General features: G+C 35.9%; 10 protein-coding genes and 1 long non-coding RNA gene across 15 annotated transcripts in view; 7 read left to right on the forward strand and 4 right to left on the reverse strand.

Annotated features, from left to right (window-relative positions):
* The window catches only part of LOC125201960 (protein ROOT HAIR SPECIFIC 17-like), a 2,402-nt gene extending 1,643 nt beyond the window's left edge, over positions 1 to 759 (forward strand). Inside the window, exons 7-8 of the mRNA XM_048100266.1 lie at positions 1 to 165; positions 248 to 759. The exon at positions 1 to 165 is cut by the window's left edge and continues 167 nt beyond it. Coding sequence (XP_047956223.1) covers positions 1 to 165; positions 248 to 575 — 493 coding nt within the window. The 3' untranslated portion in view covers positions 576 to 759. The remainder of the gene's footprint in view (positions 166 to 247) is intronic.
* A 9,828-nt stretch (positions 760 to 10,587) lies between these two features.
* Positions 10,588 to 14,222, forward strand: LOC125201099 (protein ALTERED PHOSPHATE STARVATION RESPONSE 1-like). 2 transcript variants are annotated; one of them, XM_048099024.1, is made up of 4 exons: positions 10,588 to 11,666; positions 11,832 to 11,926; positions 12,597 to 12,820; positions 13,024 to 14,222. In XM_048099024.1, exons 1-4 carry the CDS (start codon positions 10,664 to 10,666, stop codon positions 13,727 to 13,729), a joined length of 2,028 nt encoding a protein of 675 aa, XP_047954981.1. In that variant the 5' UTR covers positions 10,588 to 10,663; the 3' UTR covers positions 13,730 to 14,222. The 2 variants fall into 2 exon arrangements, with proteins under 2 accessions (XP_047954981.1, XP_047954980.1); XM_048099023.1 differs by having other exon boundaries at positions 10,589 to 11,666; positions 11,754 to 11,926.
* A 697-nt stretch (positions 14,223 to 14,919) lies between these two features.
* LOC125194816 lies at positions 14,920 to 15,780 on the forward strand. The gene has a single exon (XM_048093037.1). The coding sequence runs from the start codon at positions 14,920 to 14,922 to the stop codon at positions 15,778 to 15,780; it is 861 nt and encodes a 286-aa protein (XP_047948994.1).
* A 3,845-nt stretch (positions 15,781 to 19,625) lies between these two features.
* Positions 19,626 to 24,361, forward strand: LOC125194824. Its single transcript, XM_048093043.1, has 2 exons — positions 19,626 to 20,462; positions 23,608 to 24,361. Exons 1-2 carry the CDS (start codon positions 19,645 to 19,647, stop codon positions 24,359 to 24,361), a joined length of 1,572 nt encoding a protein of 523 aa, XP_047949000.1. The 5' UTR covers positions 19,626 to 19,644.
* A 1,881-nt stretch (positions 24,362 to 26,242) lies between these two features.
* LOC125216032 lies at positions 26,243 to 31,594 on the reverse strand. Its single transcript, XR_007175333.1, has 2 exons — positions 30,081 to 31,594; positions 26,243 to 26,898 (listed from the first exon to the last, which is right to left on the reverse strand). It is a non-coding gene; the product is annotated as an uncharacterized LOC125216032 (long non-coding RNA).
* Positions 26,478 to 27,438, forward strand: LOC125216012 (auxin-responsive protein SAUR68-like). The gene is made up of 2 exons (XM_048117615.1): positions 26,478 to 26,897; positions 27,055 to 27,438. The coding sequence occupies exon 1, from the start codon at positions 26,478 to 26,480 to the stop codon at positions 26,892 to 26,894; it is 417 nt and encodes a 138-aa protein (XP_047973572.1). The 3' UTR covers positions 26,895 to 26,897; positions 27,055 to 27,438.
* On the forward strand, positions 28,624 to 29,541 carry LOC125216003 (dehydrin COR410-like). Its single transcript, XM_048117603.1, has 2 exons — positions 28,624 to 28,976; positions 29,054 to 29,541. The coding sequence occupies exons 1-2, from the start codon at positions 28,785 to 28,787 to the stop codon at positions 29,384 to 29,386; spliced, it is 525 nt and encodes a 174-aa protein (XP_047973560.1). The 5' UTR covers positions 28,624 to 28,784; the 3' UTR covers positions 29,387 to 29,541.
* Positions 31,595 to 32,972: 1,378 nt separating the features above from the next.
* LOC125216022 (GDSL esterase/lipase At5g55050-like) lies at positions 32,973 to 34,508 on the forward strand. Its single transcript, XM_048117627.1, has 5 exons — positions 32,973 to 33,216; positions 33,319 to 33,461; positions 33,559 to 33,777; positions 33,865 to 34,126; positions 34,235 to 34,508. Exons 1-5 carry the CDS (start codon positions 32,973 to 32,975, stop codon positions 34,456 to 34,458), a joined length of 1,092 nt encoding a protein of 363 aa, XP_047973584.1. The 3' UTR covers positions 34,459 to 34,508.
* A 147-nt stretch (positions 34,509 to 34,655) lies between these two features.
* Positions 34,656 to 35,913, reverse strand: LOC125215994 (probable glycosyltransferase At3g07620). Its single transcript, XM_048117590.1, has one exon. It carries the CDS (start codon positions 35,839 to 35,841, stop codon positions 34,804 to 34,806), a length of 1,038 nt encoding a protein of 345 aa, XP_047973547.1. The 5' UTR covers positions 35,842 to 35,913; the 3' UTR covers positions 34,656 to 34,803.
* A 10,807-nt stretch (positions 35,914 to 46,720) lies between these two features.
* LOC125215945 (acetylserotonin O-methyltransferase-like) lies at positions 46,721 to 48,176 on the reverse strand. The gene is made up of 2 exons (XM_048117535.1): positions 47,403 to 48,176; positions 46,721 to 47,177 (listed from the first exon to the last, which is right to left on the reverse strand). The coding sequence occupies exons 1-2, from the start codon at positions 48,138 to 48,140 to the stop codon at positions 46,881 to 46,883; spliced, it is 1,035 nt and encodes a 344-aa protein (XP_047973492.1). The 5' UTR covers positions 48,141 to 48,176; the 3' UTR covers positions 46,721 to 46,880.
* A 3,318-nt stretch (positions 48,177 to 51,494) lies between these two features.
* On the reverse strand, positions 51,495 to 57,510 carry LOC125201605. Of its 4 annotated transcripts, none has more exons than XM_048099779.1 (3): positions 56,701 to 57,510; positions 51,980 to 52,133; positions 51,495 to 51,898 (listed from the first exon to the last, which is right to left on the reverse strand). In XM_048099779.1, exons 1-3 carry the CDS (start codon positions 56,946 to 56,948, stop codon positions 51,611 to 51,613), a joined length of 690 nt encoding a protein of 229 aa, XP_047955736.1. In that variant the 5' UTR covers positions 56,949 to 57,510; the 3' UTR covers positions 51,495 to 51,610. The 4 variants fall into 4 exon arrangements, 1 of the variants encoding a protein (XP_047955736.1); XR_007172943.1 differs by lacking the exons at positions 51,495 to 51,898; positions 51,980 to 52,133 and adding exons at positions 54,350 to 54,597; positions 55,116 to 55,179; XR_007172944.1 differs by lacking the exons at positions 51,495 to 51,898; positions 51,980 to 52,133 and adding an exon at positions 53,029 to 53,730.
* Positions 57,511 to 70,698: the final 13,188 nt, after the last annotated feature.

Genomic DNA, 70,698 nt, shown 5'->3' on the forward strand with positions numbered 1-70,698 from the left:
CCCAAATTTCCACACCAAAGAGAGCATCAGCAGCAAGGAAGAATTAGCCCAATTCTCGTCTTACTCCTCTCGCTTGGCTGCATTGGATTTCTTTGTCTGTGACGAGAGTGATGTTTTTGTTGCCAACAACAATGGAAACATGGCAAAGATCCTTGCTGGAAGAAGGTATTGTATGTGTTTGTGTGTATAATAATTTCAAGCTTCTTTAACTGTTGTAGTTTACAGCCTTTGTGTTGATACTGAGCAGGAGATATTTTGGTCACAAACCAACAATCCGTCCCAACGCGAAAAGGCTACACGAATTGTTCCTTAATCGGGATAAGATGGGATGGGGCGAGTTCTCATCGCGTGTTTTGGACGTCCAAGTTGGTTTCATGGGAGAGCCTAGTGAGGCTGAAGTGGGGCGGGGCTCGTTCCACGAGAACCCTTACTCTTGCATATGCAGAAGCTCTGAAGTGGAAGGAAATGGAGGGTTGTTTGTAGGTGAAGTGAGCGATGAAGCATTCTCAGAAGATGATCAAGATTTGGCATTAACACAATATGCTGATGATGGTAATGAAAGCATGCTTCAATAACAAGTGTCCAATCTTCTTGCTTTGTGTAAATAATTGTTGATTCTTCATTTTCCTTTTTTTTTTTTTTTATTTATTTGGGGGGGTAGGGGTCAGTGTATACGAGCAATACTCTACCCTTCCCCCTTCATTATCTAATGTAATTAACGTGCATCTTAAAAAAATTTGAGATGATATTGATTCTTCAGTTTCAAACTGTTGGACTAATTAGTTGCTCTCAATTATTTCCATATCATATTTAGCACTAACATGCATATAAGTTGGGGGCAAAACACTACGGCTACATTCGGTATCATGGAAATTATGAAATTAAGAAGTAGCCAGGTTCAATAATGAAGTTGATACATTTGAGAGTTCTTGATATTAACAAATCAAGAATGGCATGTCTTCCAGATTGGATTGGTAAACTCGTTCATTTGCAAACACTGAGAGCAAATAAATTTTATTTTAAACAACTTTCAAGTACTTTGAAGTACCTGACTAACTTAAGGCATCTTTATATTAATGATCATGTAGAGTTGCCTGCCAATATTGGGAGATTAACTTCTCTACAAACATTGGAGTGTTTTAATGTTGGCAACAAAGATGGATGTTAAATCAAAGAGCTCGGAAGTTTGCATGGTCTCAAAGAAAAATTGGAAATTTCTAAGCTTGAAAGGGATAAAAAGGAAGAGGCTGAGAAAGCAAGTCTATCGTCCAAGTCAAAATTATTGGATTTGTGTTTGAGATGGGATTAAAACAGAGAAGGTGAAACTACAAATGATGAGGATGTGTTGGAAGGCCTGCAACCACACTCAAAATTGAAGAAGTTAAAGATTCTAGGATTCGAGGGACAAAGATTTCCATTATGGACTCAAAGATGGAAGTTGGAAATGTACCACATAACAATTTGATTGAGGTACGCCTCATGAACTGCTTTAAATGTGAAGAAATCCCAATGTTTGGGCAGTTGGGAAATCTCAATAGTCTCCACTTGGTAGGATTGGGGAATGTGAAGTCCATAAATTGTTCATTCTATGGACTAGAGAAAGGGGGGACACGTATTATTTTTCCAGCTCTCGGAACGATCGTAGAAAGTATGGATGAGCTAACAGAGTGGGTAGAAGTAGAATCAAGTGGCGTCAAGGTATTTCCTCACCTCCAACACTTGGAGATAGAGGAGTGCCCCAAATTGAAAGGATTACCAAATGGTATATGCACCATCAATTTGAAGGAGTTGATTATTAGTGAGTGTCCAAATTTGGAAGATATTGGAGTACAACAATCACAAGGAAGCCTCGAACAGTTGTGGATTATTAATTGCAATGCATTGCAGTATTTGCCATTTGAAATGATAGGATCATCGCTTGATAGTCTGATGTTGAAGAATGTAAGTAGCCTAAAAAATCTAGGCGGAATAATTGAGTGCCTACCGAAATCTCCCCATCTAACTGATTTGACAATTACTGGTGTTCCTCGATTCATGCCCACTTGTTTAGTTGAGATCCTACCTTTTTTTAGTTGCTTGAATTCGTTAAAATTAGATGTTAGTATGGGGGGATCAATGGAGACTATTGATGCCTTATTGCAAGCATGCAGAAGCAGCTTCCACTCACTTAGATATTTAACATTGAAAGGGATCCAAGGTTGTTGGATAAATCTCGTGGAATCACTTCAACATTTTCCTGCTCTTCGTAACTTGAAGTTGGAGACTATTAGAATGGAAAAGTTACCTCAATGGTTATGTCGTACACAAACCGAAAGCAGCCCAGTTGACGACGGTATCAATTTTGATATTAACGGATATCAAATAAGTGAGTATGAATATCTTTTCTTGTTTGTTTTTTTAGAAACGACATTTTCCTTAAATATTAGATAATCAAATATATTACTCTCTGTTTATGAAGACCAACTTACAAATTTAAACTGCACACATAATCCGAACATGGTTCCTCGCTGTGATAATAATATATGTAGAGAGATACTGTCATAATCTATAGTGAAAAAATATGTTCCGGTTTGCTGGATTTTATAAGCATAATGTTTTATGTTTGATAAAATACTATATCTGTTCCAACTAAGTTGAGTCATGGAGTAGTATTTTTTTTATATGTCAGTTAATTCATTTCCTTTTTTTTACAAGTATAAAACAAAATATCTAATCAGTCTTACTTTATTTCATCAAATACTTTACTCGCTTATTTCTCCTACTTTATTTATCCCTCCTATCATTCAACATAATTTCTTATTCTCCGTGCCCAAAATTTTTCCTCAACTTATTTGAGACGAAGGAGTACTAGCTAGTAAAAATAATTGGATCTCATCCTTATCATCTGTTGTGTTATACAGGGATGTCGTTAGAGAAACAACGTACATTGCTGGATTCAGCTAACACCGCAGGTGAGTATTTCCCTATTCTTAATATTGATGTTTATGTTATAGGGGCATTTTCTTTGATGGAAATTAATGGATGATATACATTTTTCACTCTTTTGAAATACTCTTTCCATCTATCATTTAAAGAAACATTTTGCCATTTTGTCTACGATTTAAAAAAATCTTATACTTTTTCCCACTTTTGGTATGTGGACCTCACATTCCACTAACATTTGTCACTCACAGTCATTATACAACTAACTACTAAAAATGGATGTCACATTCCACATACTTTCTCCATTTATTTTTCTTCACATAGTCAAATAGTAATTTTTTCAAACCCATAAATGACTTCTTAAATGGTGGACGGAGTTAGAATTTGGTAAGGTGGGTAATTTTTCTCAACTCATTTCCCCACTTTCTATTTTGTAACTCCAATTTATGATAGTATCATCATGTTATATTAGTGGGATAATGTTTTTCCATGCTAAAATATGGTGTGATGTGATGATCATTTGTGACTTTTCTTTTTCTGTTTGATTCTGCCTCTGTTTTCTATGCATGGTTTGTAGTAGATGCTTCTTTTGGACAATATCCAAATATCATTTAGGAGTCGTGTCTATGAATTACGATTGTGAGACGTGTCTAAGAAGAAATAAATATGCATGTTTTTCGTGTTGTGATTGGAAACACCAAAAAAATTGATAGAATTCAAACTTTAAGTTGAAGTCAAATAGATATGAACTTGTAATATTTCGATTTAATTGGAACTTGTTTGGAGCTAATCTTTTTTAGTTGATCAACTTGCAAGACTAAATTGCATACACTATCTTTTCGTTTTATTTTGAAGAAGAAGAAAGGATTTGTGTTTGAGTTTGAGTTTGAGGGGCTTCCAAAGATTGAGAAGATAAAAAGAAGGAATTATTGTCAATCAAACATTCTTCAAATTCACACTGGTATAATTCTAACTAGGGATGTCAATTCAACCCGAAACCCGTGGGCCGGCCCGAACAACCCGGTAAAATGATCGGGTTAGGGTTGTAATTTTATTACCCGAATACAAAACGGGCTAAACGGGTTGGCCCGAATGGGTTGGCAGGTTAAACGGGTTGGCCCGAACGGGTTGCGGGTCGGCCCGATGGATTGCAACTTTTAATTAAAATTTATTAAGTTTTAAGGGGTTTTTTTAAATATTTTTGAATCCTCAATCTTTCTACCTAATCATTAGTCTTATTCAATTTTCATTCTATAATTTTCCACTCGATCCCACAATATCCGCTTTCAAGTTCCACCTCAACTCATTATTCCACTGTCCCATCATTTGCCTCTAGTGTCTTACCACCACCAAAGCCAATCAAGACAAAATTAAAAAATAATTCATCAAAATCTTAATATATTTATCATTTTAATAATGATTCATGTAAGATATGATTTTTAATTTTCACAAAGAATTAGCTACGAACAATGCCAAAATAATGACACGAACACAAGTTTTAATTTATGTAGTAGTTGATCGAGATGAAATGCTTCTCTCCATGCATTATTGTAGAATACTATGAAAATATGAAGATTTTATATGATTCTAACTAAAAAGAAAAAAAGTATCTAAAATTTAAAATCATTTTATAGAAGAAAATTTCGATACAAGAAATTATTTTCGAAAGCTTTTGGGCCCGAATAGCCCGATGGGTTAGCCCAAAACCCGGCGGTTTAGGGTTAGGGTTGAAATTTTATAACCCGAAAAATCCATAACCCGAATAGTCCGCGCCCAAATAGCCCAGCAACCCGAGTGAGTTGGCCCAAACCCGAACGGATTAGCCCGATTGACATCCCTAATTCTAACTGTCCTTCACTGAGTTCACTCTCATTTAAGTGCAGCTTGTTAGTCTGACTTTCTAATTTGTAAGTGACTCCAAATCTCTATGGAAACCTGGTCTCCAATATAGCTGCTGGTATTGCTGGTGTCATGCCTGGAGGTAGGCATTTTATCAGTAAATTTATGAATTTCTGTTATTGAGTGCTTAAATTATGTATTTAAGACACGTTGCAAGTATGGAGGGTAGGGTGTTTACAGAACTAATATTTCTGATTTGACATGTTGATGGTGATTGTTTGTGAGCACTGCATGTCTTATAGCTACTGTTAGTGATGCACACTTGTAAAATAGAACTAGTGTGGTATTTCTTCCATATTACCTAAATAATAGGTGTCTTTGATGCTTTTCAGGGAATGTTGGGGCTGATCATGCCATTTTTGAGCAAGGTGCTTGACTTAACTTATTTTAATATAAATAATATGTGCATGACTTAACTTATTTTAACATAAATGATACCTGTAAGTGTACGAGACTAATGTAGCAATTAGTAAGCAAGAATATCATGCCCCATAGAGACAAAATTATATCAACTTAAGTACCACGAATAAATGTTGACTTGACTGCTATCTAAACAATCAAAAAGGATTTGATTTTGTTCTAACACTACTAAGAGCATATAGTAAGCAAAGAGAATTATAAGTAACAAATACGAAGTTTAACATAAGAGAAAAGTATCACAAAGAGAAATGTAGAGTTTTGGATCCAACTAAAATGGGAACGTCATGCGATTAATTCAACAACTTCGATGTCTCTAGGATTACTAAGAAAGTTGCTAGTCTAGGTTGAGCCCTCTCTCGAGTGCATTCACCCCATTGATTTACCCTTAATATTGAAGTCTCCTTCTAATATATTTAGATTAACTCCAAGAAATAAAAGGCACAATTCCTCACAAACGATCCCCTTTCTCGAGTGTAGATTATTTAAGTGTTGTTCATTCTTTTATCACTCCTAATTAGGTATCTCTCAATTACTATTATCTAGGTAATCAAACCCAATTGGTAGCTAAGCAATTAAATTAATTAAGCACAAAATTGAAAAAAAAATCTTTATGGATTTATAGGGGATTGAGCTCTGTAATTAAGGTTAAGTATAAAATTTAAGCTTAAAATTTATAAATACTCAAAAGTAAGACCAAACCTCACCTTTTATATAATGATGAATTGATGATAGATTACAACCTTATAAATAGGTCTTGTATTTTTAAAATAAAAAATGTTTTGGAGACATAATGTCTAAGACATAATAGGGACTATTATGTCAATTTTTATTATTTCTATATATTATTTTAAATATACATTTTGTACTAGACGTTCTTACCCTTTATCCATTATGATTATATTTTTGGAAAACAAATTCAATCCATTATTACCATACTAATCTCTAGAGATTTGAATGCTGCATATTAAATATTTTAATTTCTTTCAAGATTTAATATCTTTATACGTCAAGATTATTAAACTCAATTGTTTTCTATATTGGGTTTGTTTGTTAAGTATATCTCTTATTATAATTTTATGTTCTTTATTAGTATTTTATATAATTGTTTTTTATGATTAAGGTTCAACATATTTATTTTATCATTAATTATCTCCTTTTATTAACAAGTCATTTGACAATTAAATTTATGATTTTTAACATTAACAAAATAATTGAACCTCGATCAAAAATAAAATTAGTTACAAGCCATTTTGATAGTTAAATTTATAATTATAAATTTTATATTTAATATTTTTATGAATTGCATATTTTTTGTTTTAACTTGTTTACTTTCAAAATAAATTTATAATTATAAATTTTATATTTATTATTTAGTCAAAATATCACTAATTGGGCGTTGATCGTCATTTTTTTACGGAACCGTAAAAAAAGGACCAATCCGACGACAATTTCGTTTGTTTAGGACATGATTTTCAAAAAGTGAATATTTTTTACTAAATTCATATTTCGGTCATATGTTTATGACCACTTTTTACCTTTACTCTAAAAGCAATATATAGTAGATTTCTTTTTAAGTAACAATTTGGATTGCAAAAAATTAATAATTTTTATTTAAATTCGTTACTTGCATAATTCAATTTCTTTAAGTTCTTATTGTTTCGAATGTTATAGTTGAACCTTGATAACAAAATCATACTTTATGTTTCTAACTAATCTATTTAATACCTATATTATTTTCTTCTTTTTTTCTTATATAAAATATTAGAGTTTTAAGCTTCATTCAGTATATCATTAAATAAATTAAAAATGAATAACAACAACAACAACAACAGTAATAATAATAATTGACTTTATAGTTTTTATTTTAAGAATTTTGTAATTTTTATTATACTACTTCTTTCCTTTCCAAAATATTAATTTATTTAAATTTTTTATTTTTAGAACATTGCAATCGAACTTCGATCAAATAAATAATTACAAGGTATTTTCTCTTTTGCTTTATAAATAATTGAGTTATTAGCTCAATTCACTATATCATGAAATAAAATTAAGAAAATATGTATAATATATTAATTCTAATTGGGTGTAGGTTTTTTTATATCATACTTACTATTCTAAATTATTCAATTTAGAAATTTTAATTTATTCAAATTTTAAATTTTTGGAAAATTATTGTCGAACCTTAGTCAAAATAAATATAATACTAATTAAATTTATTGTTTTAATTTTAAGTATTTTATAATATTAGTACTCTAGTTTGATTTTTGAGTATTTATTCTCATGTTATTCCTATGTAAAATATATAATATACTCTATTGAATTAATTTCACCGTTAGCTTTATTAGTCTTTATTATAGAAATTAGATCACCCCCTAATGATCATGCATTCATGCTAATTGATTTTATCCAAAAATAGCGTTTGGTTATATTTGTCCACATATAAAATATAATTATGGCATAGAGACATAAGGGTATTATGTCATGGAGACATTATGTCTCTAAATCACTACTCTTTTAAAATTTAATGCCTTATATACTTTTACATTATTGTTTCGAGGCGTTTATTAAGGGCTTATTACAACCTTGAATTGGTTCTATCCAAACCACTGCGATGCACACTGGCCATCTTAAATAAATAGTTAAATCTAATCAAAATGTGAAATACATCCTAATTAAGTAATGATGAATTACAAACTGTGAATGTATGTCTCGTACGGACGGCTACGCCAGAACTGGGAATTATATGAACAGCAATTGAATCACTCAAGCCTTAGCTTTAATGCTATCCTTACGAACATTATGATCAAATAATAAAAAATTAAAAAGCAGAAAAGTATTGTGGATATAATGCACTTTATTGAACTTTCTCAAATTCCTAAAAGAACATTATGATTAGAAATGTGAGAATGGTGGGGGAACTAAAATACTCACTACTTTACTTCTTGGATATTCTCAACCCCATTCATCTCACTTTATCCCCATGGAATTACAAACTTACCCTTCACAAATTATTTATACTACTCACTCCGTCACAAAAGTATGTATTTTGATGGAATATAGATTTTAATGCATAATTAATAAAGTAAGAAAACTATCAATTAAAAAAATAATAAAATATTGTTAGTGAATAATGAGTCTCACTTTATCATAGAATAAATAACTCAATATTAGAAAATGTATACTCTTGTGGGATAGACGGCAAAATACGTACTTTTGTGGGCCAGAGAGAGAAGTATTATTCTCCTAATTGAACCGATTTTTATTTTAATAAATTAATGTACGTGTTCATTTTTCTTTTCTTTTTTCACACTGTAATTCATCATTCTCAACTCACTTTCCTGCCTATCTGTCGTGTCCATTTTTATCTGAAATAAAAATGAATTTACTCATATATACTTAGAGATTGCAAATCATACTTTATTTTCTTTACTATTTTATCTCATGCCTTTGCTTCAGTAGAGAGTTCATTACTGAAGGACCCAAAAGCTATCTGCCAATTAACCATTGTCGAATATTTGAAAAAAGATTATTAATTTTAAACAAATAAACATTGAAACTATTTTTAAAAGATTTGAGTTGGTGATCTTGTGTCATAAATAAAATTTATGCTGCTTCCAGCCCCTACTTGATTCTGCTGTCTTAATTGTGACAGATTGCAGGAATCCTCAACTTTAATGCTATGCAATTCAACTAAAAATGAAATGCTAATTATGCTCCTCTTCTTTCATTTTACATTCTTTTTTATTCAAATTCTATCTAACGTTTTATATCTAGGTTAAATATCTTTCTCAGCAACTTCCAACCTAATCATTAAGATTTTTGAAACACATGAAAACCACATTTCCTATCCTGATCGATTGATCATGAAAATACTCTGGTTCTTTTTTTCGAATTCAAGAAAATTGATGCTTTTCATGTTAGGCATGATCACTCTTAATAATTTGTGAATTGATTCTTGGCAAAAGCAAAATGTCATAATTTCATGAACTTTTCCAGTGATGGGATATCCGGATGTAAAAAAGCAGATTGGATGATTGAATTCAATTTCGAAATAATGTCGACAATGATTTTACTGTGGATACACTTATAAAATTATCAAAATTTAATCATGAACATTTTTCTCCTTTTGGAATTCAAACTTCTGAACTAACTCTTCAAATGTAGAACTTCATTTTATAACTTTAATTACTACTGAATATCTTTGCGATATCGTGTTAGATAGAAAAAAGATTCAACCTTTATATAGTGGGAGATAAGGTGTCCTTTTTTCGTTCTTTTTGAACGACTTTAAAAATATTGATTTATCTTAAATTATTGTATTCTTCATACTTATCTATTTCCATCTACTGATAAAATATAGTATAATCAATTGGAATCCTATCGAAAAGTATAGTGCAGTAGATACTATTTAAATCACTTATCAGTGCGTAATTTTTTGTTCCTTATGACGACTTTAAAATATTAATTTTACTAGGACATACTTAAATATAGTTTTTTTCTTATATATAAGCAACTAATAATTTTTTTCTTTTCATCCCATACATTTGATAAATTCGCTGCTCCTCGACGATGTGATAAATCTTACACATCATATTTAGATATTTAATCTTAAAAATACTCACTATTCCAAAAGGGGACATAAACCTTATAAAATTATCTTTTTTATTTTGGATTCAAACTATCTCATATTAAAAAATTAGAAAATATAAAAATATTCTATAATTGTAATGCCTACTCCATTGATATGAGATATTTAAAAAGTGAATTGAAAGGCGTGAATGATAAACCTTTATGTTAGAATGAATAGGTCTTCAAATTGTTCATTTGAAATAGAAGCTTTCTTATTGAATGATAAAGATTGACTCATTCCATATTAGAAATAATCACAGAAAATCCATTGTTAATATGGATTCCTATTTTTCAATGATAGTATTCCGCAATCATCTAAAGTTAAAAAGTCAAGAGACTGAACGCCGAATAAGTTAGAATCGAGTCTTCTTTTCGTACTATTACAGTCTACAGATATGACAGTAATGGTCAAAATCGGATGATGCCCTTATAACAAAATCGAGACCACATCGGAGAACGTGCAATCACAAAGAGTAAACTCTATGTTTATGGCACCAAATTAGTTGACGCGTAATAAAATGAACGAGGAAATGGCATAATTAACGAGTAAACGTATGTATGCCAAAATTGTAATTGTATGCAAATGATATCGATCGTGGACGTATATTTAAGTCAAAGGCTATCACTAGGCCCCACACAGAATCAGCATCAGCCATCCGACGACACTCTCATCGCTGGCAAAGCCCATAAAAACAAACATACAAAAAGAAAAAGAAAGATTCCTCTCCTCTCCTCCCTTTTTCTACCCATCCACCATGCTGCTTTACCCAATTCCCACTCCCACTCTCTGCTGATGGGCTGCGCCACCTCCAAGCTCGACGATTCTCCGGCGGTGGCCTTGTGCCGCGACCGCTGCGCCTCCCTCGACGAGGCCGTGCGCCAGCGCTTCGCCTTCGCCGAGGCCCACGCCGCCTATCTCCAGTCACTCGACGCCGTCGGCATCTCTCTCCGCCGCTTCTTCAACCATGATCTCCTCCTCCTCCCCCCTTCCCGCCCCTCTTCGCCGCTCCTCAACCTCCCCCCTCGGAGAAAGGGGTCCGATTCCGGCGAGCATCTCCGCTTCAACTCCGACTCCGACGATGATAAATCCGAGCCTTTGCACCATCTTGACACCACGCTTCCGGGTTATGAGAATCTCAGTTTCAGTCTCAGCGGCGGTGGATATATGAATGTGAATTATATGAAAAATCAAACGACGCCGTCGGTGGCGCATACGCAGATTCCGATGAGCGCGGAAACTATGCATATTGGTTATGCTAATGATGGCAATCAGGATTTCAACGGCTACTCGAATCATGGCGGCAGCGGAGGTGGATTTTTTGGTGATTCTTCCACGGCTTCGAAAGCGCCGCCGTCGCCGCCGAGAAGTTCGACGTGGGATTTTCTGAACCCTTTTGACACTGTTGAGAAGTTCTATCCCACTTACCCCTTGAGCCACGATTCCAGATCAGTGAGGGAGGAAGAGGGAATACCGGATTTGGAAGAGGATGATGACGATGATGAAGATGTTGATGTGATGAAGGCAGTTCATGGAGATCAGAATAGTGGAAGAAACAGTTCATCCAAGGCGCCGCAAGAGCAAAATGATTCCAATTCAAAGAAAAGCGTCGACAAGAGTGAAGTTATTGGTGAGAAGAGCTCCAAAAATGGTAATGAATTGAAGCCTCGCGGTGGGTTCAAGGATGATTTGGAAGTCTTGAAAGAGATTCATCTTCAGTTTGAGCGTGCTTCGGAGTGTGGAAAGGATCTCTCTGGCTTTCTTGAGGTGGGGAAACTCCCTTACAAACAGAAACATGGTAAGCGATCTTGTTTTGATTTACCTTTGTTAATTTAGAAATGTTTTTTTTCAATGATTGATTCATCATTTATGATTGTGATTGCAGTTTCTTCAAAGATACTGCATTTAACTGCAGTCTCTTTCCAGCCTTCGCCGTCTCATGATGGCGATTCTGTTCTGTTAGACGCAGTCGAAGATGTGGAACTCAAGTCTAAAAGCCTTTCTTCCGTTTTGCATAAACTTCATCTGTGGGAGAAGAAACTGTACGAAGAAGTGAAGGTACACTTATTGATTTCTCCATTTATTTCATGTCCTAGTTTGACAGCTTCTTGCTCTTTACCTTGCTACAACATTCTGCGCTTTTGAACCTTTTTGGCAGTTGTAATTTGATACTCCATTTGTTACTATTATGCTAGCTGGCTAAATCTAAGGTGGTCCTAAAGATTCTATTTATTGTTATGTTTCTTTCATATATCAACACAAAATTTAATTTCTCATCTATAACTTCGGATGCAATGCACAGAGCGTTGGAGTACCTCGTATAATTGCTAGCTACTTGATGCACGACCGATGCTGTCTGAGTACTTATTGCAGTTCGTATCTTCTGTCGTACAAGAACTAAAATCTTAGAGCTGCATGATTTTTTGCCATTATTGAAATTATTTGTTGAACTCAATTTTCAATGTGTTCCACACGGCTAAAATCTTAGAGCTGCAAGGGCCTTTAAGTATACAGTAACTTCTTCTAAAACTAGTTTTCTTCTTGCTTGCTCTGCATTTGTTGTATTCAATTCTGTGGAATATATTTCAAGACTTCCAAATATAGATAAAACTTGCTTTAAAAATGTTTCTTAGTCACATTCATGATCTTTCTTTGTGTTCATGCGAGAGGGTTATATTGTAGTATCAATAATGTTTTGAGTATAGCTGATCTTTTAATCCTCTTTCAGGTTGAGGAGAAAATGAGAGTTGACCACGAACGGAAGTCCAAAAAGATGAAGCATATGGATGTAAGAGGCTCTGAGTCACACAAAGTGGAGGCAACCAGAACTTTGGTTAGGAGTCTATCAACGAAAATCAAAGTGGCAATTCAGGTGGTTGATAAGATCTCAATGAGGATAAATAGGTTGAGAGATGAGGAGTTGTGGCCACAGCTGCATGACTTCATTCAAGGGTATCTATATTCAAATGCCATATTTGCATACTTGTTGGATATCTCTTTCTATCTTATAGTAACAAATTTATGTTTACTTCTTTCCTATTTATACATTTATTTGGCAGCAAAATGGTTAGGTACTGACATAATATCAAAATACAAGTACATTCTGTTCTGATAAAGTTTATGTGATGTAACTCCAAATTTTATCTCTATTGTAGGTTAACTAGAATGTGGAAGTCCATGCTCGAATGCCACAACAATCAGTGTCAAGCGATTGGAGAAGCCAAACGTTTAGACACCATCACGTCCCAACAGCACTTCACGGATGCTCAATTTGAAGCCACGCGCCAGCTTCAGCACGATCTTGTCAATTGGACTCTGTGGTTCTCTCGTTGGATTGGCTCACTAAAGGGTTATGTCCGAACGCTGAATAACTGGCTCATGAAATGTCTGCTCTACATACCGGAAGAGACCCCAGACGGGATAGTGCCATTCTCTCCCGGTAGGATGGGTGCCCCTGCAGTGTTTGTTGTGTGTAACCAGTGGTCACAGTCACTGGACAGAATTTCTGAGAAGGAAGTGGTGGATTCTATGCGAGAGTTTGCATCGAACGTGCTGCAGGTGTGGGACAGGGACAAGGCGGAGATGCGCCAAAAGATGGTGGCGGATAAAGATGAGAGGAAACTCAAGAGCCTTGAGAAGGAGGACCAGAAGATACACAGGGAGATTCAGTCATTAGAGAGAAAGATGGCGCTGATCCCCACTGACACACGCGTTGTCTATCAGAGCGAGACCACTAAAGGAGGGAGTCTGCAGGCAAGTCTACGACACGTTCTTGAGGCCATGGGAAAGTATACTGGTAACTCTTTGAGAGTATACGAGGAGCTCTTGCAACGTGTCGAGGAACACAAACAAGCTTCATAGTGTAGATGAAATGAGGCATTTCATCTCTAGTGTCAAATTAGCAATGAAGATTAGGTTGTTACTTTTGACTGGAGAAGTGGAATCCTTTAATGTTTGAGAGAACTCAAAATATGCTTCAGTCATAAATCCAAGATATCGTCTGATAATGGCGTTGGTCGTGGACAGAGTGAGCTCGTAGGTGCAGATCATGCAGGCGGATCGGAGTGTAAATGTAAACATTGCTGTGGAGATTAGTGTGTAATCAATTTTGGTTTCTGCATCACCATCATTTTCACCGCATGTCACTGGGGAATAAGGATGCATGCTGAAGACAGTCATGTTTAGTAATGTTATATTTGAAGTTGTGTATAGCAAGTCTTTTTTCTTGATCTGCAGCAATTGTGAATCGGTGATGAAAGCAAAGAAAGGAACATATGCGCAATTAAAACGTGTATATGGCGTATAGGGGATGCATGTCCAAACTCTTAGTAGTAATTTATATTTTGAGAGAGAAGAAGTGCATAATTATTAAGCAATATGAGATCCATTTGCCGTACTTAGTAGTAGTACTTGTAAACTTGGTACGGTACCTTTCCATCTGCCTCCGTCCCATAATCCATTCCACCTCACGCACATACGCAAACTGAGGCTAGCACCATCCATGGTCGAACCGCTGCTCTCCCGAGATTTTGAAGAAATAGAGAATAAATCATTTGAATGAATATTTGGATTTGGATTTGGATCTTAATTATATTATGGTATGTGATTTCTATTAGTAATGAATTAAGTCAGGTAGTATAGAGTTAAAATGCCCATTTATACTTTAATTAAAAAGAGTAGTTTAAAATTTTATCATGAATTATATAAAATCCAAAAAATTACAGACGAAGTAGATAGAAAAAATATCCAAAATTTAGGTGATAAGCCATTCTTCATCTTAAAAATGACACAAAATTAGCAGTAGAATGTACGTACAGCCAAGTATTAAATACTACTAGTACCTTCCTGAGTTGTTGGCTTGTTTAATTGTGAACACCAAAAACAAAACACTAGAGTCGACCTTTCTTGGAACACCCAAACAGTCGGTGGCTCGACGTGGCAGACAATATCCCACCTCGCAATCACCACTGCAACTTCAAAAAATCCTCACTGTCCCCCTCCCATTATAACCAACAATTTCCTTTCCCCTCCAAACACACACAATAAACAGCATGATGATGATCTCCACTCCTAAAATCCTTGGCCACACTCGCTCCTCCAGCCTCCCCTCTCGATCCCATTCCCACCCTCTCATCCCCCAATTCAACCACCACCTCCAAACCCTCCACCCCGACTCCACCTCCCTGCTCTCCATCTCCCAAAACCTAACCACCCTCCACTCCCTCTACAACTGCCTCGACGACTTGCTCCTCCTCCACCACACCCACCAGCTCTTCTCCCGCGATTCCCACCACAAATGGGTCCACCAAGTCCTCGACGGCTACCTCGCCCTCGTCGACGCCTGCGCCACCGCCAAAGACATCCTCTCCCACGCCAGGGACCACCTCCTCCACCTCCACTCCTTCCTCCGCCGCAGACGAGACTCTGATCATCTCATCGCCTCCAGAAAAACAGCCAAGAAGATGATCCACAAGACCCTCAGACGCATCACCTCCTTGAAGCATAAACCCTCCGTTTTAGCTCTGGCAGATAAAGATGCTGAAGCCATCGCTGTGATAAGCATGTTGAAGGAGACCGAGGCCGCCACTCTCGACCTCATCGAGTCGTTGCTGTGCAGCGTCTCGGGCGCCAGGAGCTCATCAAGCGGATGGTCTCTCGTGTCGAGGCTGATTGGCTCGAAAAGATGCTCGGGACAAGATGATCATGACCACAAACATAGGCTAGAGTTTAGTGAGCTGGATGCTGCCTTGGAGAAGCTTGTGAGATTGGATGGGACGGTGCAGGTTGATGAGCTTGGGATGCAGTTGAGAGAGATGGAGGAGAGCCTTGATGTTGTAGAAGACAAAGTCGAGGGTTTGTTTAAGCGTTTGGTCAGAACCAGAGTTTCACTACTCAACATGCACAGCAATTAGGGAAATGATTGAATATTTGTAATGTATAGTCACTAATCATTGTAGACTTGGTGTATTCTGCTTGTAATTAAACATGTTTATGCAGAATTACATTTATGTCGCATCAGTTTTGTATACATGTTTGCTGCCAGTACTTGATTTTGTTTTGGTTGATCATGAGTATAAGCTGAACCAACAGAGCCATTTTGCCACCATCCGTCCAATAGAAATAGACCATTTGGAGATAGTACATGTTTTAATGCGTAATTGATATAGTAAGAGAGAAAGAGAATAAGACAAGGTAATTAAAATAGTGTAGTGGATGATAGGGCTCATAAATAATAAAGTAAAAGAGAAGGAGAAAATGTTTCGTACATGTATATTGACTATTTATATGGGACGGACGAAAAAAAATATTCAACCTATTTCTACGGGACGGATGAATTCTATCTTGATTTCTTTTATGAATGATATTGGTAAAGGATCGATATAAAAGACTGAGGTTCTAAAACGAGCGTAACTGTTTTTAGGCCTATAAATAAAATTCTAATTCATCGGCTAGTTACTTATAGTCTCATTTTGACTCGACGCGAATTTTAATAAATTGTTTGGCTTTTGTGAAGGAAATGGAAAAAAATGGTGAAATGTGGGTCCCACTTTTCTATATTAGTTTTATAATAATAAAATATAAGTATAACGATTTAGTTAAATGCATATTCAATTTCCTAAAATGAAAAAAAAAAAGTAAATGAGACTTTAAATCGCGAAATGACAAAATGAGATGGTTTTTCACGGACGAGAATACGTTGTTCTGGTATATTGGGTGACTTTGATTTCATATGGAGTATTTGGACTTCAAATCATTTTCAACATGTAGTATTTATCTGTGTCAATATGTCCGGACCGCTGAATTTTTATTCATGTTAACGAGACATAAGTTTGAAGCTGTACACGGGTTGGGCAAACTTCATTATTTATTGGAGGTTGGCATTAAATTTGCATGTTCTAAGTGATGGAAACATATATGATCCAGAGTGAGCAATAATTTGTGAATTAAGTTTGCACACCACACCACCACACGAGGGTTTTTACATAGTTTAACGATAGCAGAGCTGTCGAGATTCCAGTTGCCTCTATGAACAAGACAATCACTGACCATATCATTAAGGAGATTTATTTCAATGTAAACCCACGCTTTCAGAATTGTGGCAATAATGCACAAGAAATTTGTCTTTTCTGCTAATCGACAATTTCAGTCCATTCGTGTGGGTCGTGATGTGGATTCAGATCCTACCAGCTTATATTTTTTGAGATACACTCAGATTTTGAAGAATAATTAAATATGCGTTTTCTGCAAATTAATAGACGTGACGTGCCTAATAATGTCATGCCACTCGTGCAACGCGCACTTGCATGTGAAGTTATATGCTTAGGAAACTATTAAAGTAAAGTGGTATTGACGCACAACTTTCCCATTTTTAAAAGGAGTTTCTTGCACCAGTAAAAATGCACACTTTAACTTGTTCCGGGCAGGGGTTTCCGTGTGCACGCGTCCCTTCTTTCAACAAGATTTATAGTTTCCCACTTTTTGCAACCAATATTGCTAAGTAGGAGTGGCAAGAGAGGGGCCGAACCACAAAGACCATGGACCTACTCGAGATTGATTCTATGACACGGGGTTAGTTAGCTATCACGCTTTGAGCATTGGAGTATGGATCTAAACACTAGAGTGGGAAACTTAAACTTTAAAGCATGAGAACAGAAATTGGAGCTTAAACTAAACTAAGGGAGCATGAAATGAAATGTAATCTCAGCGTCGGAGTTGTCAATTCCTCCGCCGAGACTACAAAGCTAAGCTAAAATGATCTAAACATCTAAACTACCAATTGCGAAAAGCATCCAAGAAACACGAATAAATAAATCATCAACATGAAAGTAAATCAAAGCAGCAGTAAAGAAAGCAAGGATCCAACATCGGAGTCGTCAAATCTTCTGCCGGAGCCATTAAATCTAACTAGAAAGCATGGTATGAAGGAACTTCTAAAATGAAGGCGTCAATTCCATCGTCGAATCAACCAACACACTGTGAACTGCACTAAAGCATTGAAAACATAAAATTAAACCAAAGCTTCATAAAAACTGAAAATAAACCGAGATCCAACGGCAGAGTCATCAATTCCTCCGATGAACTCGGGATCTAACTACAGCATCTCGAAAGCAATAAATAAAGCAAGGATCCAACATCGGAGTCGTCAATTCCTCTGCTGAAACCATTTAAATCAAACTAGAAAGCAAGGTGGTGAAGGAGCTTCTAAAATGGAGGCGTCAATTCCACCGTTGAAACGACCAACACACTGTAAATTTGAACTAAAACATTGAAGACATGAAATTAAATGTAAACAGAAAATGAAATAACCAAAGCTTCAATAAATTGGAAATAAGCAAGGTCCAACGCCAGAGTCGTCAATTCCTTCGCTGAACCCATTAAATTTAACTACAAAGCGAGGTGGTGAATGAGCTTCTAAAATGGAGGAGTCAATTTCACCGTCGAAGCGACCAACACCATGTAAATCTACACTAGAGTCTTGAAAACATAGAATGAAAAATAATCTCGACGTCGGAGTCGTCAATTCCTCCGTCGGGGCTACGAAGTTAAGCTAAACTAAACTAAACTAAGCTAAGCTAAGAGAGCTTCCTACCTAAACTACCGTAGCGTTAAGCGCTCCTTTATTGTAGAAATTTCTATTTATAGAGCGGTTTCAATCTTCAACCCTAAGGTAACTTCTCGTCTGATTTGACCATTTTATCCTTGCAGTAATTTAGGCTGACCCATCAGATATGTCTTCATGTGGTGGCCTGATCAGCTCATGTCTTCATGTGTTGGCTTGATCAGCTCATGTCTTCATGTGTTGGCTTGATTCAACACATGCCTTCATATGGTGGCTTGATCAGCTTGTGTCTTCACTTGATCAACTTGTTGGCCGCCTGGTATTGTCAATTCACCTTCGCCCACTTGATCAACTTGCACCATCTGCTTGATCCAGCTTGATCAACTTAGCATGGCTGCCTAGCATTGTCATCCCATCTAGGCTCTCTTGATCAGCTTGTCTCCAACTGATCAATTTGTCCTTATATTTGGCCATTTTTTGCTCCTTTTCCGAATTGATCAAGTTAATCCTACACTTGCCGTTTTTTTCATTTTATAGCCCCTGCACATTCAAATTCACCACTTTTTCGTACATTATCAATCCGATTAGTGTATAATATCACCCAAAACCAATGCATGAAACGGGCCTTATCGGTGCTGAATAAAAAAAGACAAAAATTCTATACCCTTAAGGAATAGAGTTGTCTTTTTGTTTCCAATTAGTAATAGGATTTTTGTTGCCTATATAGGCCTTATTGTTAGTTTTAATGTTAAATTTTGGAGAATTTAATAAACGAGTGGTGTTTATGTATTGATAAATGGTTTCGTTTCCCTTTAATGTTTGATCATTCTCGAGAGCCGAGGCATGAATGTACTCAACACTAGAGCCCTGATTCAACTGTAGCTTCTTATGCATCTTCTTTCACTTCATTTAGAGGAGTTAAACAACAACGGCAGCTCATTCATGTTAGCTGTCAGAATTATAATGCAATAATTTCTTCACAGACAACAAATGGCACTCGTGCGCGTGTGCTGTGCTTGCTAATAATGTGGATCACCCAAATTAATTTATTACTTAAAAATTGTTCAAATAGCCCTCTTGTCTCAACGCTTGGAAACATTGCACAAACCGCGCCACATTACTCGTCAATCCAGATCACCATCACATTCCCCCTCTCCACCACTATATATACAACACACTCTTCTCCCCCTTCTACATCATCAAAAACAAAAACAAAATGGCACTCTCACCTTTGAGATCAAAGTTCCTCCACCACAACCGCTCTCTTAGTTTACCTTCCAAATCATCATCATCATCCTCTCATCTTGATGTCAACATCTCCGGCTTCGAGGCCTCCTGTTCCTCACTGTCATCAATAGAGAGCAGCATCAAAGGCCTCAAAAACTTGTACACCTCCATCGACGATTTGCTTCTGCTTCCTCACATCCAACAAATCATCTCCCGCGCCGAATGGATTCACCAAGTGTTGGATGGCTACATCAGGCTCTTGGATGCCTCCTCCACAGCCAGAGATCTCATCTCAAGCACGAAGCAGCACGTGCAAGAGCTGCTCTCTGCGCTGCGGAGGAAGGATGCTGATGGCATCCGCTGCTATCTCAGCTCCACAAAGAAGTCAAAGAAGATCATCCAGAAATCTCTGAAGAGTTTCAGAAGCAAGTCCATTGTTGCAACCTTGGAGAAGGGAAGCGACGCGTGGGAGCTCGTGCAGAAGCTGAGCGATGCAGAGTCGATCACCGTTGCCACTCTTGAATCTCTGCTGGCCTACTTGATTGGGGGTAGGATGCAGAGTGGGTGGTCCTTGGTGGCCAAGCTGATGCACTCCAAGAAAGAGAGCAATTACTTCCATGGTGCTAATGAGTTTGAGAAGATGGAAGCCCTCTTGCAAATCAGCTTAGAAGGTGTGCAAGTTGAGGAGGTCATGACTCTATCTAAGGAGGTGGATTCCAGCATTCAGAATCTTGAGCAAGAGCTGGAATGCTTGTTTAGACAGTTGATTAGAACCAGAGTGTTACTCCTTAACATTCTTAACCACTAGCAAATTTTGTATATTCACAATATGTATATTCAATTTACTGGAAAAAAGAAACTATAGAGATTTCATCTACGTTGACATTGCCTGAATTTCAAATCATCCAACTCAATGCTCGTTTAGGCTTTTTCTGATTATTGTGCCAATGATGAAAAACATAAGAAGGAACAGTGTAGTATATTTCAAAGGTGAGTTCATATCAAATACAATTATGAAGAATAATCAAACCTCGGTTTACAAATTGAATTGATAACAGAACAGAAAATGAAATAAAAATTTATTCAATCTTTAACCAGACACCATTCTGCATAAGTTAAAAGATTTAAGATTATGCATATATCCTACCAGGCCATATTACATTTAGTTATCTATTGAAAATTTCAGTATTAATGAATTTACCTCAATAGTTTATTAATTAGGTCGAATAACAAGCACCGTGAGAGCCATCACCATTAAGTTAACACCTCAATAATGGTTCCTTATTTATGCCCGTGGTAACACAAACATAAAATCGGAAAATATGTATGTAGGCATGATTTTGTTAAAGTTCATATCTGATGAGTGCATAGAAAAAACGTGGTGTAGTTAATTAAACTGAATGATGTAAGTAGGAAGGGTCTGAGACGGAGGAAGGAAACCACAGCAATTAAGGCCACACGAGTGGATTCTAGTAGTTTAATGAAATAGGAGCTGTCAAGATTCCAGTTGCCTGTTCAGAAAAGACAAGCAAGGTGATGAACTTCAATGCCAATGTGCGTAGAAAAGGATTAAAAAATTGGGCAGGAAATTTGTCGTTTGTGATAATCGACAAGTTGAAACCATTCGTGTGCAGCTATGCAAGATCGTGAGCTTGATGCTAATCTTATTATACAATTGTTTTATGAGATACACTTGGGATTTTTTAGTTATATGGAAAAAGTGGTTTTGTCCTACTCAACCTGCCAAATAATGTACTTCTGCATGTGAAATCATGCTAACAAAACACTACATACGTTTTAGTACTATTGTACCACAACTTTTTTCAATTCCAACTCATTTATCTTTGATATTAGCTGGCGGTGCCCATGTGGATGACATAGAATTATTACAATTTCTTCCTAGACAAGACAGAACACAAATGGCACTCGTGTGCTAACTAATACCCCTCGAAATTTTCCTCACTTAAAAACTACTATTAGGTGCAGCAACTTGGTCCAAATGGTGGGAAACATTGCACAAACATCGCCACAATAATTTCTAAATCTAGATCGTAATCACATTACCCTCTCTTTCTAATATGAGTTCATGAGTCCTTCACCCCTATAAAATCTGAGGCAACCATAACTTTCTTGCTACTCTAACACACAAAAAAATAGCATTCTCACCACTAAAATTTAAAAAAAAAATAGATTTGTCTGAATCAGTCACTATTTCCATGCTTAAATCATTGTTGTCCTCTTTGTTTGGACTAGGCAGAGTGGTGACATTCCAAGAAATGCGAAGATGCAGATTCGAATTTCAGAATAGTGTACAGGGAGAAGAGTTTATGAGGCTTTCGAAAGAGATAGACTCGACCATTTAGAATTTTATAGGAGAGCCAAAGAGCCAAAGAGATAGACACATTCTTAACAACTAGGCCTTTATGATATGGAAATTTTGTGTACATCATCTCTCTTGTACATGACAACATACTTAACTAGAAAAGAAACTACATAGTTTTCACTTTCATACAAATTGCCTGATTTGATAACAGTTGTACATGTTGCTCTGTCAACACAATGGTTATTCATACCTGATAGTCCGAACCTTAATCATCTAGGGGCATTAAGTAGGAATTTAAAAAAAATTACAATTATAGGATATTCTCACTTCCAGCAATTTCCGGCTAGCATCCGGAAATTGAGATCTTCGAGATCTTCTAAGAAATGTCGAGGAGAGGCTTGAAATGATTATACTAGTACTTAGAAAAAAATATTTCTAATAATTAGTTTTGCATATGTAATTTGTTTTTTTAATGATGCCAAATCGGCTTCTTAGTAATTTTGCACCATTATGAAAAGGTATTATGGTAATGTACAGTTTAATGCACTATAAAATTACATTCAACGTATACATTACGAGAAAGTTTAACGTTATTATTTCTGGAATCCAACATAAACTTTGATTTGGATCATCCTTTAAATTTTAATAACTTTAAATCAAAACGATATCATTTAGTCATATAAATCGTCACATTTAGTACATGTTTGGCGGTTTGGGCTACTAGTCCCCAAATTATCAAAATTACAGTGTCGCCTCATTGAAGTTAATACATGCATGCCGTGGAAAAAATGAACAATTGTGAAAATTTAACAATTAATGATTTCACATTCAAATTGTGGAAGGTGTAAGATAAACTAAAAATTCGACCAAATTTTATGATTTTATTTTCAATTTTCCTTACGTGCAAATAAAATACTATTCATCAACAATCTGCATAATCTGAAAGATAATTCAGATCCTACCACACTATTTTACAATTACTTTCTGAGATTTCCTAATGAAACATTTTTCTAATATCAGATCTTATTAGTAGTAAATTAATCATTATTGTTAATGGATGGGACAAAACTTGTCTGCAGATAATTAGTATCTCCAAGATTGTTGGCCTAATAGAAATATCCTGCAGAAAGGACAAAACTAAAAGTCAATCCATTTGTTAAAATTGCATGAAAAAAGAGAAACAAAAATCTCTAGGTTAGAATTTGAAGTTTACGTGCAAAATTTGGTACAATTATCCAACATCCGTATTAAGGTAGGAAATGGAAATCTTAAGTGAAAATATTTTTATGTAGAAGTTGAAGAAATGTAGCTCCAACGAACTGCAGAGAAGCAAGGCTGGCATTTTCTTTGTTGTTGAGGCAGAACAATAATGACTGTTTAATCATGTTTATTGTCCAATTAGTGTCTAATTATCAGTAGTTCAGCATTTCATAATCCAAGTAAGCTTAAACAACATAATTGTTTTGTGAAGGTAGGAGACAATAATGTATAGAAATTTATACAACATGTTTTCTCCTCAACTTGATTCTTGAGCAATATATAAACGAACTTCCCTTCTTGAAAACATCAAAAGCCTCATCGAATAACAGAGAAAGCTAAAATGGCCCTTCAGCATACGCGTTCTCGTAGCTTTCCTTGTGGATCACAAGAAGCTGCCATAGTCAAAGTTGATGAGAGTTTGCTCTCTGAGTCGACCCCTTCATCGTTGTCCTCTGTGGCTGACAGAATAAAGGGTCTCCAAAATCTGTACGAGAGCATCGATGATTTGCTTCTGCTGCCTCACATCCAAAGAAGCATTGCACATGAATGTCCACAGAAATGTGTGGATGAAATGATGGAGGGGTATATCATGTTGCTGGATGCTTGCGCAGCTGCTAAAGATGTCGTCTCAGTCGCAAAGAGAGACGCGCAGGAGCTTCTCTCTGGTGTGAGAAGAAGAACGCACGCAGAGGCCGCCTCCACCTATCTCTCATCAAGGAGGAAGTTGAGAAAGATGGTTCAAAAGGCCTCATTTTTGAGGAAGAAACAAAATTTGGGAAAGGGATACGAGATGAGGCCGGTGGAGAAGTTGCTGATGGATGCTAAATCAGCAACTTTAGGCATGATCAGCTCTCTCTTCTTCTACATGATGGGGACAAAGGCACACAGCAGTGGGTCTTTGGTAGCCAAGATCATGGAGTCGAAGAGAATCGAAGAAACAGAATTTACTAAGGTGGATGCTGCCCTAATGTCATTCATGCAAAATGGAGATGATGGTGTCAAATTTGATGATGTTTTGAAAAGCATGGAATGCAGCATTCAGATTGTGGAAGATGGGCTGGAATGCTTGTTCAGAAGGTTGATCAAAACAAGAGTTGTCCTCCTCAACATTCTTAGTCACTAACATCCATTTTTTGCTTGTATGAGAAAATTCATTGATTCATATAGATAGAGAAAGATATATACTTGTGTATTTCTTGCCAATTTTATAGAAAGAAGCCCAAATTACATTTTACTTCAACTTGTCTAGTTCCATAACAGTAACACAAAACGATTACAAAATAGGGTGCTGACTGGTGGTAGAGAAATAGTTCATGTTCATGTTAATAACCTCAAAATTGTGTTGAAAACATAGTTATACATTACTCAATTTTAACGTTTGTTACATAACTAAATTTATGTGCTAACATATAGAATTATGAATTATCTATTTCACTTTATAAACTCTAGCCAATAATGAATTATTAAGTCCAGCTAATAATGAAATATGAATGAAACAAAATAATAAAATTATGTTTAAACCATAAATAGATGGAATAAATCCGAACTAATCAATCATAATTAATAAAATTAATGCGTATGGCTCATAGGTAATCTTCACTAATTTTGTCTAATTCGAAGGCATTTTGGTGTTATATCCATGAGTCCATGACTATCAGTTCTTCACAAAATAGCGTTGCTTGAGCAATGAAAATAAAAGGAAAATGCTATTGGAGACAGAATAAGGAAATGTACATAGTCACTGGTGCAATTTCTGGGAGTCTTCATTAATGTCTGAAATCTTTGAGAAATAATTATACTACTATCATTACAACAACTTAGTATCTTCTAGCTAATAGATTTCTTAGGAATTTCATGGAACCTCCCATGTTGTCAGTGAAGACACAAACATGAATGATTGCATGACTTAATTTACTAATCTTAAAATTATTGTTTTTTGTTTATGTTGGTGGTCATTTTTTAAAGTAACAAGTAGCCCAAAAGGCCTAAACGTACAGATTATAAATACATTGATTGTCACATGTATGTTTGCTATCATTGAGGTGGAAATTAGAGGTAAGAGACTGTAAATGTTACCAATGTAGCCCACAAATGCTGATACGCTAATCATCAACTTTGCCTGCGGAAGTAGAGTAGAGGGGTTATAGTAGTAAATGATTTTATTCTATTTGTATATTAAGATTTGGAGTATATTTTAATTAATATTCCATCCGTTCCATAATAGTAGAGTCATTTTGCTATTTTGGTACGTTTCATAGTAGTTGAGTCATTTTCTTTTTTAGTAAAAGTCAAAACATTTCTTTTCACTTACTTTACTCTCTCTTACTTTATTCTCTCTTTATCTCTCTACATTTTTCTTTTCCTACTTTATTCTTTCTTTACTCAACTCACTTAACACAATTTTTCTTATTTTCGTGCCGAAAAGAAATGTCTGCACTACTATGGAACGGATGGAGTAATCTACTAATGAGAGGCTGTGGTATGTGGATCGATAGCTTACCCATAATTTAATACTATATCCACTAGAACAACTGCATAATGATTAATAATATTAATGATTTGAGTGACAAAAGGAAACTAGTATACTGATCAAAGCCCATAACATGAGATTTTATTTTAGAGTCTGCATGAAAATGCTAAAAAAGTAAAAATGTGCTAACTGGGAAGAAAATAAATATGGCTGCATTACATATATATAAAAACATACTTATGTTATGTGACTGAGATTGCAGTCTCCAAATATATCTCTACTAGCCCATAATTGTTTTGGGCCAATGGAGAAGATCTGGACTTTCACATTACAAATTTTGAGTTAGTGATAGTTTGATGGAAAATTTTGAAACTTAGCCCAAACAAGTCTAATGAATTACTACTATTACCTTGGCGCTGCTTCATGAATCTTCAACTCTTATCTAGTATTGCCTGATTTTGGTAGTAGTGTTAGTTTGAATTCAAACAAGGTTAGCCAATATGATAAATGCTGACTGGAGTGATTAATTTGCAGTTGTGTCTGAAGAAAATTAGCAAATTGGAAGGTAGGAACTTACTGTGCACATTTTACCTAAATACATTGGCATTAGACGTTTCTATCTAATCCAGGTCCCATGTAAACCGACGCCACATGCCTCTGAAGCCCTTGATTTTAGGCATCAACTGAAACTCTGTCTCCACCTTCCCTCGTATAAAAATCCCACTTCATCTGCACCATAATCCAACTTCCAAAACTCACGCCATCTACCATGATTACTGCCAAGAACCTCTCCAAGATGATCCACCAGTGGCACAAGCTCGCTGCTACACGCCGCAGGAGAGTCTTGCACCCAAGAAACGGCGACGTCTGCTGTGTTGCGCCATCGTCATACATGGACAAGGGCCACTTTGCAGTCTACACTGCTGACCAGAGGCGCTTTGTGGTTCCATTGGCCTATCTCAATGACCCTGTGTTCCGGCATCTGCTTGAGATGTCTGAAGAGGAGTACGGCCTGCCCTGTAACGGCCCTATTGTGTTACCTTGTGATTCGGTCTTCATGGACTACACCATCTGCCTCATCCGCAAAGGCCGCGCTGGAGATTTGCTTGAGTCCCTTGCCAGAAGCCGCTGCTCATCATCGTGCTTGCATCAATCACAGCATAACCACCACATGCTCATTCATTGATTGCCTGCAAAAGTAAACCATCAAAATTTGTGAACAAATGAGACAACATTCCAAGATCAATGAGTGGTTATGCATATGTAGCGAACCCCTGGCGTTGGATTTGTAGTTGTAATGTTTATTCATATTGTCAAGTTGATGGAAGAATCTTCATTATTCATCACCTGCATACTTCATTTATGTTTCTTCTGAATTTAGCCAATATAAACTGAATACTCAACGAGCAATGGCTTCGCCTTTGCAGTTCAAGTATATCTATCAGCTTCAATGTGTAAATCCAGAAATCTACAGGCCAAGAATTTCATGTTTGACTGAAAAAAATTAGATGATGTTTTCTGAATCTTCAAGGAGACAACCAGCTTGATCTAATGTACAGTGAGTTTCTATGTTTTCTGCCAAAAATAAAGAAAAAAATCATGAGTTCCTCTATTTTGTGGTGAGCAGTGAAGTGAGCCTGACAGTCAACCTAATCAGGCCCCTTCTGCTATCAAAACAATAACATAATGAAATGAGTCATCCTTCAAGCACACCATATATACAAAGGTGACCAACTTGCACATGGTATGAAATGAGTCATCCTACAACCAGCAGATTATATAATGTACCGGTAACCAGCTGGCATCGCAACTACTTCATCATGTCCACAATGTGGGCAAGAAGAGAAAGGTAAGATGGATGGTTAAATACAGACAAAGAGACCCTTCTCGACTCCTTAGCAACAACACATTTTTGAGTCCTTGTCTCTAACATTAATCCAGTCTTACAAGTACGGTAATAATATAAGCAAAACACCGGCATGGCCACCTCATGATCGCGAGAAGCTTGCAGTATATGAGAAATATTTTCTGTATCCTAAAACACCATACTAAGCTTCCAGGCAGGTGTGGCCACATGTTGGTGCTTGAGTATACAAAAAACAAAAGTAGCAATTCAGCTTTGGTGGTTTGAGCCACAAAATCCTGCCTGTTTGGTAGCCTCCCTAAACTGGCATGCTGGGCCTGAACTTGCCTTGTATTTGACATATGCCAAATTTCCCCACTCATTTAAGGATATTGCATCCTAATTATCATGCATCCACCACCATGAATAAGATTCACCATGTCCAGATTTTTCATTCATGTGGCTCTCACAAATTCCTGCAATCTAATAACTCAAATTTCTCAACAAAATCCACCTCTCATCTCCTTTATTTCCCCCAAACCGCACATGGCCTTGCAGCCATAAATACCAGAACTGAAAAAGGTAAAATTCAATGCTTTGTCTGCAATTGAATGTATCAGCAGACAGCAAACATGCACATTTCTCTCACACACAAATATTGATCAACATTTTGTTTCATGAATGTGTTACGTGTAAGAATGTAAAATATTCTACCCAACCATCAAATTAAAATTACCCACTTTTTCAAGTTAGGAAAATATTATTGTTTTCCTTCTTTTTGGTGCCACATATGCGCAGTGGTAACAAGTACACATTACAGACAGAAACCTCGTAGAATCCACAATTTTAAAGTATCCACTTTTTCTTGTTTGACTCAAAATATGGTCGGTAGAAAGATTCCTCTACCTGGTCACGACTACTGCATGAGAAACTGCTACTAACAATTTCATTGTAAATTATAAGAAATGGAATCTGCTTCTTTTTAAGATCCATTTCGTTGTTATTCGTCCGATAAAATTTGCAAATCCAAACCTATATTTTCGAGTTATCTTCATCCGAGGTCCGACATTAGGCATCTATATTCCAATCTCCGATGTAGTTTCTCTTATCCAACATCAAAGCACATAGTGTATACTAAATACTCCCATTTCAACTATATAAACAAACACTCGCTTACACTTTTCCACTCCCCACATTGTTTCTACTTTTGCTCAAACTACTACTTTAACCAAAATGGCAGACCAGACGAAGATCCCACAAGCCCCCACTGGAGTTCCTCTGGTGGAGACCCAAGACCACGGTTGTTTCGATTTTCTGACAAACAAGGGAGAGAAGAACACTGAAGATGTTGCAATGACAGATCCCAAAGAGGAGAAGCACACGCTCATGGATGAGCTTCGACGCACTCACAGCCAATCCAGCTGCGTATGTTTCACTACATCCTTTCATTGACAATGTGACTTTCCTAAATGCATGCATTTTGTTTTTTCTTTGTTTTTCAGTCTAGTGATGAAGAAGGCGGAGAGAGGAAGAAGAAAAAGGGGTTGAAAGAGGAGATCAAGGATATACTATCTAGCAAAAAAGAGGGAGAAGACATCGTCCCCATCCAAGAAGGAAATGCTGCTGTGGAGCAGCCCGAAGAGAAGAAGGGATTCCTGGAGAAGGTGATAGAGAAACTCCCAGGGCAGCACAAGAATGGTGACATAGAAACTCCTCCTGCTGCAACAGAGCATGAGCCGGGATGTGAGAATAACGAGAAGAAGGGCATAATAGACAAGATCAAGGAGAAGTTACCAGGACAACATAAGAAGAATGAAAATGAGGTCAAGAACTGATCCAGACAATGTACCTGTTACTAGAAACCTCCAATCCCATTTGTTTTTCTGTATTTCCTCTTCTGGCTTGTTAGTTTCCATTGTAAGTTGTTTTCCAGTTATTTGTACTCTACTTTTCTTCAGCTTTTGTGTCTTCAAATTGGGTCTTCTCTCAACAGTATCTCATGATCCAAAGCATTTTCATTTATTAAGTTATGTGATTGAAATGACAAGTTGATCATCCACTAATTTACTGATAATAAGCAATCGTACTTTAAACATGATTCACAGTATATCCCCCACCAAATCAGCAATTTCTTAAACAATAGGGTGTACCTATTGACCTCAATATAGGTGTATATTCTTATTTCTAACGTTAGATCAGCCTACAGGACCATGTCTTGTCTAGACTTGCAAAAAGGTTACTACAGATATATAATCGAAAAACAGGCATTCCCTTTCATAAATCCCTGACACATAAATCAAGCTAATAAACCTGGATGGGAACAACTCTGTCCTTATCAAAGGAGCTTCTGTTTTTGTCATCTAGTTTCACCTAATTACTGCCTTGTTACAAGGTTAGTTGATTGGTGAATTGTTTAATCCAATGTCAATTAATACTGACTCACATGAAAAATATTTAAGGTGTATAATCTGGGCAGTTTCAGTAAGTTCTGCAGTACTACAAAAATAAGAAATCAACCAGTAAACTAACCTGTGATCTTTGCTATGGCAACACATTCCTTTCTGTGAGCGTCTGCTCACCATCTACACCAAATTCGTCCCTCAACTGGTTGATGACATGCCAAGGCCTATAGTTTTTCTTGCATTCTCTGCTTGCGTTATGTTGCACTGTCAACAGACTATTGTGCCATTTCAGAACAGATAAATCAGTTCACTTCACTGTGCAGTAATTTCGCTGCTATGATAGTAGCGCTTTAAACTGAAGCAATGCTCAATATGTCTGTGTTCTTCATCAGTATCGGGAGCAATGATACTCACCCAGCGAATATGGAACAGGAGACGTGTTTTCCCTTCTTATATCATCATATTACAGGCACATCACAGTATGACCAGTCTTTCTTCCCATTAAATAATTTCTTTGGTAAAATCACTTCCCAATAAGATCAATATGATCTGTTATCATATGATACGATCCCACATCGGTTTCACACGAAAGTGTGGAATAGCATATAATAGGGAGTCAACCCTTTACCTTTGACCATGGTTTTGGGTTAAGTTAGGGCTTCCTATCTTATATGCTTATCATCATACCTTGTAGATGTGGTATAAACTGGGAGCAAGGCGATTCTCCGTCATAAATGTTCAACTGGTGGGTTGATGTCCGCATTCAAAACTGGTCCAATTCAACAAGAACAGGACCACTGGTTGCGATCCTCCATGAACGATCTTGTTCAGGCGTTCCACTCAGCACTCAACACCCTTATGCTTAATATCAGCACCCAGCTTCCAGGAATGAAGTACTCTCTCTCTTGGAAACATATATATACCAAATGACTTATAATGCCATCAATACTGCAAAATCCTAAGGTAAGAAATTAGCAACACCAAACTATAGTCTAATAAAAAAAACTGAATGCATGCACACATTACAAGAAAAGGAATTGGCTATGGCTGTAGCCGTACTACTACTCTTTTGGTTTCTTAGAATTGTTGCATAATTTCATGATGTTGAATAAACATGCTGCGGATATGGAAAGCTGAAAAGCACAAGGCTCTTGTAATTCAACAGCGCTATGCTGCCTTGACCGTCGGAATTAATTGTTCTGGGACATGTACCACCCAACACAGTTAGCCTCCTCTATAGCATCTGAAGCCATTTTATGTTCACCAATTAGTTTTGGTCTATCGGAACTCAAAAATCAGCAGACCGGCATGGATTTGTGTTTAGAGAACTGTACGAAATAAGTGAATTGACACATAAATCATGATTATGCGGTGGAGGATTGCTTACTACAACCTGAGTTTTTCAGTTTTTAATGTTTGGCTAGCTCTGATTCCACACATGGATAGTAGAAACAAATTTAAAACTGATAACTTATTCTCCATATGTGAAAACCAATACCGTAACATACAAACTTGTTGATCTATGATTTGTGTTAGCTCAAAGTTACTTGGAGCTTGTACAAATTAGAATCTCCTTAGTTGCAACTTGCAATTTAGTACCTTTATGTACCAAACAAGAATTATGTATAAAATCATATTTATGTACCATACAAGAACTGTGATACCACCTTCGAGAAACCTGTCCATCTGGCAGCTGAAGCACACTATACGGGTTACTGAGTTATTTTTCTCAACTGGAACTGGACAATAGTATTAGCAACCCCGTCGGGCTTGAACTTGTGATCAAAGAACTGAAGATCAACAGTGGAATTGTATAAAAGTAATGCAGATTATCATAGAAAATTAGAAATCACCAATGCATTCTTGTCTCAATAGTTAACAGTCAGGCATCCAGTACATTATTACGAACGCTGTTTTGAGATAGATTCAGAATGAACCAATCTAGTAAGTTGCGATGAAGTTTATAAATGGCAACCGATCTGCAGTTTGCTTTCATGTGTTCAGAAGGAACAAGTATGACAGAAGATCTGAAATCCAATCAACAAATATTAGTATTAATTAACAGAGAAAATGCAATCACTTCATTCGCCTCTCCACTATATATAAACATGTAAAGGAACCCTCACAAAAAAACTGTATGCAAGACCTAATCTTCACATCTCAGCAGAAGATGAGGAATAAGTTGCAGCGTGTGGAGAAGTCATTCAGATTTTCTTAAACAGTTTATGAAGATATATATGCAACCAAATTAGTCATACATATTAAAGTAACTGACCCTACCACTTACTATTGTAATAGGTAAACCAAGGAATCTAATTTTTAAAGAACATATGATAGATTCATGTTTTGGAGTATCCTATTGGCCTTATTATGTAAGATTGAGAATTAAAAAATGGATATCAATGATTTAACAAGGAAGTAGCTGTAAGTTACCTGGCTATGTAAAACACGATTCGCCGCTAGTATATTCTGAAAAGAGCTTTCACCATCTCAATTTTGGGGATATCCCTGTTACAGGTTTGGAGATATTCTTGTTTTCAACGTTAAATGAGGTAGAACCCATGGCACAATCTCGTCTATTTACCAGTGGTCATTAGTAACTACTATAATATATACCAATAACATTAATCTTTTCGGTCATAGAATTGGAGATCAACACAAACTTAAGCTACTATAATCAGTAACCAGCAATTTTGTCCTTATCAGAGACCAAATCCCATTATATCATTTGTTTTATCATCAATACTCTGTTGCTCTATTTGTAGCCATTTCACTTGTTATAAAGCACTAACTCTATTCAGCCACTCATGCAATGTCACAATCAACTGAAATTTCAAAATCTAGATATCTTAATAGGTCCCTCCGCCCAAACAAATCATTCTTTGGTATTAGAGAAAAGTTTAACTCCTTAGGCCTCACCAAACATTTAGCCCTATAAATAGTGCCAAGATAGTCAGCATGCACAGAAATAAGTTTGATCACAGATAAAGTCAAGATTATGATTCAACCTCGTCCTGTTATGGCCACAATAAGCATGCCCCTGTGTTTGTCCCTGCTGATCATCTGTGCCAATTTCATGCCTCATTTGGCTGATGCCACCAAAAAACTTGTTTTCATTCTTGGTGATTCAACAGTTGATGTTGGAACTAATAATTATATTTCAAGCAAGTTACGAGCAAATTTCCCCCACAACGGCGTTGATTTCCCCAAGTGCCAAGCAACTGGGAGGTTCAGCAATGGCTTCAACAGTGCTGATGAACTCGGTTAGTTTAAACGTAGATAACTACATATCCTAAGTTTTTGTACAGAATAAATGCATGCACATCTGCTAACATGTCGTGTTATGTTAATATTGCCTGCCTCAGCAAAACTTTTCCAGTTGAAGATGAGCCCACCTCCATTTCTGTATCTTCTTACGCTTGGATCTGGATTGCAGAAGGAACTCTGCAAAGGCGTAAACTTTGCCTCTGGGGGTGCTGGACTCCTAGACATAACAAATATTAACAATGTAAGGAATTTACTTGCTTGATTGTGAGGATTCAGTTTTAATGTTGCAATCTCTGATATTTTCTGTTCATGCCCCCATTGCATTGGAACATCAACAGACAGTGCCCTTATCGGAACAGATCAATCAGTTCACTACAGTGCGCAATAATTTCACTGCCATGAAAGGCGAAAATGCGACTGAAGTAATTCTCAATAAGTCTTTGTTCTTCATCAGTGTCGGGAGCAATGACATTTTTGGTTATTTAAACAGAAGTGATACGACACCTCCAGGCACCTTCATCACCATGATGCTATCAGCATATTCTCAACACATCACTGTAAGTTTCTTGGTATACTAGCCTCCAAACATACAAACAAATCACCAATCCTTTCACTTTAAACTGATTGCATTGGGGTGGTGCCAGACGTTGTACCAACTTGGAGCAAGAAAATTCGGAATCATAAGCGTTCCACCAATAGGTTGCTGTCCATTTTCAAGACTAATCCAATTGAACTTCACCAGCACCAACGGCTGCTTCCCTCCAATGAACGATATTGCTCAGGCATTCCACTTAGCCCTCGACGGCCTTTTACTCAACATCAGCTCACAGCTTCCTGGAATGAAATACTCTCTTGGGAACTCATTCAATATGACTCTTGATGTCATCAACGCGCCAAAAAATTTCTGTGAGAATTCATCATATTCTCGCCATGTTTAAATTAAAAAAACAAGCATAAAAGTAAGAAAGAACAGAGGATAGATAAGTCTAACATCTTCTATTGCTCCTACTGTAGCACTATTCGGAACAGTGGATAAAGCATGCTGCGGGCATGGAACTTTGAATGCTGAAGGGCCTTGCAACAAATCAGCATCGCTTTGTCCAGACCGCGGAAGGTATCTGTTCTGGGACATGTTCCACCCAACTCAGGAAGCCTCGTACCTCGCTGCTCAAGAACTCTATAACGGCTCAACTTATGTGTCACCGATCAGCTTTAGTCAGCTGGAACAGGACAACTAGCTATATATATACATATCTAGTATATGTTTATAATAAGTAGCATTTCCAAAATGTCGTGATTTTGTGTTAATGTTCATTAGCATATATGATTGAATCGAAATCTGTTTTGATTACACAATTTCCTGTAACTTTGAATAATATCAATGTACAAGCTCTGAGCACAGAAAAGAGCAAATCTTTTATGAATAATTGGACTATTGAATAAAGTTCTGTAATCTTCTGATAGCTGGAAGTATATCTTCACGGGTAAAAACAAGAGATGGGAAAGGGGATAATCAAGGATTATTATTGATACTTACAATACAACTAGTGTGTGAATACCTATACGATCTTGGATGAATCAAATCATCTCCGCGCATACCTAATCGCATGGCGTCTCAGCCACAGCTGATACATCAACATGTTGAAAGCATCCATCACCTGCGCCTCCTCGTTCCACACCAAATGCTTGCTCGCAGCCACAACCATTTCTCTCATCTCCGCAATCTTCTCCTCGCTTACCTCCGATAAAATCTGCTTCAGCCGCTTAGCGCCGCTGTGCGGCACTGCCACCACTAGAGCGAGATCAGACCATTTCAAAACATCCATCAACGGCAAGTCCTGAATCGGACGGTCCACGATCAGCACCGGCACGCAGCCGGACGCCATCGCCTCCACTATCCCGGCCACCTCCCCGTGATACAGAAATAAACAGAATTTACTCTCTCTGAAGCTCCGAGAGGACTCCAATTGCTTATTTCTGTCCTCGATCACAAAATCGGAATCCAATTTCAACTCGTTGACCAAATTCAGCTCCGTCTCCCCGTCCCATCGCAAGTAGCCTAAAATCGAAGCCTCGGTGGAATTGTCCGCGGCGTGGAAGAGGTCGAGCGGCGATCGGACGGAAGGAGGCAGCGTGATGTCCTTGTGCGGGATGAAGTAGCCGGAGACGACGGGGAAAATGGAAATTTGGATGGAATTCTTCTTGAGCTCGAGAATGTTGCGGTCGGAAGAGTAGTCAATTCCGGCGGGGGAGAGGAAGAAATGATCGGCGCCTAGGGTTCGGTTCCAGTAGGGAAAGTCGGTGCGGAGCTCTCTGACGACACGCGCCATAGAGCGCGTGGAGATGTCGGGGGAGAAGGGGACGAAGAAGAGGTGCGCGTGTTCGGGGTCGTGGGTGAGGAAGGGGCTGCGGAGGAGGGAATTGTAGAAGAGAGAGGCGGGGGCGTCGGGGAATTCGAAAGGGGTGTAAGGGGTGCAGATGAAAACTTTGAAAGTTGTTAGCATGTTTTGGTAGTTCTGGAGAAGTGTCGTTGGGGAGAGGTATGGGGACGGTGCGGCGGTGGAAGGTGGAAGGAGGAGGACGGCGAGGAAGAGGGAGAGTATTGCTGCCGCCGCTGCCATGGTAGGTATTGTTTGGTTAATCAAAGCCAGGTGATACTTTTCCAGTTTTCTGTGTGTTGATATTTGTGTTGTGTGCGAAACTGTCAAACATGGAATTAAGTTGGTCGCCTTTTTTTTTACTTTTATTACTATCATTAAATCATCATTACTATGATTATAATTTCAAATAACAGAGCAATGAATACTATGAAGACTACATAAATCCATTGCGAGCTTTTATGTTATATGATGATGAACATCATTTTGGGAGTCATGAGTAATATCACCAATTTTTTGTTTGAATTTTTGATCGGACAGCTTGAAGTCAAAATTTTAGTATTAAAGCAAAAGATAAGAATTAGGTAGAGTGTGAGATTGACGATCTGATTACTTGTAAATAGTAGCGGATCCTGAAACTTTTAATTATAGTAATCAAAATATTTATATAATACTGACATAAAAGGGTGGTGATCCATTGCTAAAGTAATTCAAAATTGAGACCAATCTCTGTTATTAGATAGGGAGATTTAATGGTTGAACTAATGTCAAAGTGATTATAATATAAATTTAAATAATAATTAAATAAATTTAAAGAGTATTACTGTAAATTCATAAATATAGTACTTCTTTAATCTCATTCAAGATGACCATCTTTCCTTTTTTGTTTATCCCAATAAAGATGACCATTTTTCAATTTTGGAAATAACTATCTCCTATCTCTCGTCATTAAAATATTCAACTATCTTTTTCGCCTCTACTTTATTCCACCTAACAATAATTCCTAAAATCTCGTGTCATTGGTCATCTTGAGTGGGAAGTAGAGAGTAGTTAATACTAACTGCTTTCTCTCTCTTCAAAATCATCTCAAAACTTTGAATTTATGTAACTTTTTCGATTTAAATTATTTTTTCTCAAAAAATATATCAAATTAATGATAATTTTATAAGAATTCTAACGAGATATCAATTGCATATGTTCCGACGACATTCGAATGGTGAAATTTGATCATTTTTATTTCTGTTTTCGTATATGTTGATAAGCATATTTTTACCAATAAATGCATCAAACAATCTCAATATAATGCAGGCACAATATCAATAAAACTGTGTTGATATTTTTTGATACTTGTGTTGAGATTTTCATGTCATTGTGTTGATATTTGTAATGCATTATGCTGATATAATAAAAACCATGAAAATTATAATATGTTAACTAAATGACGATATTATCCCTTTGTTAATATTTTATCTACTATTTATTGAAATTCGTAAGGTTTAATCTCATTTATACATTTTAAAATTTAAAGACGTAGATCTGGTCTTAATATTGGTTTATTATATTATAAAAGACCCATAACATAAAGATGTAGGTATATAAATTTCTATTCAAATAGGAGTAATTGATTGTTAAACGACATCTTCAAATATTCAATTTTCTGTATACGATCGGAAAGGTAATAGTGATAATTTATTATGGACTGGAGTGAAATTTTTTGGCCCAAATGGAATAATAACCTATGAACTACGGATGAAATAACTAGGGCTGGCAAAACATACCGAAATACCGAAATACCATACTTACCATACCGAAAAAATACCGAAAATACCGAATTTTCGGTATACCGCACTTTTCGGTACGGTATGATACCTTACCCGTAGATTAAGGTACGGTAAAGGTATGGATTTTGCATATACCGCGGTATACCGCATCATACCGCAATTACGGTATGTACTGCAAAATTACGGTATATACCATAATTTTGCGGTATATACCGTTAATAAATATATTTTTTTTAATATATATATTATTTATAAAATTATAATATTTATATTTTTAATACTAAAGAAAGATTAGAGGCATAATTCGTAAAGCAGTAGCAGCCATCATTAATTCATTATTCTGTCCTAATTCTAAATCTCAATTCTTCAATATTTTATATATCAAACAGGTATGATTTGCGGTATACCGCGGTATACCGCAACACGGTACGGCATACCGAAATATCGGTAAGGTAAAGGTTTTCAAATTTTGACATACCGAATTTTTCGGTATACCGCAATAGGTATAGGTATGACATTTAGTCATACTGCAATTTGCGGTATGGTATGCAGTATGACATTCTCGGTGCGGTATACCGTACCGTGCCAACCCTAGAAATAACTCCCATGCATCGGCTCATTAACGATGATATAAATTGTATCCGTAATAATGATCTCTAAAGAAAATACACTATGTTCCACATTAAAATAAACATAGAAATGACCATTTCATTTTGATCCCATCTCAACATGAGTGATCGTCAAATTATATATGATCATTCACACCAACCAATAAAGAAACGCATATAAGTTGAAAATGCATTATTAAAAAAACAAGAGGAAAGGCCAAAAGTGATTCAAAATATATGGCCGTTTTATCAATTTAGTCCTAAACATTATCTTTTTTATATTTGGTCCCTCGTAATTGAATTCTAACCCGAATCGATCCCCAATTAACAGATCCGTTAAAAAATAGACGGTCAATGTGATTTAGTTAAATTTTGACCAAATTAACTATTTTAATTAGTATTTTAAACAGTTCTTCATTCTCCTTTCTTCATTCTTCTCCTTTCTTCATTTTCCTCTCTTCCGGCGACAGCTGCAGTTCGTGAACAAGTTATGGAGCGTTCTTTGTACACCAGACGGTCCGGCGAGAGTAGACGGTCCGGCGAGCGTCCTCCTCCACGCGGCTAACGCCGTTGGCTAGCGCAGCGTTGGCCTTGAGCGTGACGAAGCATTTGGGGAGGTCGGGCTCCTCGTGGAAGCGGAGGCGGAGGATGGCTCTACGGGAGCTCAGCTCGGCGGCGGATCCGTCGTAGAAGGTGTTGTGCTGGTGATGGGTTGCTGCGTGGAATGGGGAGAGTGATGCGAGGAGCTTCTGGTGGGCGGATTTGTTGGGCAATCGGAGCTCCACTTCGACTTCCATTAGTAATCGAGAAATGGAAGCCGTGATTGGGGATTTTGTTGGATGGTTTAGAGGCCGATGCGGTAGGGTTTGGAGGTGGGGTCGACGGCGGTGCGATCGAAGTGGTGGAGGAGGGAGGAGGCAGCGGCGGTGGTGGTGGTGGCAGAGAATGAGGCGGCGGCGGCGCGTTGTTTTTGGGCTTCTTCGAGTTCTTCTTTGTCTTCCACTTTCACTTCGATTTTTGTAGGTTTTCACCAAAGCATCTCTCTCTTTGCTTTTTGAAGTAGAATCCCTACTCATATTTAGTCAAATTTGCAATCACCATCTATTTTTTAACGGATCTGTTAATTGGGGACTGATTCGGGTCAGAATTATTTTGTGAGAGACCAAATAATCAAAAAGATGTAGTACTATTTAAGACCAAATTGATAAAACGGACATATGTTTGGGACCACTTTTGGCATTTACTCAAAAAACAATAAAGAAATGAAAGATATGTAGAATTTCATGGATAGGCCTCGATGACAGCAATAATAGAGGAAATATGTTTGACAGTATAGCTCCTGAAACCAGCTCCTTTTATCACAAAATCTCATTCTTCTATAGTCCTCTGTTTCCCTTTATCAGTGTGGGCCATCATCACCATGTCCAGCGCCACTACGGATCCACACAGTGCCAAGCCCCCGCGCCAGCGGGGGCTTGACCGGCACCAGACCTCGAATCCCCCTTATACCGCCATGCTCCGACCGTCTCCGCCCCGGAGCGAGCCGTCGAGCCCTGACTCCGTCTCCTGCTGTACTCCAATCGTCCGTCTCAATTTAATTTCTGAAACAGTGAAACTGAAAATTGGGGAAGAAGAAGAAAAGTGGGCTGGATTTGTTTTGGTCTCTTTAATTCATTATTGGACTGCTCTTTTATTTTGGGCCTTTTAACTTTATAAACTATGTACCTAACAAACAATGTCATCCCTAAGCCCTTACACAATTAGCCCAAACCCAAATCTACTTAGAATTCACGCCTGGAATTGGAGGATGGAGTTCTTCAGCTTGCCTTTCGCGGTTTAGGTAAGAATTGATGTAAATAGGTGATATATCAATTTAATTTAATGTTTTAATTTAAATATATATACTGCTTATCTGTAAATTCTAGCCCAGAAATTGTTCGATGAAATGCTCGAAGGGAATTTCGTAAGTGAGTTAAAATTAAAGTTATTGATCTGAATAAAGAGAACATTTGTTTCGAAATAATTTTCTATGTGCCAATTCATTTCGTTAAATAAATCACTCAGTTTATTATATAATTGTTTTTAATTAATTGTTTCTATTTATTGCTTAATTAATTGGGCCAAATATTTTGGTTTCTACGGCGAGAGATAAAGCTTTCCCCTTGGTGCACCGTTTGATTGAGTTGATACTAACCCTCTGTCGAGCGAGTATTTTCTTCCATTAAAATTATTAAGACATACTTGCGCAATAGAATGGGAGACATATGATGAGAGTAATTTCTTCCATGAAAATTATTAAGACATATTTGTGCAATAGAATGAGAGACGAATGGATGAATGATATCTTAGTTGTATACATTGAGAGGAGAATTTTCAAAAAATTTGTAAATGAGACCATTCTTCGCCGATTTCAGGACATGGCGACTCGCCAGAAATAGTTATCATCTGGAGTATATTTTAATATTTATGTATATTTTAAATTTCAGGCCCAGCTTGCTCAATTTTCTGGATTCGTCACGGAGCGCCAGCCTAACATAGATGTACTTGTCCTCTTCTCCCTCGACGATCACCGCCTCTGCGATTATCACCTTCCCCTTCTGCTCTGGCACCGCCTCTCGGCATCTCCTCAGTATCTGCACACACTCCTCATCGCTCCAATCGTGCAACACCCACTACAAGTACACCATCCACATATATTATCATATATTAAGTCAGTAACTGATATGTTTTGTGATGTCACTGATAATATAAATAAATCAGTGAACAAATATGTTTTGTGATGTCAACTGATATAAACGATTTATGAGAATAGGAAATGATAGGAATTTGATCAGTTGCTAACTATTTGCTAATTGTTAATTGTTGACATAGTTAATAGTACTTAATAGTTGGCATACTAACAAGACCCGAAAATGATGTATGTACCATGATAAAAGCAGCATTTGCCTTGGGGACTTGTTTGAACATGTCTTCACCAACATGCTCCACGCCTTGTCCCGGCGGTGCAGCCGAGACAACGTGGGGGAGGTCGAAGTTAAATATCTTGATGTATACAACCAATGTCTCGGTCAATCGGTCATCTCTCATCTTATTCTGTTGCTCTGACAATACCTTTTTTTAATATTTTTATTGTTTTTTCTCTTTACCTCTCTCTTACTTTACTCATTTTACATTAAAACTCGTGTCAAACCCAAAGTGCATATTCTTTGGGGACGAAGGGAGTATGTAGATTGTATTCTCTATCAGCTTATGATTTGATTTATTTTTTATATTGAAGATCTTCATATTTCTTTGCAATATCATGTTACTAGGGGTAATTAAACGGTTCCCCGGTTCTTGGTTAGTCGGAACCGGCCGGTTAATTGAGGAACCGGAAATCGGAAAACCGGTTCCGGTTCCAACTTTTTATATAAAACTGGCTCTGGTTCTAACCGGAACCAACCGGTTCCTAACCGAGAACCGAATTACAATTCAATTTTATTTTTTTTATAATTTAATATACTAATAAATCTAACTTAAATAAATATTTAATTGTAATAAAATAATTTGAAACATTGAGTGATTTTAAGATTTAAACAGTGTTAAATTTTCGAGCTCTGTTTTCTGAAGTATTTAAAATTTTTAAACCGTGATGCTTTGAATCTACAATTATTTCCCCAATCCATTTTTCATGAACTAACTACTATAGTACTATGAGTATAACATCATAAGTTTGATTTTAATTTCCAGAATAACTATATAAATACAATATCCATTTCATATGATAGAAATTTAACTTTGTAACAAATTGATGAGGCTCGTTTCATGCATGTGTTATGTTATAAAACTATACTCAATTCTGTAATCTAACGTCCAATTGTGAGCCAGGTGTGTGTGAAAGTCCGCCATATTCAAAAAAATGAGTGGATCAGTTGGGCGGATGAACGGATCGAGGAGAAGGAGTCAATTTGTTGCGCAAACGGTTCAAGTCAGACTACATAACATGCGGCAGGAGCATCCGATTAGGAGATGGAGCGTCACACAAGAAAGATCCCCAAAGGCGAAGGGTAAGAAATTTGCAGTATGAGTTGATAAGTAGATTTTAGTTCCGTTTAGCAAGTGGATCAGTTTAGTTAGTGCAGTCTCCTAGTTTATTAAATCAAGTAGTTTAACTTAACCTACTGGAAAGCGTAGCCGCAACCATTTCCATTTTGTCCGCGACAAATGTAAAACACATCGTCTCTGTGGGATCGATCCACACAGATCGATCCTTACTTCCCTATACTAGTTAGTAGTATTGTGGGTTAAGGTTTTGAAACGCTCTGAGTCCCTCCGTTCATATCACTCAAGTCGGATTCAGTCAAGTTGGCCAGTTGAGTTTCCACTGGATCCACTCACCGGCATTTGCAGGTAGAAGGCATACATTTGGCCAAAATGGATCAGTTGACAATCTAACTTGAGCAGTCCACAACGACATGAAACTATTCAGGACAAGAACAAAAGATAAGAACAATGACAACAAGAGCGAGCTTTCACAAATTTATGTAAAAATTCATTTAATATACGATTTTAATCTGTATGTAAATGATTTATTAATAATTCCGTATTAAATTAAAAAGTCACAACAAGATCAATTAGTATTGGAACTTTCATTGAATATTTATCAGCAAAAAAAGGAAATGGAATTCAATTTTAAAACTCCTTTTAAAAAAATGCTAAATTTTAAAACTCCTTTTTATTAAAAGAATTACCAAACATAAACTAGTCCGGCCTACTACACTTGGCATCATTCTTATCCATATATGAATTTTATTGTATTGTTGGTTTGTATTTTATTTATTTAATTATTTGAATTTTTAGGTAATACTCCCTCCGTCCCGCTTAAGATGACACGTTTTCCTTTTTACTTTGTCCCAAATAAGATGACACATTTCCTTTTAGGATCCAAAAACACAATCAAGAGCTATTCTCCTATCGACTTCCTTGAATTATGGTCTCTAGAGTTATTAAGCCGGTCACTTAACTAGATTAAACTACATCCCGAGGTGAGAAATCTGTAGAATAGTTGTTAAGATCAAAGTCCCCTTTAAATCTCTAACATCTATCTCCCAAAGATCGTTAAGACCAATGACCTCATTTGAGACCTCAACTCTCCCGAATTCTATTGAATTAAAGTGTGAATTATCCCTTTTCCAAGTTAATTATTTCGTCTCCCGAGTACTCTAATCAACTCAAACATGTATTCAAGAGGTAGCTAATCAATTGAATATATAAGACACAAAGATAAATCAAATAGCTGCAAGAGCTAACTGTCACACCCCAACCCTTATGACTTATGCATTTACTAAAAATAACTTCAAAGTTTGAACTAAATAATCCATATGTCAAGTAAATGAAGCACACATATTATATAAGTTTAAAAACCAACATTTATCAAGTACATATTGCAAAATTTTCTAAACTGTAGTGGGACCCTCTAACCACTCTATATATTATACATTTATCTATATGCAAAAATGATGAGGAGGAGAAGGATGACAAAAATGTGCCAGCCGCCGAACCCGATAACATGTGCAGTTCCTACGACCCATGTCAATCAAAAACTTCACTGATAGTATCTTATTCCTGAAAAATATTAGTGGTTTATATAAGCCACAACTCAGTGTATATAAACCTTAACTGTAATTCCACATACAAATATCAAAAACAATCATTCACCAACATATATCACCGGAAGTAATAAATATCATAAACAATTTAATATTCATATGCATATGCTTCTCCGTTCTTTTTATTATTCTGTGACACATCAAGCCTGGTATCTGCCTGAGATTTCCATTGTATACGACCGCAGGTCCCTTTTAATTATTTGACCTTTTCACAAAGGCCCATCTTTGCATATTTTCTTTGACCCGTAGGTCCATTATCATTGTATATGACCCATAGGTCTTTTGCCATTGTATATCAGATCCAGAGCAAGACAGTCACATATCCTCTTTAATCTCATGACTTGAATAATTCCAATACCATACATCAAACATATCCATTGCACCAATTACATATCCATATTTCATCAATAACTTCAATATTATAGATAAACATATTCATTGCACAAATCACATATCCACATCATATTACACCATCAATATCAAATACTCCTCCGTCCCATAAAAGTTGAGACAAAACTTTTGGGCACGGAGATTAAGAATTTATATTAAATAAATAGGAGAGAAGAAAAAAGTAGGAAAGATAAGAGAGAGTAAAGTAAATGATGGAATAAAGTAAGAGTGATTAGATGTTTTGTCTTTTGTTAAAAAAGGAAATGACTCAACTTTGTTGGGACGGACTAAAAAGGAATACGACTCAACTTTTATGGGACAGAGGGAGTAACATATAACCTTTCCAGATTCATATCATATAATTCAAATATTCACTCCAATTTAATACATAGCAATTAATCACATAAAAAATATATAAAATGCGACTAATACACACCTTATTTTAATAGGATAATTTTGCCTAACGATTCTGATCTCCTATCTACAGTCGCAGATCTTTCTATCAGCTCTTCTTTTCTTCTTTGCATATTTCCTCTTCTCTCGTTTCTGATTTTTTTTCCTACTCCTTTCTTTTCCTCTATCCTCCACTATATTTTAATATTTGTGATATAAATAGATTATTTATACGGATGAAACTAAAGTCTACATAATTTTATTAGTTCACACGAAGCCTATGACATGTCTCACTTTGATTACACGTGCCTTTCATGCAAAAATAGCATTTTTATTCTTTTATCATTTTATAAAATTATTATGCTAAGTTAAAATTTTGGAAACATTAATAGACTAAAAAATGTACCCAATATATTGGCATATATGTATATTATGTTTAAAATACCATGCACGTATACTGATACGAAATATTATATTAGTATGCATTGACAATAAAATATGCTAATATACAAAATAATGCAGGTGTCGGATTAGGAATGTCACACCAACAAAAAAAATTAATTGAATATCTTCATCAAAAAATTTCACAAATGATGTTCTACTCATAAACAAGTAAGAACTACAATGGCATGAAAAAAAAACTCAGGTTGAATCTTCAATCTTCAGTCTTCTTTTGCCTTGATCTGCAGAGCACCGCTCCAAAGGAAGATGGAGGAATATATGTGTGGAATATGTGATAGAAGAATGTGTAGAGATGGAGAAGGAATAGATGCTTTGAGATAAAGATTATGAATTGGATGAAGAGGTATTTATAGGTTGAAAAAGGTTTATTTTCCATAATTTTCGTGGCCTTCAAGAAATGGGAGGAATTTAGGCAACAATTTATTTTATTACTTTAATTTCCGTCAGCTTTAATTGCACTGCGCAATGTTCGTAGAATGATCATAACTTTCTCTACAGAACTTCGATTGAGACGTTCAAGGTATCCATGCGAAGCTCTTTCAAAGACGAAGAGAATGGTGTGAACTAATAACTGATTGGACTTCAACAGCATTGGAAAAATCAGCTTGAACTGAGGCTGCTGCACCTTGGCCCTTTTGCACTTTTTTCTTGCTTTTTATATCATTTATCAACGTATGCAATTTAAGAATATAATTTGTATGATTGACATTTTAAACGAGTCAAATTTCATTTGACACATGTAAAATCCGTGTTTGTCAAGTGTTAATAGTATTACTAATAATTTGTGAATTATTACTCTCGAGTGTATTGCCATTTGTTATAATTTTTTGTCTATAATCTATTTTTAGTATTGGTTACTAATACTTGAAATATTTCATCCAAAAATCTAGAAAATATATTTTTATGTTATTTTAACATAAAAGTCTTGCCTAACATTATGGCATTTACTATATCCTAGTACCAATTTAAATAATATGAAAATAATGGGATTGATTTCATTGACTTAGAGGAAGCGAAATATATGAAACAAATTGTGGTATATCATAGGGAAGGAGGAATAATTTTCTTTGAAATATTGGTCTATAGGCACGAGTTAAAAAAAACGGAGACCTAATAGAAATGGATGCAAACAAATAGGCAATACAATCTTATGCATTAAATGCACAAAATGATAGCCATGTTGAAGTTGGTGAAAGTTTTTTTAGCTGTACCTTACCGTTATAATATTAAAGTCTGCCTTTAAATTTTAATATTGTATTTATAATTATTAAGCGAAAATAATATACAATGACATTCATGTAAATATAAAATGTTTTTATCTTTGCTCACCTTAAATTTTTTAAAATATATAGTATGTAATTAATAGTTGCATTAGTACATCAATACACTTTATATAGTACTAAAATTTAAATTCTATTAATGTATTGACATGTAATTCATAAAACAAACATAAGTATATATATTAATTTAGAATAACATAATATTAATAGCAATAATATTAATAGCAATATGTATGTATTTTTTTTTTCCAAATTCACCGATTAATATTGATAGCAATATGTATGTATGTGATTTTGAAAATTGTTTAATTTTATATTTTTTATACTCATTCCGTCCATAGAAATAGATTAATAATTTTTTTATTTTATACATTTATAATTTTAGATTTCGTACTATCATATTTTTCTATCATTTCATAAAATTATTTCGCAGTATAAAATAAGTGTGAAGAAAATAAAATTGGTCGTGCAATCTCACGAGTGTGATACTTGTATAATATAAATTGTATCCGTAATAATATCTCCAATAAAATACACTTATACACTATGTTTCACAGCAATAAAATAAACATTGAAATTTCCATTTCATTATGATCTCATTTCAACACGAGTGATCGTCATATTATATATGATCATTCACACCAACTAATAAAGAAACGCATATAAGTTCAAAATACATTATTAGAGTAAACAGTAAAGAAATGAATGATATGCAGAATTTCATGGATGGGCCTCGATGACAGCAATAATAGAGGAAATATGTTTGACAGTATAGCTCCTGAAACCAGCTCCTTTTATCACAAAATCCCATTCTTCTATAGTCCTCTCTTTCCCTTTATCGGTGTGGGCCATCATCACCATGTCCAGTGCCAGCCTAACATCGCTGTACTTGTCCTCTTCTCCCTCGACGATCACCGCCTCTGCAATCATCACCTTCCCCTTCTCCTCCGGCACCGCCTCTCGGCATTTCCTCAGTATCTGAATACATTCCTCATCGCTCCAATCGTGCAACACCCACTGCAAGTACACCATCACATATATCAATATACTGTATTAAGTCAGAAATTGATATGTTCTGTGATGTCACTGATATAAATGATATGTTCGTGATGTCAACTTACATAAATGATTTATTAAAATAGGAAATGATAGGGATTTGCTAATCGCTAACTGTTGACATAGTTAACAGTTAGCGATTAAGATAGTTAGCATCCTAAAAGAACTTGAAAATAATATTTGTACCATGATAAAAGCAGCATCTGCCTTGGGGATTTGTTTAAACATGTCCCCACCAACATGCTCCACACCTTGTACCGGTGGTGCGGCCAAGACAACGTGGGGGAGATCGAAGTTAATCCCGCGGATCCACGGACACGCCTCCACGATACGACGGAGCGCAGTTCCATCCCCGCCGCCAACATCCACCAAGCTGCCAATCCCTTCAAACACCTCGCCGTATCGCTGCACAATCTCGGAAACAGCGATTCCAGCGTGGCAGGCCATGGCATCGTTGATGAGCTTGCTGTGGGCCGGGTTTTGGGCCGCGTACTCCCACACATCCCCTCCGTGGGCCGCCTCAAAGGCCGAGCCTCCGTGGACGGAGGCGCGCGAGCTCAGCTTGTGCCACGGAGCCAGCATCACGGGGCTGCTCTCCAGCAACACAAACGAAGTGAGGCTATTCGCTTCGTTTTTCAAAAGCAAGCGGGAGAGAGGAGTGTGGGCGTATTGGTTTGTGGACTCCTGCAGCTTGAAGAAACCGCGGTGGATCAAGTACCTCATGATGCGGTGGAGCGCGGAGGGAGAGCAGGCCACGGCGGAGGAGAGGTCGACCAGCGACATGGCGCCGCCGTGGCTCTCCAAGACGTCGGCTATTTGGAGCTCGATTGCGCATTTGACGACCGCCATTGGAGTGAAGCCGAATACGTACTGCCATATATCCACCTGCGCCTTCTCTACTTCTTTGATTGATTTAACATCCATTTTTATTATTTGAATTTAGAGGAGAAGGAGGTGTGTTTTGGTGATGCTTAATCATACATGCATAGGCATTATATAATGCCAACATTAAGTCATTAACAACAATCAGCCAATAAAATAATACCATCGTGAGGCATACTTAATGTTTTCTTGTGTCGTTAATCACAGTATTTCGTCCTTACCTAGGCCACCATGCAACTACTCTATGTAAAATAAGTTGCTGTTCAAATAAAATGAATAGTATTTGGTATCGTGGATGTTTTATGAGCTAGTAAACTTGGTTAAAACTATAATAGTTAATTTCCAATGCCATTTAATTGTAAACACGACAAATATTGACAGTGATTTTTTAATTTTTAATATTTTTAATACTGAGACATGAATCTCAATTAGAGATTAAGTACTATAGTAAGACTCCTATATACTATTCAAAATGATTGAGTAGATGATAATTTATTTATTTTGGTGACCGAGTATTTACTTTATACTGTACAAGTAGGATATCAAATTGATGCGGTAGGTGATCTCATTCCATGTACTTCCACTCTCAATTCTTTGCAGCAAAAGGCGATTCCGTCACCTTGGCGGCGGTCTCCACACTTCAGCCTGACATCATGTGAGAGGGTTCAATCAGAATAGGCAGTAGCCCGTTAAGAGGGAGGTCTTAATCCACTGACTGCCAGAAGCCCATCTCCCAAGACCTCACACTTATGCCTGATAGATAGAAGCAACTGCACGAAAGTATTTGAACCCAGACTCATTGCAGCAAGATTTGTCCCTTCATCATAAAGTGGGACAACACAATGAGTGATTAGCATTTATTTGCTATTCATAATAAATCGTACTAAACGAATTTCAATTGTAGTTTTTTTTTAATCCAAACGCATTCTTTATAGTACTAGTATGTAATAAAAATACAAAACAGAACGTATATGCATCGCAATAATAGCATACAATATGCACTAAACATTTGGCTGAGTAGACATTAATGAGAACGACACCATGATTGTCAACTTTCTCTCTCCGAATAAAGCAGCTTGAAATCCTCTAAATTTTGTATAGTTATTTCGAAGATGGACACATAAATGATAGATATGCTGATGCATAATCACTTCCCACTTCCAATTTAATTTTTAAATACTACTGCTAATCAAGATCATAGCCCACCTCTATAGCCAGCTTGTTTCTTATTTACGAGTCCAAACCGGAATTAAAGAAATGCTAACCATTAATAATCTTTTTTTGACCATATTATATTGAATAGCCCATTTTCAATCAGGCTGTAAGTTAGTTTGTATTTTTATTTTTCAATTTAATAATAGTATAACTTTTCTAAGGGGGGCTCTCTTTAAGCCTTGGGCCTTTAATTATACAATCATATCTCGTCTTTTTTATTTTCAATTTAATAATAGTAGTATATAACTTTTCTAAAAGGGCTCTCTTTAAGCTTTGGGCCTTTAAACAATCATCTCTCACTTTTTTTATTTTTCAATTTAATAGTAGTAGTAGTAATAGTATAACTATTCCAAGAGGGCTCTCTTTAAGCCTTGGGCCTTTTAAACAATCGTATCTCACCTTTTTTTATTTGTCAATTTAATAATACTAGTAGTTTAAAATTCTAAGAGGGCTGTCTTTAAGCCTTGGGCCTTATTAACAATAATATTTCACATTTTAGGTCGAATAGACTTTCTCTTTTCGTTCCAATTAAATTGAGTTATATATTTTTATTAACAATCATATCTCACCTTTTAGGTCGAATAGAATTTCTTTTTTCGTTCCAATTAAATTGAGTTATATACTTTTTTTGACATGTCCTAATTTTCTTTTTATTAATAAAAAATAAAACATATAATCACTTGTATTTTATTCTCTCTTATCTCTTTTACTTTTTTCCGCCCTTTTATTTTATTTTAGAGTGAACTATAAGAATGGTCCCTGGACTATGGGTTTATCTCGCCCATAGTCCCTGGACTTTAAAAATATCACCAGGCATCCCTGGACTAAGGGTTTATTTCAAAAACGGTCATTGGGCACTGTTTTCAGACAAAAATGCCCTTTTTAGGGCAATTTGGACATTTCAAATTTTTTACTGTGTATGAAGTCAGAACATCATTTATTTTTTGCAGGTGGTGTCATGATGGTTTTATCTCTCTCTCTCTCTTCTCTACTCTTCTTCTTCCTCTCATATCCTCTGCAAATGTTTGCAGTAAAAAGAAATGTGGTTGAACTTGATTTCTTTGATTTGCTGGGTTTCCGTGAATTTGTGATAACTACATCATTGCAGTACGTGATTATTGGAGTCTAGTTAATTTGAAGTGTGTGATGTTGTAGTGAATTTTTGGTTTGAAAATTTATTTGATGCACTTTGAAAATAATGTTGTCGGAAGTAGAATTATGAAAATGGGCATATAAATTTTCATTCGACGGGTCCGACGTGTGGTAGTACACGAAATCTAGAGAATAAAACTAATTGTAATACTACATTGGGTACGACTAAGGAGATCTACGTGTGGTAGGATCATGTTGGAAATCCTACTCAAATGACCGTGTTGTTGGACATCTACTCGAATGAATCTTCTTCGACATCTTCCACCCATTGTTCCCATTCCATTGTCCATTCGAATGGCTGTTGATTGTTCGACGTCGCTGTCATAGATGAGCTTGAGACAACCGTGACATTGGCGGCAGTTTCTAAGACGTGTCCTGAGAAACAAAACTCAGTTTTGGATGGTGTCGGCTTCGTATTGTTTGCATTTTGGGGTCGCTTTAATCTTGCAAAGATACTTCTCAACTTTTCCTCAGACAATTTTCCACCAACGACTTGTGCTGGATTTGTGGTAGTCTCCATTGTGTTGTATTGAGGTGATGTATTTGATTGGGGTTTTTAAACTGGTTGATTGTGTATAATTAAATGAGTTAGTTGGAAGTTGGAAGATAGATCAATCCAATGTGTTTTAACCCCTGATCTGATACATAAAGATAGGTAAATAATTTCAGATGTAGTATGTGAAAATAATATCAAATTTGGTACTAATAATTAATATCAAATGTCATGCGACACTAATATCAAATGTAAACCTTAACCCTTGTGTACTAATAGTAATATCGCTCGTAGTTGAAGGCAAAAAGAACGACACAAAATAATATCATACTAAAAGTCACCTTAGATGTGAGAGGTAGTGGATACCACAAAATAATAGCAGATCAAGTAGAATTTTTTATACATATATAAGGTACTCTTGCCTTGTATGTAATCATACATAAATGCATACTAAATTCATCATCAGTCTGCATATCCCTTTACTAGTCTAGTCCATGGGCAAAAACAAACAAAAAGGAGTAGAAACCCAAGTAGTAAAGGGTAGACACACAGACTGTATGTGATTTACTAATTACAACCAAAAACAATAAAGTTTAGTGATTTGCAATGACATTCACAAAAAACACAGTTTCATATTGGAGGCCAATTTAATTCAATCAGCCGTCTTCCGACGACCACGTCTCTGAGCTTTCCGAACATGGTTTGATGACGAAGCAGCACGGCCCGGCCCAGCCGCTGTCTCCATAGGTGGGCGACGCGGTCGTTCCCTCTGCGCGTTAGGCTCTTGACTCCCATGACCGCTTGCTTGGCTGCGTTGGCTGTTCGGTACTGAAGGGTCATTCTGACAAGTCCTCCTATTGTGTCCAATTTGACCACACCTACCACATGAGAGCACTGCAGTTCGCTGCAACGATTCAACTCCATTCTCGTGAAGACGTACCTACCATCATATCAAACTTGCATTCTTAGTGAATGACGAACACCACATATGATACATATAATCTGAACAAAGATGTGTTACCTGAGGCTGTTCTCTCCTCAGTTTCCTTGGGCGGCCACGTTGCCTTTTGGTGTTGGGAGGGTCCAGCTCAAAACTAACCTCCGAAGACCTTGACCAGTTTTCCATACCATTGACAGGGTACAACACATGCTCATATAGTGCCGCCATACTAGCCCTGGAGTAAAATGGTGATACATAATCAGTCAGAGGGTGTTTACACCTGAGTATAGATGCCGCAGCGTGCACGCAAGGGAGGCCACTGATTTGCCAAAGCCTACATGTGCATGTCCTATTGAGCATGTTCACCACAAACTGACCAGCAGGCCCAGAGACTTGGTACTCATTTTCCCCATTCCAGAAGGCCCTCCATGAAGTAGAGTTGGATGCCGCCTTATCAAGGATCTCTTTTATGACTGGTGGTATGGGGTAATTATAGTGCTTCACCCACGTGTCAACACCCCATTTCCTCTATTTTATATGTGTATATATGAAAGTACATGCAAATCCGGATGATGCTGACTGATTGAAAATGTTTCAATTTTGAAATGTCAAAACCATGCCCAATACTAAGGGACTAAATCTGATATTTATTTAAAACCCGAAATGATATTAGTTTTTGAAGTACCGAGTATCATATTTGATATTATTTTGCACATGAGTATAGTACAGTTGTACCGCATCTGATATATAATTTGTACTGATGTGGACCAACTATGATATTATTTTACTCATGCGCATACCACTTTTGATATTATTTTATGAACCACATTTGTATGCCAATTTTGATATTTGTTTGTGTTGATTTAGCCGTATAATTACCACTGTAATATAGTACTCCTTACTGGATACCCTCGTATGTAGTCATTACCCATCGAAGAATACCCATTTTCGACCATGATCACAAATCACAACAACTAAAACTAAACTAAAATTAAAACTACAACTAAAACTAAAGTCTAAAACTTGTAACTTTGGAAAAAATCATACTTAGAACACATGAATCATACTTAGAACACATAAATCATACATAGAACAAATAATTCAAACAAAACAAGTTACATCGATTTAAACACTTCAAATTTTTTTTCCAACATCACGCACACTTCAAATTACAGTTCTTCCTCATAAAATATTTCTTCACCAAAATTTTCCCCCCCACACTGCAATATATTTGTCAAAACCTACTTCATGAAACTCACCAAAATGGCTACAAACGAAACTAACAACGATAACACCAAAATACAATCTTTCGCTTTACTTCCACCTTCACCCCGTTTTCGATATATTTCAGAATCATCTTCGTCTTCTCCTCCGACTTCGTCTTCACGCCCATTGTTCCCAACCAAGTAATTGCAGCCTTCAAAATACACAGGCTTGGGATGACACCACCGAAAATAATCACAGCCTCCAACCTTGCCCTTTTTCTCGCAAACGAAATACAACATTCCATTTGATTGCTTTCTTGTGTCGACAACGATTTTGCGAATCGCTCTTTGCCGGCACATACAATTTTCGTACTCAAACCGGTGCCACCTACAACCATTCACTCCTACCCCATCAGCCGAATTTTTAACGGAATGCGAAGACATGAAGACAAGCATGATGTTGTGGAGAGAAGCAGGAACAAGAAGAAGAAGAATCGCGATTTTACGGAGAGAATGGTTGACACAAGAGGAAGAAGAAGAAGGAAGCAAGTGAGATAGGAGAGAGAATTAGGTCATATTTAGAGGAGAGGCAAGAGAGAGAGAGAGATAAAACCATCATGACACCACCTGCAAAAAAATAAATGATGTTCTGACTTCATACACAGTAAAAAATTTGAAATGTCCAAATTGCCCAAGCCCTAAAAAGGGCATTTTCGTCTGAAAACAGTGCCCAATGACCGTTTTTGAAATAAACCCTTAGTCCAGGGATGCCTGGTGATATTTTTAAAGTCCAGGGACTATGGGCGAGATAAACCCATAGTCCAGGGACCATTCTTGTAGTTCACTCTTTATTTTATTACCCCTCCTCCTATAAAAATATGCAATGGATATAACACGAAAATTAAGACAAAATTGGTAAGTAAGAGATAGGTAGAGAATAGTATGGTGAAGTAAGAGAGAGGAGGAGAATGGTAGTTAGAGCATCCACAGCGGTGTCCTTACGGACGGACGCCGTCCGTGCGCGGCACGCAACTGTCCGCCGCTGCGCAGCTGTCCGTCAGTGCCGACGGCACGGCGCTGCTCGATAAGGGCACGTCCGTGCCACTGAGCAGGCTGACATGGCGGCACGTGTGTCACGGCCGCACTTTGCTAAGGATAGCGAAAGCGGGTAAACCGCGACTAATGAGAGAGATTAAAGAAACGGGGAAAGAAAAGGGGAAAGAACTTGAGAATATGCTCAAAGGCCAAGTCAATTCATATCATAGAATAGAAGCCAAATGTATCATTTCATGGTCTCGAAACTAGAATAAATATTACATCAATAAATCAGAGTTCGATGGTGAGATTCTAAGATGTCTCACTTCACAAAAGAGCAGCGGAATAAGTCCATACTAGACAACGACTTCGTGTATGAAGACACGAATCGTGAAAAGATCCATTGGATTATTTAGTAGCATCGACTCCGATCATTTCTCCATCCTCTTGACGTTCAACCTGCACGTTTATAAATACATGCAGGGCTGAGTATAGGAGTACTCAGTGGACACATGCCGAAAACAAAACATACAATATAGTTGTCATCCATCCACAGTATCACACGGGGTTTTTCTTAAAAGGCCCGAACATACTAAATTCTTTGTGATCTTAAAAGTTCGTCTGATCAGACTAAGTTCTTTCAAAATTTCTACCATATTTGTGAATCGTGTACCGTGAAGGTGGCCACCTTCAGCGGACACATCGCCGGCCAACCGCTGATGGCTCACGGCTCTCGTGCACAATATTCCGAACAGGATTTGCGGTCCTATTGGGAACCAAATTCGTTAAACTAGGTTTGGTATCGCCAAAACCCCGCAGGCTACAACCCCAACAGATAGGCCTCAAAACAAACATTTTATGGCATGACAACACTTTAAAATAATCACTGCTTCATTTTGAGAAAATGATTTTTCATAACTTCAAAAGTATTTGCTTTATATTCACACTATAGTGCTGGATATTTAAAGAAAGCCCACCTGATATGCTTATGTCTCAACTCAAAACTCGCTTTGGCCTCACTCGCCCTTGAGCAATTTATCACTTGAAAATAAATAGCGTATCACGCTAATTAATACTTGAATTATTTCTCTTTAGAAAGAATGCATGCATCCTATTGGATAGCACCTATATCTCAGTCTCGGCTTATAGGATTTTTCTTAATCCTACCTCGGCTTCACTACTCTGCAGAGTTTATTTATTTACTTTATTAACTTTGGAGAAATTCTATTTTCTCTAAACGAATACTCGGCCCTTAATTACAAGAATAAGAATTCTTGGAAAGTCTCTTCTAAAATTCTTTTCTTCGGATTTTTCTTAAGGCCGCCCATGGCGTCGCGGGGCGACGCCGGCCGGCTTTCGCGCCTCCCTCTTTACTACTTTTTTTTCCCGGAATCTAAATAAATTATTCGGAATTTATTCATCGAATTTTCGGGCTTCAACTCAAAATTTTCCATCTTCGAAAACTTAGTAAATTATTCGGAAATTAATTAATTGAGCTCTATCTCAATTCTTAAATAATTCCAACTTCTCATAATTTAAATCTTGGCCCAAAGCCCACTGCACTCACTTAATTAAATGTGACTAGTACCAATAACTAAGTAGCAATACTCCATATAATTCATGTAGGCCCAAGCTTTAATTAAATGTGGCATTCTTCTACTCCAATTAAGTTGGACTTAGCCCAACAAACAATTTCCAACCCAACTTCCTTTATTAACACATCAGCCCATTGTTTTAATTTCTCCAAGCATTGAGGCCCAATAAAGAAAAGGAAGTACCCACTTATATTACTCCCTTCTCCATCGTGAATTTCCCCAAATTCCCTTTCCAAAAGAAATCCCTAATTAGAACTGAGGAGCTGCGCATCTCTCCCTCTCTCTCACGCCTCCTCCGGCGAAATCGCCGTCGACGTCTCGTCCTCCACCGGCTATCACCGCCGGTGTCTCTCCTCTCTCCCCTATCTGAAAAAAAAAACGAAGAATCCTTATTGAGGCAACAGTATCTTCGTCGAGCTCTCTTTCTCTCTCACTCGGCAAGCTCACAGCACCGCTGCCGCCGACGTCACTCGCCGTCCGCCGCTCCTCTGCGTCGCCGGCTCTCCGTCGCTGCTGCCAGCGCTCTGCATCGGTTCTCGCCGTCGAGCCCTCCAAGAGGCAGCGACTCCAGCCCTCTCTCGACCTTCCCTCGACGGCGCCGACACCAGCCGCCGCCTTACTCTGCTGCCCCGGCAGTGTCTCCGTTCAGCCGGGCCTCCCGGAGCTCGTCCGCCCAACTAAAGCTAAGTCCTCCTTCCCCCTTCCCCTTTCAAAGCATGGTCCTTTAAAGCTTTATGTTCTTGGCAGATTGTTATTGCTGATTTATCAACTGATGAGGGGAGTCTAATTGCATTTGAGAGGGATTTGTGATTTGAGAAGAGTGTAGCTACTGGAATAAGTCTTATTGTTATGAGTTACATTCCTAAGTTTCATTCTGTGATCTTCTATGATTCTAAGTTTTCGTTCTGGGCTATCTATTGTCCTAGCTCTACATGATGCAAAGGTTATTGGGTGTTGAGGTTGTTACCTCACTTTTATGAATCCTCTCGGATGGGGACCGATGTCCTGCCTCAGAATCTCCTTCTTGCTCCTCCTCCCTTCCTTGCTGTATTTCTTGACTTTATGTGAGTTTGGGGTGTCGATTTTGTGGGGAGGAGAAGGGAGATGAGGTTGCTTATATAGTGCTCTATTCTTGGCTATTTGTGCTTGAGACTTGGAGGTAAAGGCTCCTATTTTGGGGCTGCCAGCTCCACTACTTTTGAGCTTGATGTTCATGCTATCCTTACTATTTTGGTGTATGCATGGTTGTCTTTCTTGGCTGTTTCCTCAGCCTTGATCGATGGAAAAACAAGAATCTTGCTCATGTCTATATTGGGCTTGTGTAGAGGCTCATTCTACTATGCTCTCTTGTCTTGGTTCCTCTTTGATGCTAGTTGAGAATGTGACAAAAAATAGGCTGACTTCATGCTCTAAATGGCGGCCTCCTAGCTGCACTATTTTCGTCTACTACTCCACTTTCCTATTCGAGCTTGTGCCTCCCTTCCTTGTTATTTGTGAGTCATCTTCTAACCCCTATTCTTGTGTTAATTTGCAGGTACATGGCTGGAGCTTTGGAGTCTTGTGGTTGCTCCCTAATCGAGAAATAGAGTGAGGGAGAAAGAAAGAAGATGCTCCTCTAGAGATCCCTTGTCTCCATCACCAAAATAGCTAGCTTCCAAACTTGTTGACTAGTGTAGTAGGATAAGTGGTGTAGAATAGATGTATGTGTTGTCACTCTCACATATGTAAACATGTACTACTTGTATTTAAATTCCTCCAAGTACTTATCTAATAAAAGTATGGCATTTACTTTTATCCTTGAAATGTAAATTTCCTTGCACTTTATTTCTTCCAACGAAAGTACTTAAATTACTCCAAAGTCGAAATACAACAAGGAATGTACAATTACACATCTTCTAACGAAATTAATTAAGCTAATAAATCTGATTTATCCTAAAGGAAAGGAACGAAATTCCGGCGTCACAACGTGATTGGCCAACGGCTTAGCCATTGGCAATTTCGTTTTTATTTTATTTAAAAAAAAATTTGAATTTATTTTAAAAAATCGTTTTTAAATAAAAAAAAATATTTTCCCACTTCCCAATAAATTATATCCTTTTTCTACACACTTTTAATTTATTTTTCAATTTTTTTTTCCAAAATTCACATTTTCATCTATAAATACCCCCACTTCAAAACAAAAAAAATTCACCACACTACACAATTCTCTTCTATTTAAACTATGGTAATAACTCAAACTCATATATTTTTATCACTAACTCTCAAATTAGTGTTCAAATTTATAATATTTCCGAAATTTTTGTGTTTAGGCATTAGTGTGCAAGTTAGTATTATTCTTGATCTATTGAGTTTAGGAACATGAAATAAAGTTAGTATTATTCCTGATCTATTGAGTTTAGGAACATGAAATAATTGAAGAAAAATATTAGATTGCACTAATCATTCCAGATCTGTCGTCATCCATGGCTCCATGCCCCTAGATTTAAAAAAATTTGTTATTCCAATTTTCTCAATGCCACAACTGTTCATTAGCATTTTCTTGAACATTCATAAATTTTCTGCTTCATTCATTCATAAATTTTCTGCTTCATTCTTATTAACTTATGAGATTATTTTGTATTTCAGATTTTACAAATTTCATTACCAAAGTTTTTCCCTTTGTATTTGGAATTTTGAGCAAGAAAAAGTCTAAGAATGCTTGGATTAGATTTACATTATTATAATTTGTTTTAAATTTATTAGTTACTAAATATCATCAAATTCTATTTTTTTTTATGGTTTTGCCTAAAATATTTGTATTTGTTGGTGGATGTATGTTAATTATGTTACGGTTTTATGCTTTCTTGTTTTTTTTTCGGGTTTTTGGTTTTTCGGTTTTTAGGTTTTTTAAATCTTATACGGAGTACAATTTTGGTTTTTTCAGTTTTGTTCGGTTTTATTAGTTTGGTTTTTGGTTTTATGGTTTTCGATTTTTCGATTTTCGGTTTCAGTTTAGTCTGGACAAAATATTAAACCGAAACCCGAATGCTCACCCCACCTAAATATTGTTGAAATGTATTTTATCTTAATCCATCAAAATTTAAAAAGTCTTATCTTTATTAATATAACGGAGAGAGTTTTACTATTTACAATATTGTCATTTTGCAGGGAAAGTTGACCATTGGTTAGAATAAAAGACAAAAGCTATTGGTCAACACCATTGTCCAATAGTATAATACTTCATCCGGTTTTCATTATCAACAAATCTATGTGACTCATTAATATATCATCACTCATTACCATTCATTAAATGTCTCATATTTGACTGATGTGAATTTTAAGAAATTATGTCTTTATAGAAAAAAGTTGATGAAAAACAGTGGGGATCACCCAATGCAAATCCTGCACCTTCTCCTACTCCATCCCTACAAACATAAAAAAATTTTATGTTTGTAGGGATGGAGTAGGAGAAGGTGCAGGATTTGCATTGATTATGTTTGTAGGGGTGGAATAGGAGATGGTGCAGGATTTGCATTAGATGATCCACAATGGGTGAAAAAGGTTAGTGAAGTGTTGGACATACTTTATATACTGTTTTTATAATAAAATGTGAGTGGAGTAAGTGTTTTTTTATTTTTATTTTAGTGGAGTAAGTTAATAGAAAATGAAGTTACTTATAAAAATAGTAAAAATATAATAGAATATTTATTAGAAATCATCCAAATAAGAAAATACGAGACATTAAATGAGGATCAATGGAGTACAAAATCATTAGCTTCCCAAATAAGTTGTGAAAATAATGAATGAATTTGTATATCAATTAATTTCGATCAATTACGATTTAAAAGTCTCAATTAATTTGGAAATGTAAGAATATTTATGCCAGTTTTCCTACCTATAAGTATTAGTATTTTATTTTATTTGATAAATTTATGGAGTATATATTAGATTATGTTTCGGTATAGATCAGTCTGTTGTTAAAAGTTTGATTGTTCTTTTTATAATAGAGATTCAAAGTCTTTCAATCAGTATATGTTTTCGTTGGTTTATTTCAATTTTCAAACTTATTCAATTTTATAACTACAGATTTTTTAATAAATTAATATTACATAGTACTTCCTCTTTCATATGCTAAGTGATTCATCGAGATGTCCCAAGATAAATGAATCATTTCTTTTTGACATTCTCTTTCTTACTTTTTTATAATTATTCCTTCAGTTTCATAATAGTAGAGGTATTTTTTTTCGACACGGAAATTAAGAAAAAATGTGTTACGTATGTTAAGTAAAGGAAAATGATAGAGAGATGATGAGAGAATAAGTAAGAGAAAGTAAAGTAAGTGAAAAGAAACGTATTGCCTTTTGCTAAAAAAAAGACCTAAATAATACTCCATCCGTTCCATGGTAGTTTTCACAATTTTTTCCACGGAGTGTATTTTTTGGACATACACAAAAAGGACCTAAATAGTACTTCATCCATCCAATGATAGTTGAGTCATTTTATTTATGCACCCATTTCAGAAAAAAGATACTATAAATAGTTAAATTGTAGAATGAGTCATGTAAGAAAGAGAATAATGTAATAGTCTTATTATCTAAGTTATCCACCTCCATAACACTATCCATATCTTCCATTTGTATCAGATGACATAAGTGGCATAAAATGTGACATATGGATAGTATGGAGAAAAAAAACAGAAACAAAGTGGAGGAGGGAAGAAGGGGAAGATAGTTTTAAAATAATATCAGATTTAATACCTACAATGCATAACTAATTCAATATTAAAAAATAGTATCACACGTTTATGAACTATTGGAGATATTTTTAAAGTCCATGGACTACTGGTGAAATAAACCCTTAGTTAAGGGACTGTTTTTGTAGTTTACTCTTAATTGAAATTTCCAAAGATACATTCTACTGACCCAAAAATCAAATGTTTGATACATAGGGTTATTTTTGTCACGATGTACCCAAAATGTTATAAAAAAAAAAAGATCAGGTACCATTTTTTGTTCATAACTGAAAGATTAGATACAATTTTTGAAGTTCACTCTTTTTTTAAATCTCGTGCAAAAAAGAAATGTCTCACTTAGTGAGCAACGGAGGGACTATATATATATATATATATATATATATATATAGAGTAGTGATATAATGAAAACTATATATTTAATACAAACTCCAAACTCTAATCCTAGCCATTGAATTTAACAAATCAATGCTTAAGAATTTTCTAGAATAAAATGTCAATAACCTCTATGAATTTGGCAACAGAGGCTATTTTAGACAATTTGACAATATGATTGATGATTTAATAAGAGAAAGATCGTGTAATCCTGGATCTCTTGTCCCCTCTCCTTCCACTATTCATATTTAATTAACCGTTTCAATTTCCCCTCATTCAAACTTTTCGCCTTTTTGGATTCTCTCAACCTTATCGGCGATAATCTGCGGCGGCACAATAGTAATTCCAAGCAGCAGTGGTGACACGAGGGAGCAATTTTCAATGAGTTTTGAACAGCGAAAAACTGGGCAGAAACCTGCTGAATCCTCGAGGAGTGAGTTTTCCAGCAAAAACCCTAGTTTACACTAGTTCTCTAGTTTTTTATCGGCTAGGTGGTTGTTTTTTCGGCTTAAAAACCTAGCGAATTTCGATTTTGGGATGATGTTTTGAAAAAAACGTTGAAATTCTATGTTGAAACTGTGTTGATTCTGTGTTGATGTTGAAATTTTAGTATTTCTTTGTTGGTGTTGAAACCTTTGTTGATTTTTTTCCTGAAATCAGTGTTGATTTTCTTTCCAGTGTTGATTTTAAGATGAATTTGCGTTGAATTCCTTCTATTCTTAAAGTGTTTGTTGAAATTGTATTGATTTTATGTTGATATTATGTTGAATTCCTTCTATTCTTGAAGTATTTGTTGAAATCGTATTGAAGTATTTTTTGAAATCGTATTGAAATATTTGTTGAAATCGTATTGAAGTGTTTGTTGAAATCGTATTGATTTTAGGTTGACAATTGTTTTAATACTGTTTACAAAATCAGCATACAAAATCAGCATACATGATCTGCTGAAACTCAATTTATATTGATTTGCTGATTTATATTGTAAAACTCAATTGATATTACTTTTAATCGTGCTTGGAATTGTATATCATCTGCACAAACTTAGCAGACATCATCTGCACAAACGCAGCAGGCATCATTTGCTGATTTTCTGATCTTGCTGAATTTACATTGATTGCGCGTTGATTTTGTGTTGATCTTGTGATTTGGTATTACATCTCATTCGAGATGATTGTAGGTGTATTCCATACAGATATTTTTGTTGATATTGTGTTGATTTTGTGAAAATGGTTATGTTGGCAGGTAAGGGTAAATCTATTGAAGAGGGTGGAACAAGTATGAAAAAAACCCTTCAACAGATTGTACGGCTTCAAGGAAACGCCATCTTCTACTGATTCAAAAAGCTTGCCAACGTAAGGCTTCAAGTCGGATCTACATTCTGGAATAATTGAGACTGATACACAAATGTCAACAGAGAATTAAAATAGAATATCAACAGAACAGCAGCTATGTATGTATATCAATATAGAATCAATATAAAATATATCAATACAGAATCAACAAAAATGTCAATAGAATAGAATTAACAAAAATGCCTACAGAATTGTAATGTAAAATCAACCGTACCTTACACATGTCAAATGTATATCAATATAGAATCAACAAAAAGTAATTAAAAGTGCGCGGCTTATCAAATAGTTTAAAATATTGTTCAGTCTCATCTTGTGTTGAATCAACAAAAAATCAATAGCATTTAGATCAGTAGGATTGCAATGTAAAATCAACCAGTAGCTTACAAATGTCAACATAGGATCAGCCATGTGCTACGACGTCTCAACAAAAAATCCAATAATTTCAACACAGGTTCAACGGAAAAAAAAAACACAATCTGAATCACAAATTGTATCCGCAATCTGAATTAACGAATCAAGAATGTGTCAATCTTCAACGTATGAAAATTATGAATCACGAATGTGACAATCTGAGACATACTGAAAACTGAAAATGAAAAATAAAAAAACTTTTGCGGCATTGAGATTAATTCTCATCACCATGAAATTACCTTTATCAGCGTTAGAACCCTCCATATAATAAAAAAACGATGTAACACCGGCAAAGAAATCAATTTAAGATTCGGCCGAATAATAAAAAACCTCCAAGAGTACGCCGGCGAAAAAGAATTTCAATCTTCAGAATAAATTTTCCGCGCCTTGTTAAGATCCCAAAGAATATGTGATTATTTTCAGTTTTGGAAGGTGGGAGAGAAATTAGGAGCACAAAAACCGCTAGAAAATTAAGTTACAAAATTGACCCTTGTTGACAAATTACATACTTTTGTTGACATTGAAATTGAACACAATATTAACCACAGATCTTTAATAATTAGTGGCTAGGATTAAAGTTTGGAGTTTGTATCAAATATGTGTTTGCATTTGATTACATCCCTATATATATATATATATATATTTATTACACCCTATTGAAATTTTTTTTGTTTTAACTAATTAAATGATGATATGAAATTAATGTGACGAAAATAAATTAGATTGTGCATCACACTCAAGGGTTAACACTAGTTTGACTAAAAGCAGACATTGTTAGTGGGATAACAAAAATAAAAGGAAATTAATTTGTTTGGTAAAAACTCATCTTTAATTTGCGCGGGGAGATATGACGTAGCGATATAATGGATTCTAACCTAGGGTGTGTGTTATATTGCTAACCTTTTAAGTTACTAACTCTGCTAATTAATCAACGCAGTGAATGAAAAATGTTAACACGGTTACATTAAAATATTAACACATAATATCAACACAATATATTGAAATGTCAACAAAATTATATGTTGACATTTTCAATATACTACGTTGATGAGTTAGCAGAATTAGCAATATTAAAAATTAGCAATTGATCACATCTCCTAACCTAGATGTATCTATTGTTCGTTGAAACCTATATCCGAACCCCTTTGTTCCATGTGCTTATGCTCAGGTCGTTCACAATTTCGCTTCCTTTCAAGGTTAGACCTTATAATTCAAATTCTAAATTATTTATTTTTATTATTGCTGGAGTCTTTAATGTACTCCCTTAATCCTGAGAAAGATGACTCCTTCTTTGGTTCAAACTACAAAGGGCTAGGTCAACTATTCAATCAAATGATATTGAGCGTGTTTCCCATCTCCTTTCGAGAAAGAAGTGGGTTATTTCTTTGCAAAATTGTGCTCAATTTTTCATATGTTGCAATTTCGCCAAACAGAACCGGAAGCGCCCCCTTCTTTCAGATGGGGACGGGTTATTCACATTCCAGTCAAGGGCTCCTTGCCTCTCCCCTTCTCCAAACTCCGATTCGTATTTTTCATAGAGAAATCTCTGATCAAAGATAGAACAAGATCCTTCTGAAAATTAAAAAGGATCTTTCAGGTTTAGATTGGGAGATCCTGATTCTCTAACAAATTAGATTTTGTACAGTTTTATTTTGTATGTTAGGTGGAGAAAATAAAGTAAGAGAGGGAATAAAGTAAATATATAAAAATTTCTATTTTTAATAATAAGTAATCTTGAGTGGAACAGACTAAAAAGGAAAGTACGTCATTTTCGGTGGGACAGATAGAGTACTCCATTAATTGCAATTGGCAAAACACATCTAGAGGTCCATGTATTAATACATTTTATTTCATTAGCTCTTTTGACAAATTTTGTTTTATTAGGTCTTTGTATTAATATTACTACTCCCTCCATCCCATAAAAGATGTCACACTTGTGGGACGGCACGTAATTTTAGAAGGTTTTATTTTATGTGTTAAATGGAGAGAGAAAATATAATTTTTATATTCATGTAAGAGATAACTTTTTCCAAAAAGGAAAATGTGACATCTTTGGTGGGACAAACTAAAAAGGAAAGTATGACATCTTTTATGGGACGGAGGGAGTACTTTTTTTAATTCTTTTTACAATTTTCAATTTTGATTCAGTTCAGATGCGACTCATTTTTTTATTTTTTTATTTTGCTAACCCTTACTCGTAATAACTGCAATTTGTATTTTGAGAAAGAAGATTTGTTATTAATCATGAAATTTGTTTCAATTTTTCAATAGATACATGCAAAATCACTTTTAGTGTGGACGTTAACATTCCAGCTGATCCATTTGTTTTCCAAGCTTAGAGCCTAGATCCTACTAATCTTATTTAGGCCCAAAATTCGTAACAACTTTAAAACAGTACTAATTTTTTGTCCAAATTTGAAATCGGTCTTACAACTAACAGAACAGGCGTATCTCTAATTATCTTAACATAAAGTCTATATTTCTTATCTTATTTTACGTATCTTCTCCTATCACATGTTGATAAGAAAGATGTGATATAATAAAATATATAAAATAAAATAAAAAATACAGGTTCCATGTCAAGATAAGTAGAGATAAGTTTTTTTTCCGTTGTTGTTTGATAGAAAAGAAATTATATAAATTTGTATAGTAGTATTAAATAATAGTGGCTTAACTTAACAAATTGGTAGGTTACATAAACAATGTTAAAGTTATAACTATGATCAGATTGGGGAGGACCCTCGTCTTATATTGAACTTTGAGTTAAGCTTAAATATGATATCAAACAATTAGAAATGTCTACATATAATTCTCTATCTTGATATTACCATCTTCTCAAACATAGTGTGATGGAGTTATAAAGTCTTCGGCGTATGATTTGTATTCCACTTGTAGCCTGTTGGAACAATATTATACTTCTATCACTTCATCCGTCCTAAAAAAAAGATAAACTTATGTCCCAAAATAAGACAAAATTATATATGACATGGGTTTTAATATGCAATTGATAAAGTAGGAGAGATTAAAAAAAGTAAGAAAGAGAGAAGGAAAAAGATAGTGATAGTAGTATTAGTGGATTGTGGAATCCATGCTATTATTAGTGGTGTGTAATTTATAAAATCTCTCTATATTTAGACTTTGTTTAATTTTAGGGAACGGCCCAAAATAGTAAAACTATTCTATAATTTTGGGTACGAAGAGAGTAGTATGCTATCGTCCACAATTTAAAAGTTCAATTTTGCCATTTAAAAGTTTAATTTTGATTTAATTAATATTTTTAGACAAGTGAAAAACAATGAGTGAAATATAAATCTTATTTTTATAATATTAGTAATAGAATGTGAAAAAATAATATTAGTAATAGAATGTGAATTTATAATTTAGTAGAGCGTGTAATCTACTTACTAATTAAATATGGAAAAAAATGACATTTTACACTGTGGACGTCTCTAAAGTGTAAATTAGGTACTTATATCTATGTCAAATATTTAATCAAGTTTAATTATTTAATCTCTAATGTTATAACTTAGTTGTAAGAATACAATTAAAAATTTTGGAGTCGAAAGACGTGAGATTGTTGAGCTTAATACAAGAAAAGAACATTAAACCTTTTGTTTTGGTTTCGAAGATTTGATGCTAAAGACTATGAAATTAAAGCACAATTTAATCTTAAGGCAAGAACATGAAAGACAGATTATTGTCGCTTCTACCAGTAGATGAACGTATTGGATGAGATTAACATGATATCACTTATTCAATTCAATTGAGATGAAGGAAACTCTCCATTTATTATAACACTAAACAAGTTAGATATGGTGCAAAATCTTAGGTAATTGAGTACTTATATTTGAATCTATCTTCATTGGTTCTAATCCATGTGGAAGCACAGGCAATCAAAACCAACACCAACTACTATACGATTATTTCATTTAATTCACTACTAAACTATCATCTAAACAACTCTAGATTTATAGCTAATCAACTTCTGGACGTTCGGTTTGCAAGATTGTATCCGAAATTAAATATGTAGTGTGTTTGGTTTATGAGATAACTCAATCCAAGATGGATAATCATGAGATAATTAGTCATAGCTAACCCCTTATAATTAAAATCATCTCACAACTCAATCCTAAATTTTATCTTGATATTATTTAATCTAGGAAACCGAACACCACCGTCATATACTATTTAATCATATCTAAAAAAGACGATATGGAACCGTGAAAGTGATAGGGACCTGATATTCTATTTTAATCCGGAAGGGAGCTTATATTCTCTCCGTATATTTATTTAGCTTATTTGTATTTTAGTATTATTTAGTTGTTATGATTTTATTTACTTTCTCTCGTAGTTAGGATATTATTTGCTTTCCTAATTTATAGGAGATCTTTTTGTACCACACATATTATAAATATGTGTGGAGTCTTTTATTATTATTAAGCAGAATGAATTAAATTACTACTCCCTCCGTCCCGCTCAAGATGACACGTTTTCCTTTTTAGTTTGTCCCAACTAAGATGACACATTTCCTTTTTTGGTAACTTTCTCTCTCTAATTAATACACTCAACCATTTTTTCTCACTCCTATTAAAATATTCATCTTTCTTTATCTCTCTACTCTAATACTCACACACACCTTCTCTCTCTCTCCAATTAAACACTTTAACCAATAACTCCTAAAATCTCGTGCCGGCTAAGCAATGTGTCATCTTAGCCGGGACGGAGGGAGTAATATTTATCATTCTCTCCCTACGGGTCTCCCTCTTGGAGAAATCGACTTCTCTCTAATCTTTCTCAATTCACGTCTCTTTCCCTCAAATAACTCCTTTGATAAGTTAAACCCTTTCAAATTGGTGATTTCATTAGGTTCTCATCCTCCAATTGATTTCCTTTTTGTCACCATGTCTGTTTTGTTGTCAGACTCTCCTCCTACTGCTCCTCAGTAGTCTGGTGTTAACCCTGTGGGATGGATTTTGGATATTCAAGAATATTTTGATTATTACTTGTTCTCTAATGTCGCTTGATTGTTCTTTGTGGGGAGATTTTTTTGACCATCCAGCATTTGTATGGCTCCATGAGTATCATAGCTCGAATCCTAATTGTTCATGGAAAGAATTTTTGGATGTTGTTTATCATAACTTTGATGAGGATGCTATCTACTTCGCCGAGACGAATAAACTTTTCAACAAAATAAGGGAGGTAGTTGCATATTTAGCAAAAAAAGAGGCCATGGCTAAAAAGGAGGCCACTTCTGATTCTATCATCGAGATTGTTGCAACAACAAATGTCAAGTTTGATCCCGTCATCGAAGAGACGGTAAAAATTGATGACGAATCGCCTCAAAAGCTGGATGAGCCAGTGGTTTCGGTACAAACCAAACTTCCTCCAAAATCCCATAGCCAAAAATCATATTGTTGTCATCATTGGTTATGTCACTGAAGTCCCGGAAGAGATCTCATGTCCAAAGACGGTTTCTCCATCACTCGTTGCGGTCCCAAACGATACAATTTGTTTGCAGACGAAGATCCAAACAAATACAGCGACAACGAGATGGAAGAATATTTTTCTAACTTTCACCTTGAGGGCAAGGTGTTTTTAAACCGCGGGGGAGTTGATAGGGACCTGATATTCTATTTTATTCCGGAAGGGAGCTTATATTCTCTCCGTATATTTATTTAGCTTATTTATGTTTTAGTATTATTTAGTTGTTATGATTTTATTTACTTTCCCTAGTGGTTAGGATTTGATTTGCTTTCCTAGTTTATAGGAGATCTTTTTGTACCACACATATGTATACTATGTGTGGAGTCTTTTATTATTATTAAGCAGAATGAATTAAATTAATATTTATCATTCTCTCCCTACGGTTCCCCCTCTTGGAGAAACCGATTTCTCTCTAATCTCTCTCAATTCACGCCTCTTTCCCTCAAATAACTCATTTGATAGGTTAAACCCTATCAGAAAGACTACATGAATCATCATTAAATATGCACTTGGTGGTGTTCGGTTTTCAATATAAAATAATACAAGATACAATCTAGGATTGAGTTGTGAGATTATTTTAGTCATAAGGGGTTAGCTATGACCAATTATCCCATGATTATCCATGTAGGATTGAATTGTGGGGTTGAATCTCATAAACCAAACACACTACAAATTTAATCTCGGATACAATCTTGCAAACCGAACACCTTAAAATAAAGGATTCACCAAATTAAACTGAAATGATAACAGGATTCCTTCTTCCTCTCATCCTCTATCTATCTTTTCCTCCTCTCTTTTCTCTTATTTATGGTGTCCCCGGATGTCCCAAAGTGAGCCCAATTACCACCTCTTAAAAAAATGAAGAAAAATTGTCAATTTGCAGTTGAACGCAAAGTCACTCGGTCGAGTGGAACTTTTTGTCTTGAAAGTTTGATAGTCACTCTGGTCAAGTCACTTTTGGACACATTTCCACTCGGGCGAGTGAGACTCTTTGACTTGGAAGTTTGATATCACTCTGGTCGAGTGACTTCCAGACACATTTCCACTTGGTTGAGTCTAAATAAAGTTAAACAAGATGAAAGATGAATATTTGATCCGCCTCACGAAATAATAAAATGAGACTTTATTTCATTAACAGATAGTATTTATTTTCAAGTTTTTCCTTCTTTAGGTTTACTTCATTTTTTTATAATTTTTAATTTTTAATTCCAAAGTTTTAGTTACTAGTTAACAATTATGGTTTACTATTAGCTAGTATATTGTTAATACTATTAAAATTATATTATTTGAGTTGGTACAAGTGCAAACCTAGAGAACATATAGCTTGGTAGTAATGTTTAATTATCGTGTTCAAGTGTTAAGTACTTCGTTCGCTCCTTTGTAGCTGAGTCGTATTCGTTTTTAGGTTGTCTCATTGTAGCTGAGTTTTTTTTTTTTTTGTTAAAAAACAACATATATCTATTATCTTATTTTATTCTTTCTTATTTTATTTTCTTTTCATCTCTGTCTTTTTTTTTCTTTTTCTAGTTACTTTATTCTTCTTTTATTTAACTCATATTAATATAATTTCTTAAATCTCGCGTCTATTTGACGTCTCTACTGCAAAGAGACATATGTATTCATTTAAATCCCATGGCAAGTAGACGCGAGTAGGCTTGTCTATGTCCAGATTCATTTATATCTGAATCTATGTCCAGGTTCGTTGAATGAATGAATTCCTCTCTCCTTGTCAAAGGCGGAGGGAAGACTTGTCAGACAAATAGGTAACTAAATCATTAATCATTAATCATTATAAACTACAAGCGCATTGTCGATTCCTCAGTAAAAAGAACTATAGTCTAAATAACCACATATCTACTTTTCGCTTCCGCCGTAAACAAAATAAATTAAAATCTTATAGACACTTACTTAGTTAAGATATCAAAATCACACCATACAATAAACTATTTTGAGATAAAATGGTTTGAGTATACCTGTGAGGCTGAGCTTGAGTGGATAAGTATTTAACTAGTGTTTAATTAACAAGCTGCAAACTCCAGAAGTTTCATTAATTAACAAGAGCATAGGACACGGTGAATGTTCAAGAGATCTTCATTCCACTAATTCAATTGCTTTTAAATATCGAGAAGAATACTTTTTTTTTTTTAATTTGAATTTTTTAAGTTGGTAAATGGCACTTGCCCAAAAACAATACTACCAGTAAATTTTAGCACCAACTTTGACCTTGCATGAAAATGGCTTCAATCAAGAAAACCTGGGGCGGAGCCAACTAGCTAGCTATAGCAGTTGACATTCTACAAAATTTAATATATTACAAAGTCAATATATGCACGAGCACACACTTTCTCTCTCACTATATATTAATATACCATTAATTATCTTTTAAATTTTATTCTATTTGCAAGATTATATTTTACGATTGAATATGTACTATATTTAATCAGTGGGATAGAATCTTGCAACTTAATATTAGATGGCATCATTTATGGAGTATATGAACTTCATGCGCTCAATTGGGTTTTCGTCAATAAATTGAAATTAGTTCTTTTGTTGAATTTAAAGAATACTATGTCAATATGTTCATGATCACCAAATTGTTACTCCTATTTGGGCT

This window comes from Salvia hispanica, chromosome 1 (genome assembly GCF_023119035.1).
Source record: "Salvia hispanica cultivar TCC Black 2014 chromosome 1, UniMelb_Shisp_WGS_1.0, whole genome shotgun sequence".
Lineage (NCBI taxonomy): Eukaryota > Viridiplantae > Streptophyta > Magnoliopsida > Lamiales > Lamiaceae > Salvia > Salvia hispanica.

Bases quoted from the DNA above. Each gene is read 5' to 3' on its own strand.
- LOC125201099 (XM_048099023.1), top strand. From the start codon at position 10,664: ATGGGCTGCGCCACCTCCAAGCTCGACGATTCTCCGGCGGTGGCCTTG. The intron at 11,667-11,753 runs GTAAGCGATCTT...TTGTGATTGCAG, and splicing joins CCCTTACAAACAGAAACATG to TTTCTTCAAAGATACTGCAT. The intron at 12,821-13,023 runs GTATCTATATTC...TCTCTATTGTAG, and splicing joins CTGCATGACTTCATTCAAGG to GTTAACTAGAATGTGGAAGT.
- LOC125194816 (XM_048093037.1), top strand. From the start codon at position 14,920: ATGATGATGATCTCCACTCCTAAAATCCTTGGCCACACTCGCTCCTCC.
- LOC125194824 (XM_048093043.1), top strand. From the start codon at position 19,645: ATGGCACTCTCACCTTTGAGATCAAAGTTCCTCCACCACAACCGCTCT. The intron at 20,463-23,607 runs GCAAATTTTGTA...GCGTTCTCGTAG, and splicing joins CTTAACATTCTTAACCACTA to CTTTCCTTGTGGATCACAAG.
- LOC125216012 (XM_048117615.1), top strand. From the start codon at position 26,478: ATGATTACTGCCAAGAACCTCTCCAAGATGATCCACCAGTGGCACAAG.
- LOC125216003 (XM_048117603.1), top strand. From the start codon at position 28,785: ATGGCAGACCAGACGAAGATCCCACAAGCCCCCACTGGAGTTCCTCTG. The intron at 28,977-29,053 runs GTATGTTTCACT...TTTGTTTTTCAG, and splicing joins CTCACAGCCAATCCAGCTGC to TCTAGTGATGAAGAAGGCGG.
- LOC125216022 (XM_048117627.1), top strand. From the start codon at position 32,973: ATGGCCACAATAAGCATGCCCCTGTGTTTGTCCCTGCTGATCATCTGT. The intron at 33,778-33,864 runs GTAAGTTTCTTG...GGGTGGTGCCAG, and splicing joins CATATTCTCAACACATCACT to ACGTTGTACCAACTTGGAGC. The intron at 34,127-34,234 runs GTGAGAATTCAT...CTCCTACTGTAG, and splicing joins CAACGCGCCAAAAAATTTCT to CACTATTCGGAACAGTGGAT.
- LOC125215994 (XM_048117590.1), bottom strand. From the start codon at position 35,841: ATGGCAGCGGCGGCAGCAATACTCTCCCTCTTCCTCGCCGTCCTCCTC.
- LOC125215945 (XM_048117535.1), bottom strand. From the start codon at position 48,140: ATGGATGTTAAATCAATCAAAGAAGTAGAGAAGGCGCAGGTGGATATA. The intron at 47,178-47,402 runs GTACAAATATTA...GTGTACTTGCAG, and splicing joins CAGATGCTGCTTTTATCATG to TGGGTGTTGCACGATTGGAG.
- LOC125201605 (XM_048099779.1), bottom strand. From the start codon at position 56,948: ATGAACATCAAGCTCAAAAGTAGTGGAGCTGGCAGCCCCAAAATAGGA. The intron at 52,134-56,700 runs GTAACAACCTCA...ATTTTACTCCAG, and splicing joins AGAGGATTCATAAAAGTGAG to GGCTAGTATGGCGGCACTAT. The intron at 51,899-51,979 runs GTAACACATCTT...ATATGATGGTAG, and splicing joins TGAGGAGAGAACAGCCTCAG to GTACGTCTTCACGAGAATGG.